Source organism: Tachyglossus aculeatus, unplaced genomic scaffold, assembly GCF_015852505.1.
Source record: "Tachyglossus aculeatus isolate mTacAcu1 unplaced genomic scaffold, mTacAcu1.pri scaffold_126_arrow_ctg1, whole genome shotgun sequence".
Taxonomy (NCBI): domain Eukaryota; kingdom Metazoa; phylum Chordata; class Mammalia; order Monotremata; family Tachyglossidae; genus Tachyglossus; species Tachyglossus aculeatus.
The window spans coordinates 733,601-805,689 of record NW_024044855.1 but is presented as its reverse complement, the minus strand read 5'-3'; the positions used below and the strand labels follow the sequence as shown (position 1 = coordinate 805,689).

Here is a 72,089-nt window from a genome sequence, read left to right as displayed (position 1 = left end):
GGGACCCTTCTCTATATGTTACCGACTTGTACTTCCCAAGCACAGTACAGTTGTTGGGTAGCGACCGTCTCTATATGTTGCCGATTTGTACTTCCCAAGCGCTTAGTACAGTGCTCTGCACACAGTAAGCACTCAATAAATACGACTGACTGACTGAATGAATGAATGTGGCATCAGAGGTCGGGGCCGTTGTCGTCCAGTGCAAAGAGAGCTTTGCCATCGCCTTCTATTGCATTTTGGGCTACATGGGGCTCCTGGCCCAGGACAGCCTCTAGGTGGCCTCCAGTCCAGGAAGCTGCCAGACAACCTCAACGAGGCCAGTTTGTGCTGGTGTCCACTCCACCCTCAATCCTTCAGCCCTTCTGTCAGTCAGTCAATCATATTTACTGAGTACTTACTGTGTACAGAGCACTGTACTAAACCTTTGGGAGAGTACAATATAACAATATAACAGGCACATTCCTGGCCCACAGCGTCCATATCCATAATTTATTTTAATGCTTGTCTCCTTCTCTGGCCTGGAAGCTCCTTGTGGACAGGGATGGGTCTTCCAACTCTGTTTTATTGCACTCTGCTAAAGTATTTAGCACAGTACTTTGCACACAAAAAGCACTCAGTAAATGCCACTGATTGACTGGTTGATTAAGAAGGTGTCATTGGATGAGATCCTAGATTGTCATTTTAGATCAGAAGCTGGTAGGGCTGCAGAAATGGATGAAATGAAATTATGAGATTCTTCCCCTTTGGCTTTAAAGGCCTCAGTCAGCTCGCCCCCTCCTACCTCACCTCACTGATCTCCTCCTCCAGTCCAACCTGCACACTCTGCTGCTCTAACATCAGTTTATGCACTGTACCCCGGCCTTGCCAATCTCACAGACTACTCCTACCCCATGACCTCCCTCTAGCCTGGAACTCCGTCCCATTCCATATTCCATTCCAGAGAAGCAGCGTGGCTTAGTGAAAGAGCACGGGCTTGGTAGTCAGAGGATGTGGATTCTAATCCCGGCTCTGCCACTTGTCTGCTGTGCGACCTTGGGAAACTCACTTAACTTCTCTGAGCCTCAGTTACCTCATCTGTTAAATGGAGATTAAGACTGTGAGCCCCACGTGGGACAATCTGTTTATCTTATATCTACCGCAGATTTTAAAAAAGTGCTTGGTACATAGTAAGTGCTTAACAAATACCATAATTATTACCGTTATCATTATATATATGTACATACATATATCTATATCTATCTATCATCTATATATCTATATATCTATATATAACTATATATGCCAGACCACCACTCTCCCTACATTTAAAGCCTTCCCTGATTTGGCTGTCTTTTCCCCAGCACTGTCTTCCTGTTGTGTCATCTATGCAATTGAATGTGTGCCCTTTGGACATTTGATATTCGTCTTACAGCATATGTGTACACATCCATGCTTTATATATCAATTTTTTTTATATTAATACCAGTCTCTCCTCTAGGTTGTAAACTCATTGTGCACAGGGAACGTTTCCACTGTTGCATTTTACTCTCCCAAGCGCTTAATCCCCACCCCCTTAACTTCCATCTTCAACCGCTCACTCTGCACTGGTTCCTTCCCCTCTGCCTTCAAACATGTCCATGTCTCTCCCATACTAAAAAAACCCTCTCTTGACCCCACCTCACCTTCTAGTTATCGCCCCATCTCCCTCCTACCATTCCTTTCGAAATTCCTTGAACGAGTCGTCTACACGCGCTGCCTCGAATTCCTCAACACCAGCTCTCTCCTCGACCCCCTCCAGTCTGGCTTCCATCCCCTACATTCCACTGAGACTGCCCTCTCAAAGGTCACCAATGACCTCCTGCTTGCTAAATCCGACGGCTCATACTCTATCCAAATCCTCCTCGAACTCTCAGCTGCCTTCGACACTGTGGACCACCCCCTTCTCCTCAACATGCTATCCAACCTTGGCTTCACAGATTCCGTCCTCTCCTGGTTCTCCTCTTATCTCTCCGGTCGTTCATTCTCAGTCTCTTTTGCAGGCTCCTCCTCCCACTCCCATCCCCTTATTGTGGGGGTTCCTCAAGGTTCAGTTCTCGGTCCCCTTCTGTTCTCGATCTACACTCACTCCCTTGGTAACCTCATTCGCTCCCACAGCTTCAACTATCATCTCTGCGCTGATGACAACCAAATCTTCATCTCTGCCCCTGCTCTCTCCCCTTCCCTCCAGGCTCGCATCTCCTCCTGCCTTCAGGACATCTCCATCTGGATGTCTACCCGGCACCTAAAACTCAACATGTCCAAGACTGAACTCCTTGTCTTCCCTCCCAAACCCTGTCCTCTCCCTGACTTTTCCATCAGTTGACGGCACTACCATCGTTCCCGTCTCACAGGCCCGCATCCCTGGTGTCATCCTCGACTCCGCTCTCTCGTTCACCCCTCACATCCAAGCCATCACCAAAACCTGCCGGTCTCAGTTCGCAACATTGCCAAGATCCGCCCTTTCCTTTCCATTCAAACAGCTACCCTGCTCGTTCAAGCTCTAATCTTATCCCGTCTGGACTACCGTATCAGCCTCCTCTCCGATCTCCCATCCTCTTGTCTCTCCCCACTTCAATCCATACTTCACACCGCTGCCCGGATCGTTTTTGTCCAGAAACGCTCTGGGCATGTCACTCCCCTCCTCAAAAATCTCCAGTGGCTACCAATCAATTTGTGCATCAGGCAGAAACTCCTCACCCTCGGCTTCAAGGCTCTCCATCACCTAGCCCCCTCCTATCTCACCTCCCTTCTCTTCTTCTACTGCCCAGCCCGCACCCTCCGCTCCTCTGACGCTAATCTCGTCACCGTTCCTCGTTCTCACCTATCGCCTGTCGACCCCCGGCCCACGTCATCCCCCTGGCCTGGAATGCCCTCCCTCCCCACATCTGCCAAGCTAGCTCTCTTCCTCCCTTCAAGGCCCTACTGAGAGCTCACCTCCTCCAGGAGGCCTTCCCAGACTGAGCCCCCTCCTTCCTCTCCCCCTCGCCCCCCCTCCCCCATCTTACCACCTTCCGTTCCCCACAGCACCTGTTTATATGTATGTATGTTTGTACATATTTATTACTCTATTTATTTATTTATTTATTTTACTTGTACATATCTATTCTATTTATTTTATTTTGTTAATATGTTTGGTTTTGTTCTCTGTCTCCCCCTTCTAGACTGTAAGCCCGCTGTTGGGTAGGGACCGTCTCTATACGTTGCCAGCTTGTACTTCCCAAGCTCTTATTACAGTGCTCTGCACACAGCAAGCGCTCAATAAATACGATTGATTGATTAATACAGTGCTCTTACACAGTAAATGCTGAATATACTGCTTGGAACATAGTAAGCACTTAACAAATACCATAATTATTATTACATGCCACTGGTGGATTGAATCGATTGATTTTTCTTTCAAGTGCTCAATGCAGTACTCTGCACACGTTAACCACTCAATAGATGCCGGTAACGATGAAGACTGTTCTGAGCTCTGATTGAACTCACGACTTCTGCCCCTCTGCAGAAGACCATTGACCCGGGATTTCTATATCTTTTTCTACCCTCCCTCATGACCCTGAGTCCCTGGGAGGAAAGCCTCAATGCCCTGCCCATTTCCCTCTTCCCCTATTTGCACAGACCCTCCACTCCACGGCAGCAAGAGCTGCCGGCCAGTATTCAGGAAAAAACTCGGGAAGGGAAAGCCTCCTATTGCTACAACTGCTTGCCCTGTGCCAAGGGAGAGTTCAACAATCAGATCGTTAGGTGGCTGCTGAGAATCATGCTTCCCGGTCACACAGCGGTGGGCTGGGCAAGGCATTCTGGGAGGGCTTTCTGAGAGCGAGAAATAATAATGATAATAACAATAATGACTATTATGTTTGTTAAGCGTTTCCTAGGTGTCTAGATAATCAACAGAACCTAGTGGATAGAGCCCTGGCCTGGGCATCAGAAGGCCATGAGTTCAAATCCCAGACCTACTTTTTGTCCACTGTGTGAACTTGGACAAGTCACTTCACTTCTCTGTGTTTCAGTTCCTTCATCAGCAAAATGGGGGTTCAATACCTGTTCTCCTTCCTACTTAGGCTGTGAGCCTCATTTGGGACTTGATGATCTTGTATCTACTCCAGCGCTTAGTGCAGTGCTTGGCACATAGTATGTGCTTAAAAATACCACAATTATTATTATCTGAGCCTCATTCTCTGTCAGAGGTGCCAAGATGCTTGGAGGGCTTTTTTATGGTTTCTGTTGAGTGGTTACTAGATGTGAGGCACTGTGCTAAGCACCAAGGTATATACAAATTAATTAGTTTGGACATAGTCCATATAATAGTAATAATAAATGTGGTATAGGTTAATCGTTTACTCTGTGCCAGGCACTGTTCTAAGCTCTGGTGTGGTTACAAGAACATTGGATGGACATAGTCCCTGTCCCACTTGGGGCTCACAGTCTCCATCTCCATTTTCAGTTGAGGTAACTGAGGGACATAAAATTGAAGGGAATTACCCAAGGTTATACAGCAGACATGTGGTGGAGCCAGGATTAGAAGTCATGGCCTTCAGACTCCCAGGCCCGAGCTCTATCCCCAAATGGGGCTCAAAGTCTTCATCTCCACTTTACAGATGAGGTAACTGAGACAAAGAGAAGTGAAGTGACTTGCCCAAATTTACCCAGGAGACAAGTGGTGGAGCTGATATTAGAACCCAGGTCCTTCTGACTCCCAGGTCGCAGATGCATCCGCTAGGCCAGGCTGGAGGTAGGAGGGACCCCAGCCTCCTCATTGCCCTATTGTCTCCTCAGAGACCGGAACTTCATGTGTTGTTCCAGGTAGGGTGGGGAATCCCATTTATTCCTTTCAGATTTGGATCAATGCATCAGGTGCCCAAAGGATGAATTTCCTAATCCCCAAAGAGATCAGCGTGCCCTGAAAGTGGTGGTTTTCCTTTCCTACAAGGAGACTTCAAGAATGGTTCTGGTGTTCTTAGTCCTCTGTTTCTCTTTCCTCACCTCCCTGGTTTTAGGGGTCTTTGTCCACCACCGGGACACCCCCATCGTGAAAGCTAACAACTGTGGTCTCAGTTACACTCTCCTCATGGCCCTTCATCTCGGCTGCCTGTCCTCCTTGACCTTCATCAGCTACCATGGCCCGGCCACCTGCCTCTTGCAATGGATGGCCTTCGAAATCACCTTCTCCGTGGCAATTTAAGTCCTGTTGGCCAAGACGGTTACCGTGATCCTGGCCTTCAGGGCCACTGTGCTGGTGAGCAGAATGAGGACATGGCTGGAGCCCAGGGCGCCTTTCTCCATCATCTGGGCCTGCTTCCTCAGTCAAGTGGGCATCCACATGGTCTGGCTGTGGACCTCCCCTCGAATCCTAACTTAGACATGGTATCCGAGGCCAGGGTCATCTTCATCCAGTGCAACCACCTTCTGCCGCATCCTGTGTTACCTGGGGCTCCTGGACCTGGTCAGCCTCACGGTGGCTTTCCTTGCCAGGAAGCTGCCGGACAGCATCAACGAGGCCAAGTTCATCACATTCAACATGCTTATGTTCTGCAGCGTCTAAGTCACCTTTCTGCCCACCTTTCTGAGCTCCAGGGGCAAGACCATGGTGGCTGTGGCTGTAGAGGTCTTCTCCATCCTTGCCTCCGGTACTGGGCTCCTCGGATGCATCTTCGGGCCCAAGGTCTACATGATCCTGCTGAGACGGGACAGGAACACGAGAGGGCAGGTTCTGGGGTGGCAGAAGAAACCTTAAGTGGGGCACCATCAGGCAAGGTCCCTGGGGCCAAACTCGGGGTTTTTGTCATGCTAGGGCGATAGTTTGGGTGTAGCCCCTCTGCACCAACACATGATGCCAGGTGTATCCCCCAGAAGGCAGTTTGGTATGAGGTGATCTTTCGCATCAGCTCCCAAATCGTCCATTTTGTGGGCAATCCTGAGGACCTGAGCTCATTTGAGAGAAGCACCAATCTTCTTCCCCAGAAAGAGGCCAAGGGCAGCGCCTCCCGCAGGTGGAGGGAGAAAGAGGCCTACCTCTAAAGATCTGCCCTGGATCTCCGGCAGAGCCCTAGCTGGGTGGGAGGGGGAAAATCAATCCTGGGTCAGTCCTCACTCTGGCCACTGATCCTGTCCCTTCCACCTCTGCCCACTTCCCACCTCCCTCATCCAATCAATCAGTCAATCAATAGTATTTATTGAGCACTTATAGTGTGTAGAGCACTGTACCAAGGACCTGGGAGAGTATGATATAACATTATAGCAGGCACATTCCTTTCCAGCAACGAGTTTAGACTAGACGGGGAGACAGACATTAATTTAAATCAATGAATTACAGCTATGAAATTCCACTCTCACTCTCTTGCGTTAGTTCATTGGGCCTTCCATTAGCCATACGTTGTAACAATAATAGTAATAATAGTACTGTTAATTGCTTACTAAATGTAAAACACTCTTCTCAGCGCTGCGGGGATACAAGGTGATTAGGTTATTCCACCTGGGGCTCACAGTCTTCAACCCCATTTTACAGATGAGGGAACTGAGGCACAGAGAAGTTAAGTGACTTGCCCAAAATCACACAGCTGATAAGTGGTGGAGCCAGGATTAGAACCCACTCCCAAGCCCAGCCTCTTGGCACTGAGCCACGCTGCTTCTCTAGCTGCTTGTAAACATCACGTTTCCCGTTTCATGACTCATCTTTGTCTCTCTCACCAAAAGAATATGCCAAATTAAATTATTAGAACAATCATTCACTGGTATTTATTGAATGCTTATTATGTGCAGAACACTGTACTAAGTGGTTAGAAAAGTACAATATAACATAGTTGTAGGATGCAGTATCTGCTCACAGGGAGTTTACAGCATTCAGCGCGAGATAGAAATTAGAATATGTACATAATTGTTGTGGGGCTGGTATGACTATTAAAATGAGTAGCTTTTCTCTTAGATTTCCACGTTATAAATTAGCATTTGTTCCAGAACACATGGAGAAAGAATATGAAATTCCATTCTGTGCTATGTTCTCTAATAATGAATGACACTAAACTATTGTAGATTAGGAGGGCAATGCGAGGGGCACTGCTGTGTAGAACATGGATGCCAGCTGTCTTGAAACGAGGGAGAGTCGGAAGGTGGTTTCAGATAATCAAAGGAGCCAGTGTGAGGAAGAAGGTCATGACGATGAGATTGGGCAGAAAAGTGGAGAAGGCTTTAGACTGGCTCTCTAATGACCGCATCCTCAGCACATCTGAGAAGATGCAGATGTAAAAGCCGATCACGGAAACCAAACAGACGAGGGTAAGACATGGAATGAGGGCCAAAACACCCATCTGTGCCATTATCCAATCAGAGCCAGTCAGAAGAAGGAAGTAGAGATTTCCCTCAACAGTGTCAAAGGTCTGGGGAAGAATACTGGGGGCGTGCAGAACAATAATGGAATATGACTGATTCCCCAATGATGGGTCAGTTTACTGACTGAGGGGTCAGTCAGGTGAACTAATTGTTATTCACTGGCCAACTTCTAGTGGATCTTGAAAGTGATTAAGGCTTCAGTGAGGGCCTTGCTTCATGGAGATTTATGATTCGACTTGGTTAGAGAATGGGAGGCTGGGCTGAAAGAGAAGGTTGAAAAGGGGAAAAAATATCTCCCAGGTAGCTGTTGAGAGACACAGAGAGCTTTCTTGTGTCTGATCAGTTTCAAGTTCTCAGTTGCCTCTTCTTAGAGAAGCAGCATGGTTTAGTGTAAAGAACTTGGTACTGGGAGTCAGAAGATCTGAAGTCTAATCCTGACACTCCACTTGTCTGCTGTGTGATCTTGGGCAAGTCACTTCACTTCTCTGTGCCTCAGTTCTCTCATCTGCAAAATGGAGTTTCAATTCCTGTTCTCCCTCCTACTTAGACTGTGAGCCCCATGTGGGACCTGATTATCTTGCATCTACTACAACATTTAGTACAGAGCTCCACTCATAAGAAACACTTAAAAAATACCACAATTATTTGTAATAGCAAAAGACAATCCAAAAGCAATTATAATCATAATTATGATATTTCTTAAGTGCTTACTATGCGCCATGTACTGTTCTAAGCACTGGAGTAGATACAAGCTAATCGGGTCAGACACAGTCCCTATCACACATGAGGCTCACAGTCTCAATCCCCATTTTACAGATGAGGTAACTGAGGCACAGAGAAGTTAAGTGACTTGCCCACATTTACATAGCAAAAGGAGGCAGAACCTGGATTAGACCACACATCCTCTGATTCGCTAGCCCATGTTCTTTCCACAAGGCAATGGTGCTTCTTGGAAGAGTCGAATACAACAGAGTTGTTAGACACGTTCCCTGCCCACAATGAGTTTACAGTCTAAAGAACTAATGGACCAGCAAACATTTCCTTCTTGTTGGACCCTGTCCCACCTAACATCCTTCCCAAACTGGCCTTCAACTCTCTGTTACTGAGGCTGTAGATGATGTAGTTGTTGGCTGGAGGCACTATGGAATAGAACATGGAAAAACAGATCCATCCCTGAAGGACCATTTAACTTCGGATTTAGAAAGGCAAAGGCCCCCGCGGGGAGGAAAAGAGTGACGACGACCAGGTGGTGCAGGCAGGTGGAAAAGGCTTTGGACCTGCCCTCCACCATCGGTATCTTCAGCACGATGCAGAAGATACGGATGTAAGAGACGATGATGGAAACGAAGCAGAGCAAAGGGAGGCCTGTAGTAAAGGTTCTGACTTTGGCTTCTCTAAGGATCACAGTGGAATCAGTGAGGGCCAGGAGGTGGGGAGCATTGTAGAAGAAAAGTTGGATCACGTTGGATCCACAGAAGGACTCAGAGAAGGTGTCGACCATGTGCCTGAGGGCAGAGAGGCCCTCGCTGAGCCAGGAGGCGGTCGCCATCTTCCCACAAGCCTCTTTGTTGATAACGACTTTGTAGCGCAAAGGGTGGCAGATCAATCAATCAATCAATCGTATTTATTGAGCGCTTACTGTGTGCAGAGCACTGTACTAAGCGCTTGGGAAGTACAAATTGGCAACATATAGAGACAGTCCCTACCCAACAGTGCGCTCACAGTCTAAAATAGGGAGACAGAGAACAAAACCAAACATACTAACAAAATAAAATAAATAGAATAGATATGTACAAGTAAAATAAATAGAGTAATAAATATGTACAAACATATATACCTATATACAGGTGCTGTGGGTAAGGGAAGGAGGTAAGATGAGGGAGATGGAGAGGGGGACGAGGGGGAGAGGAAGGAAGGGGCTCATTCTGGGAAGGCCTCCTGGAGGAGGTGAGCTCTCAGTAGGGCCTTGAAGGGAGGAAGAGAGCCAGCTTGGCAGATGGGCAGAGGGAGGGCATTCCAGGCCCGGGAGATGACGTGGGTCGGGAGTCGATGGCGGGACAGGCGAGAACGAGGTACGGTGAGGAGATTAGCGACAGAGGAGCGGAGGGTGTGGAGTGGGCTGTAGAAGGAGAGAAGGGAGGTGAGGTAGGAGGGGGCGAGGTGATGCAGAGCCTTGAAGCCCAGGGTGAGGAGTTTCTGCCGGATGCGCAGATTGATTGGTAGCCACTGGAGATTTGTGAGGAGGGAAGTAACATCAACAGAGCGTTTCTGGACAAAGACAATCCGGGCAGCAACATGAAGCATGGATTGAAGTGGGGAGAGACAAGAGGATGGGAGATCAGAGAGAAGGCTGATGCAGTAGTCCAGACGGGATAGGATGAGAGCTTGAATGAGCAGGGTAGCGGTATGGATGGAGAGGAAAGGGCGGATCTTGGCAATGCTGCGGAGCTGAGACCGGCAGGTTTTGGTGACGGCTTGGATGTGAGGGGTGAATGAGAGAGCGGAGTCGAGGATGACACCAAGGTTGCGGGCTTGTGATACGGGGAGGATGGTAGTGCCGTCAACGGAGATGGGAAAGTCAGGGAGAGGGCAGGGTTTGGGAGGGAAGACAAGGAGTTCAGTCTTGGCCATGTTGAGTTTTAGGTGGTGGGCAGACATCCAGATGGAGATGTCCTGAAGTCAGGAGGAAATGCGAGCCTGGAAAGAGGGGGAGAGAGCAGGGGCAGAGATGTAGATCTGGGTGTCATCAGCGTAGAGATTATAGTTGAAGCCGTGGGAGCGAATGAGGTCACCAAGGGAGTGGGTGTAGATCGAGAACAGAAGGGGACCAAGCAATGAAACTTGGGGAACCCCCACAGTAACGGGATGGGAGGGGAAGGAGGAGCCTGCAAAAGAGACTGAGAATGAACGACCGGAGAGATAAGAGGAGAACCAGGAGAGGACGGAGTCTGTGAAGCCAAGGTTGGATAGCGTGTTGAGGAGAAGGGGTTGGTCCCCAGTGTCGAAGGCAGCTGAGAGGTCGAGGAGGATTAGCATAGAGTATGAGCCGTTGGATTTGGCAAGCAGGAGGTCATTGGTGACCTTTGAGAGGGCAGTTTCCGTGGAATGTAGAGGACGGACTTCAGACTGTAGGGGGTCGAGGAGAGAGTTGGTGTTGAGGAATCGAGGCAGCGCGCGTAGACGATTCGTTCAGGGAGTTTGGAAAGGAATGGTAGGAGGGATATGGGGCTATAACTAGAAGGTGAGGTGGGGTCAAGAGAGGGTTTTTTTAGTATGGGAGAGACATGGACATGTTTGAAGGCAGAGGGGAAGGGACCAGTGTAGAGTGAGCGGTTGAAGATGGAAGTTAAGGAGGAGAGAAGGGACAGAGCGTGAGATTTCATGAGATGAGAGGGAATGGGGTCGGAAGCACAGGTGGCCGGAGTAGCACTTGAGAGGAGGGAGGAGAGCTCCTCTGAGGATACTGCTGGGAAGGATGGGAGAGTAACGGAGAATGTTGAGAGCCGGGGGGTTGGAGAAGAGGGGGAGTGACTTTGGAGAGGTCAGACCCGATGGATTTAATTTTATTAATGAAGTAGGAGGCCAGATCGTTGGGGGTGAGGGAAGGAGGAGGGGGAGGAACGGGGGGCCTGAGAAGGGTGTTGAATGTACGGAAGAGCTGACGGGGATGATGGGCATGGGTACCAATAAGGGAGGAGAAATAGTTTTGTCTGGCAGAGGAGAGGGCTGCGTTAAGGCAGGAAAGGATAAACCTGAAGTGAACGAGGTTGGCATGGTGTTTAGACTTTTGCCAGCAGCGTTAGGCAGCTCGAGCATGAGAGCGAAGGAGGCGGACAATGGCAGTGATCCAGGGCTGTGGGTTAGTGGTACGAGAGCAGCGAAGGGAAAGGGGAGCGAGTGAGTCTAGCTAAGTAGAAAGGGTAGTTGAGAGCAGTAATCTGATCAAGATTGGGTAGAGAGGAGAGGGAGGCGAGGTGGGGTGTGAGGCGCTCAGATAGATGGATGGGGTCAAGAGAGTGGAGATCTCTGTGAGGGAGTAATCTGGATTTACAGGGGATAGGAGTGTGAGCGAGGAGGCAGGCGAGAAGATTATGATCAGAGAGAGGGATTTCAGAGTTGGTGATTCTACGGCCATCAGCTCATGCCTCCTCCGTCTCATGAAAACTGGGTAGGTCAGGGGGCTACTGATAGCCACATAGGGGTCGTACATCATGGAGGCCAGGAGAAGCCCTTCAGCCCCTGCAGTGGTCAAGAAAAAGAAGTTCTGGACCCCACAGCCAAAGAAGGACTTGAACTTCCTGTTACAGAGGAAATTGGCAGCTTTCATTGGCACGACTGTGGGGATGTATGTCAGAAACATGTGGGAGATCTTGCTGAGTCAAAAGTACATGGGATTGTGAAGGCGGGGTCAAGGTGAACGAGGCTTATTTGGAAGATGAAGAAGATGAGGGAGAAGAGGAACAGACCACTTTGTTTTGAAGAAAAGAGTCCTGAGAAAAAAAAAATCAGTGGTCCATGTTTGATTCCAGTTCTCCATGTAGCTTTCATGAACTTCTACCTAAGAGAGGAATCAAAAATTTTTAAATAAAGTACAGATCAGTGGGCTTCCTGTCTACTCTCTTCACTTATCCCAGAACACTGTAGCCAAAGCCCAAAATAAAACTGACTGATTTTATAAGCTGCCCAGGACCTACACTGATGCACATGATCAAATGATTAGATAAATGGATGAATAAATGAATGAAACTGGATTTAGTGATTTCCTTTCATTGTAACATCCCTAACAAGATATTTTCGTGTTATTAATAGGAAATTCTAGGGCATGGTTACTATTCCATCTATCTTCATTATTACTCATTCATCAAGATAAGCAGAGTGGCCTAGGAGAAGCAGTCTAGTGGAAAGAGCATGGGCCTGTAGTCGAAGGACCTAGGTCTTAATAATCCGGGTCTTCCGACTGCTTGCTATGTGACCTTGGGCAAGTCTGTTCTCTCTCCTAAATTAGACTGGGATTCCCGTGTGAGAAAGGGACTTTGTATGACTTAATTAACTTGTACCGACACCAACGCTTAGAATAGTGTTTGACATATAGTAAGCGTTTAACAAATACCATAAAAAATAGAAATCCCTGCACTGTACATGGTGTCTACTGAATTTGCTAAAGTCCTGTTATGCCACAGTGATTTCTATAACATTAGTCATCACCATCATCAGTGATATTTATTGAGCTCTTACTGTGTGCAGAACACTGAACTAAACACTTGGGGGAGTACAATATAACAGAGTTATCCATAGAGAGAATGAGAGAGAGAAAGAGAGAGAGAGAGTGAGTGAGCGAGAGAGAGAGAGAAAGGGAGAGAGGGGGAACGAAAGGGAGAGGGAGATTCCCGTGTACATTTCCATTCTGCTTAAACACTATCCCACTTGTCTGCTGTGAGACCATGGGCGAGTCACTTCACTTCTCTGTACCTCAGTTACCTCATCTGTAAAATAGGGGCTAAGAGTGTGAGACGCATATAATCTCGCTGTGAGCAGGAAATCTGTCCATTTGTTTTATTTTACTCTCCCAAGTGCTTAGTACAGTTCATTATATGCAGTAAGCATGGAATAAGTTCAATCGAGTGAATGAATAAATAAATACGAGTCAGGTACTACCTGATTTGGTTGTATCCACCCCAGCACTTAATACAGTACCTAGCACATAGTAAGTGCTTAAGAAATACTATTGTTATCATCATCATCATTATTATTAACCCCAGCACTTAGTAGAGGGTCCGGCACATTGTAAATGTTCAACAAATGCTATTTTTAAAAAACAGACTCCATAACATGCTATAAAAAGGAAACTATTTACCATTGAAATATCAATTAAGGTCAATGATAATAATAACAATAATAATAATATTTGTAACGTGCTAACTACATGTCAAGCACTGTTCTAAGCATCGGAGAAGATACAAGATAATCAGATCGTTGTCCCACACAGGATTCAGAGTCTAAGTAGGAAGGAAAACAGGTGTTGAATCCTCATTTTACAGATGATGTAACAGAGGCACAGAGAAGTGAAGTGACGTGCCCAAGGCCACCCAGCAGATAAGTAGCAGAGCCAGAATTAAAACCCACGTCTTCTGACTCCCAAGCCCATGTTCTTTCTATTAGTCCATGCTGATTCCCAAGGAGCAAAAGCAGGAAGCTCCATAGGACCCCAGTAATAATAATAACAATAATAATAATAGTGGAATTTGTTAAACTCTTACTATGTGCCAATCCCTGTATTAAAAGTTGGGGTAGATAGGAGGTAATCAGGTTGGACACAGTCCCTGTCCCTTATGGGGCTCACAGTCTTGATCTCCGTTTCGCAGTTGAGGGAACTGAGATACAGAGAAGTTAAGTGACTTGATCAAGTCACACAGCAGAGTGTTGGGGAGTAGGGATTAGAACCCACATCTCCCTGACTCCCAGGTCCAGCCCCTATCCCCTAGGCCACACTGCTTCCCTTTCGACACTCAGTGTTAATTCCTGAACCTGCAATCAATGACGGCCCTCTTTACGGCCCGCAGCACCTCCCTGTTCTTCAGGCTGTAGATGAGGGGGTTCAGCACGGGGGTGAGAATAGTGTAGAAGGCTGAAACCACCTTGTCATAGTCAGTTGAGTCATAAGAACTGGGCCTCATGTAGATATAGATGGTGGTCCCGTAGAAGAGGCCGACAACGCTGAGATGAGAGGAGCAGGTGGTGAAGGTCTTCTTCTTGGCTTCTATCGACCTCATACGGAATATCGTCCCCAGAATGAGGCCGTAAGAGCCCATGATGACAGAGAAAGGGATCAGCAGCATCAGGACGCAGCAGACGTACATGACGGACTCAAAGACCATAGTGTCATCGCAGGCCAAGCGCACCAGAGCAGGGGCTTCACAGAAAAAATGGTTGACTTCTCGGGAACGGCAGAAGCGATAGCTCACGGTGACCCCCGCCTGCACCAAGCCATCTGTCGCTCCGAGCAACCAGGAGACCACCATCAGGAGGAGGCAAAGCCTGGGGCTCATGAGAACGGGATAGTGTAAAGGGCAGCAAATGGCCACAAACCGATCGTAGGCCATGGCGGCTAACAGGAAACACTCGCCTCCTCCCAGAGTGATGAAGATGAAGATTTGGATGGCACATCCGACGAGGGAGATGGAATTCCTGCCATACCAGAAGTCGCCAGCCATTTTGGGGTTGGTGGTGAAGACCAGTATCAAGTCCATGAGTGACAGCTGACTGAGCAGGAAGTACATGGGGGTGTGGAGGTGGGAATCTCTGAGGATCAGGAGAATTATGGCTGCATTGCCCATCAACGAGGTGAAGGAGGTCATCATTACCAAGGCGAAGAGGACTTGGTGAGCTCGGGTGTGTTGAAACAGCCCAAGAAGAACGAAGTCTGTCCCTACAGTGTCGTTCTCCTTCTCCATGGCTCTGTCCCAGTAGGAAGTTAGATCTGGAAAGAAACAAACCAACAACAAAAAAATCAGTGGAAAGGGAAGTTTAGTAGCAGGGGAAGATGAGATTGGGTCCATTTGCTTCTTATTGGGAAGCTAAATCTTGAGAGCGTAGACAATCCAAAATTATAACATTCGTGGTATTTGCTAGGCACTTAGCCTTTTTTATGGTTTTGTTAAATGCTTACTATGTGCCAGAAACTGTTCTAAGCACCGGGGTAGATACAAGCTAATCAGGTTAGACACAGTCCATGTTCCACATGGGTCTCACAGCCTTCATCCCCAATTTACAGATGAGGGAACTGAGGTACAGAGGAAGTGAAGGGATTTACTCAAGGTCATACAGCAGACACGTGGCAGAGCTGGGATTAGAAGCCAGCTGTTGGGTAGGGACCGTCTCTATATTTTGCCAACTTGTACTTCCCAAGCGCTTAGTAGAGTGCTCTACACACAGTAAGTGCTCAATAAATATGATTGAATGAATGAATGAATGAATTAGAAAACAGGCCTTTTTGACTCCCAGGTCTGGGCTCTACCCACTAGGCCAAGCACTGGGAAAGATATGATATACTCAGATTGGACCTACTTCCTGTCCCACGTGGGGCTTCGAAGCACTTAGTACAGTCCTCTGCAAACAGTAATTGATTCACAATTTCAAGGGAGGGAGAACAGATACTCAATCTCCATTTTTACATGCAAGGAGACTGAGAAGCTGTGTGGCCTAGTGAATAGAGCACAGGCCTGGGAGTCAGTAGGACCTGGGCGCTAATCCTGCCTCTGTCATTTGTCTGCTGTGTGACTTCGGGAAAGTCGCTTAACATCTCTGTGCCTCAGTTCCCTCATATGAAAAATGGAGATTAAAACCGTGAGCCCCACATAGGACATTGGACAGTGTCCAACCCAATTTTCTTGTTTCTACTCCAACATTTAGTACAGTGCCTGGCACATAGTAAGCACCTAATAGATACCTCAAGCATCATCATCACAGGGAATTTAAGTGACTTGTCCAGGTTCAAAGAGTAGACAAGTGGCAGAGCCTGGGTTAGAACACAGGTCCCCTGATTCCCAGGCTTGTGGTCGGGCCACTGAGTCACAAAGTTTTCTCAGGATACTCCAATGGGCAATAACAGTAAGAATGAGACTGATGCCATTGACCCCCGTGGCAGTAATATGGTTAGGATGATCATTATCACAGTTAGTTATGATCATTATCATCATATTTATTAAAGAGTTTTTTATGGGTCAGGCACTGGGCTAAATGCTATAGTAATAACAATAACAATAATAATAATAATAATGGCATCTATTAAGCTCTTACTATGTGCAAAGCATGGTAGCTTTACGATTCTCAAAATGGGCACAATCCCTAAAATCGGTCAGTCAATCAATGGTATTCAGTAAGCACTTATTATGGGCAGAGCACTCTACTAAGTGCTCGAGAAATTTCAATAGAGTTAGTAGACATAATCCCTGCCTTCATGGAGCTTACAATCTAGTAGGGGAGAGAAGCAGTAAAAGAAATTACAGAGGATAAGGATGAGAAGCAGTGTGGCCTAATGGATAGAACACAGGCCTGGGAGTCAGAGGGACCTGGGTTCTAATCCCAGCTCTGCCTCTTGTCTATGTGACTTTGGGCAAGTCACTTGTCTTCTCTGGGCCTCAATTACCACATCTGTGAAATGGGAATTAAGACTGTGTTCCCCACATGGGACATGGACTGTATCCAACCTGATTAGTATGGCTGAGACTAAGCACTTGCTTAGTACAGTGCTCTGCAAATGGTTAGCACTCAAAAATATCATTGATTGATTGATTAACAAATACCATAAAAATAATATAGTACATGGAATATAGATACGTACATAAGGGCTTTGGGGTGGGGTGAAATGCAGAAGGGAGGGAGAATAGGATGAGAAGTTCCGCTTCCCCTCCCTTCTAATCACGCCATTTCTCACCTGCCCCGGAATGCCCTCCCTCCCCACAGCCGCCATCTCTCCCTCCCTTCAAAGCCCTACTGAGAGCTCACCTCCTCCAGGAGGCCTTCCCACACTCAGCCCCCTCCTTCCTTTCCCCCTCCCCCCCTGCCCTCCCTCCTTCCCCTCCCCACAGCGCCTGTATAGACGTTGGTACAGATTTATTACCCTATTTATTTTACTTGTACATATTTACATATTCTGTTTATTATGTTAATATGTGTTGTATTGTTGTCTGTCTCCCCCTTCTAGACTGTGAGCCCACTATTGGATAGGGGCCGTCTCTAGATGTTGCCAAGTTGGACTTCCCAAGCGCTTACTACAGTGCTTTGCACACAGTAAGCGCTCAATAAATACGATTGAATGAATGAATGAATGAATGAGAAGTCAGTCACGGAATGCTTAATAGAGGAGAGACCCCACTAATATCACTATTATAATTTTTAAAGTAATAATTATTATATGATGTTAGTAGTGGGATAGTAGTCTATATTTCAACCTGGGCTCAAAATCTAATGGGAATCAACCAATTAATCAGTGGTACTGATTGAATGCTTACTGCGCACAGTGCAGTGTAGTAATCGCTTGCTAAAGTACACAAGAAAATGGTATAATAAGACGAAGAATGATATTTGGCATTTGCATAACTTATTATGCTCCAAGTGCTGTACTAAGGTTAATCACTTCAGATACATTCTCTGTCTCAGATGGGGCTGGCTCAGAGACAAAGTTGGAGAGAGAACAGGTGTGATATAATGGTTAAAGCACAGGCCTGGGAGTCAGAAAAACCTGGGTTCTAATCCAGGCTATATCACCTGGCTGCTATGTGATCTTGGGCAAGTCACTAAACTCTTCTGTGCCTCGGTTACCTCATCTAGAAAATGGGGATTGATTGGGAGCTCCAGATGAGACATGGACTGTGTCCAACCTAGTTAGTTTGTATCTATCCTACTGCTTAGTACAGTGCCTGGCACAGAATAAATGCTTAACAAATACCATTAACAAAAGTGGCAAAACTGGGATTAGAACCCAGGTCCTTCTGACTCCCAGGCCCATGCTCTATCCACTAGGCTAGGCTGCTTCTCTATATGCCAAGCACAGTACAAAGCACCCTAGTTGACATAAGATCATCAAGTTACACATGAGGATCACAGTCTAGGTACTTCATAATCAATCAGTCAGTCAATCAGTGGTATTCATTGAGAGCTTACTGTATGCAGAGCATTGTACTAAGTGCCTAGATGGTAGATACATTCCTTGCCCACAAGGACCTTACAACCTAAAGGGTTTCTTGATGACTTCCCTGCCTCCTGTCTCTCCCCACTCCAGTCCAAAATTTGCTCTGCTGCCCAGATAACATTTCTACAAAAACGTTCAGTTAATGTTTCCTCACTCCTCAAGAACCTCCATTGATTGCCCATTCACCTCTGCATCAAAGAGAAACTCCTCACCATTGAATTTAAATCTTTCAATCATCCTGGCCCCTCCTCCCTTACCTCACTACTTTCCTACTACAACCCATCCCACACATTTCACTCTTCTAATTCCACCCTACCCACTGTAACTCGATCTCATCTATCTCACTTCCAACTTCTCACCCACATCGTGCCTTCGACCTGGAACACCCTCCCATTTCATATCTGACAGACAATCAATTTCCCCACCTTCAAAGCCGTATTAAGATTACAGCTCCTCCAAAAGGCCTTCCCTGACTAAGCCCTCATCTCCTCTTCTCCAACTCTATTCTGCATCAACCTTGCACTTGGATTTGCACCCTTTATTCACCCCTCCATCAGCCCCATAACACTTATGTGCATTTCCATATTTTTTTTTATATTAATGTTTGCCTCTAGACTGTAAATTCGTTGTGGGCAGGGAACATATCTACCAACCCTGCTATATTGTACTCTTCAAAGTGCTTAGTACAGTTCTCTGTACACAGTAAGTACTCAATAAATATCATTGATTGATCCAGTGAGAACACGTATCTTATGATTAGTTTTATAGATGATGAAACTGAGGCATAGAGGAGCTAAATAAGTTGCCCAAGAATACACAGCAGGCAAAGTGTTGGAGGCAGTGTTAGAATGAAAACCCAGGAATCCTGACTCCCAGTGCTCTGCTCTTTTCACTAGGCCAGGTTACCTACTCAGTTACATCCCCCCAGGGATATGACTGCACGGTTTCTATCTCTTTGCACAGAGAGAAATAGACCAACTTAATTTCCAAGAAATCATTGAGCCTGCTCAATGGTTTGCTTCACTTCTTTTAATCGTATTTGTTAAGTGCTTACTATGTGTCAGACACTGTACTAAGCACTGTGTAGGTGCAAGCTTATGTGGTTGAAAACAGTCTCTGTCTCACATGGGATTCACTGTCTCAATCCCTATTTTACAGATGAGGTAACAGGCACAGAGAAATTAAGTGACTAGTCTAAGGTCACTCAGAAGCAAGCTTTGGAACCGGAATTAGACTCCAGGCACAGAGAAGTTAAATTACTTGCCCAGGTACACCCACAGACAAGTTGTGGAGCCAGAATTAAAACCCAGGTCCAATTCTTGTTTCATTGTTCTCTCATAAACACTAGGCAGGGAGACAGGCATTTGGGGATGGAACTTTATATCTCACTGCCAATTCACTATGCCACCTCAATACCACCTCTTTCCCTCCGTGGTTCTAATTCATAGAAACGGTGTGGCCTAGTGGAAAGCACACAGGAATGGGCGTTAGAAAACCTGGGTTCTAATCCTGGTTCTTCCACTTGCCTGCTGTGTGACCTTGGTCAAATCACTTCACTTCTCTGTGCTTCAGTTTCGTCCTTTGTAAAACGGAGATTAAATGCCTGATTTTGTTATTGTTGTTTTATTAATGTAATTTATTCAGGACTTAGAATGTGCCAGGCCCTGTACTAAGCACTGGAACAATCAAATTGGAAAGTTCCTGTTCCTTACAGAGCTCAATGTCTAAGTACTCCCTCACATTTAGACTGTGAGCTATGTGAAATAGAAAATGTGTCTGAGCTGACAAGTCTGTCTATCCCAGAAGTAAACATAGTGCTTGGCACATAGTAAGCACTTGATACCACAATTAGATCACATCTCCTTCAAGAGGCCTTCACCAATTAATCCCTCTTTTCCTCAACTTGCTCTCCCTGTAGCATCTCTTATGCACTTGGATCTGTGACCTTTGAACATCTGATATTCACCCACCCTCAACCCCACAACAATTATGTAAATATATTTAAATTATATATCATAAATCATTTATTTATATTAATGTCTGTCTTCCCCTCTAGACTGAAAGATCGTTATGGGCATGGAATATATCTTCTAACTCTGCTGTATTGCATGCTTCCAAGTGCTCTACACACCCTAAGTGTTCAGTAAGCACCATCGATTGATTAATTGATCGATCCTTTAATTATGAGAGGTGGTAAGGGCTCTAGGGACTCACGTGGTTCAGTCTTCTAAACCAGGAAGAATCTAATCCTGTTTTTAAATGTAATCTGGGTCAGGGACTATATAAAACCCCCTCCTAACCTGGAGTCACAGTCAGGAAGTTCTTTCTAATATCACCCCCAAATTCTTCTAGATACAACAGAGGAGACTTTCTATTTTGGTTTTTTTTTTATTTTGGATAGTCCAGGCTGTCTTCGTGATGGTTCTTTTTCGGTGTAATAAGAGGACGAGGAATAGCATTTATTAAGCACCAAATATGTCTGAAGCAATTTATTAAGCACTTTGCAGGGGGGGGGAAAGACAGATATGACATCAGTCAGCAGTCTTGTCTCTAACTAATCCCAAATTCTGAAACTTTCTTCATAGATCCTCTCCATATTCCATCTGTCTACTGATTTTGGCTGATCCTCTTGGCATTCTTGATAGAATTATGGCATCCTTCTTAAAAGAAAACAGCCTGCTACTGAGAGCAATGCCCCAAGCATTAAACGTTTTAGAAAAAGTTTCCAATTCACCCAAGATTGAAATGAGAATGGCTAGGATTATTTATCACAATGTCTTGAGCTCGACTCCCCTGCCTCCCCTCTCTTGTCTACGTCATTCCTCACCCGTGGTGCTCTCTCAATAATATGTATAACTAGGACATTTATTAGCTTTGATGTCGGCCAAATGCATAGATAGATGGGGTAGATACAATGCAATCAGATCAGAGACAGTCCCAGCCTCTTCAAATCCACCGGAATGCACTTCTTCCCATTTCAAAAGTTTTTTTCTGAATTCCCATCTCCTCTAGTTAGCCTTCACCATTTAATTTTCTCTTTCCCTGGTTCTTTCCCCAGCAACTGCTAGTCCCAACTCTGTTTGTCCAACTCTGTCTCTGCTGGAATCTGACCAATATTATTTGGGAGTGGGAAACAAAGTCAGGACGAAGTGATAACCCCAAGCCCTCTCCAACCTTACCTGCACACGATCATTCACATCCATTGTGCCATGGGCTCAGTGAACAGGACGCTTCTTATACATCTGACCCTATGGCATCAGAACAGCTAATTCTGGTAGAAGGGGAGTGGCCTCATGGCAAGTGGAGCCTCCCGAGAAAGAAGCTCCAAGAATCACAGCACCTCAGAATTCTTAAAATCCTCTAGAGGTCTTCTTTCCCAATTTCCTTCCACCAGTGCTGGCTGAAATCAAATCATTTCAGACAGATCACTTCTTCCCGCCTCCAGTTCTTTATTCAATTATTCAATCATATAAGCAGTATGGCAAAGTGGCTAGAGCACAGAGTTGGAAATCAGAACATCATGGTTGCTAATCCTGGCTCGGCAACTTGTCTGCTCTGTGGGCTTGGGCAAGTTACTTAACTTCTCTGTGCCTCAGTTACCTCATTTGTAAAATGGGGATTAAGACTGTGAGCCCCATGTGGGACAGTGACTATGTCCAACCCAATATGCTTGTCTCTGCCCCAGTGCTTAGTTCAGTGTCTGGCACATAGTAAGCACTTAACAAAGACCATTATAGGAAGCAGCATGGAGTATTAGATAGAACATGGGCCTGGGAGTCAGAAGGCCATGAGTTCTAATCCCTGATCTGCCACTCTTCTGCTATGTGACCTTGGGCAAGTTACCTCACTTCTCTGTTCCTCAGTTACTTCATCTGTAAAATGGGGATTGAGACTGTGAGCCCCATATGGGACAGGGACCGTGTCCAACCCAATTTGCTCGTGTCCACCCCAGCACTCAATACAGTGCCTGGCACATAGCGCCTAACAAATATCATGATTATTATTATTATTATTTTCAGTCTACAGGGTAGACAGGAATTAAAATCATTTACTGAAAGGGGAAATAGTAGATTTTAAGGATATGGCCATATGTGCTGTGGGAATGGGTTGAGTGTCAAAGTGTATGTCTTCAGTGATACTCTGAATCCCTTCTTTGCTCTTGATAATGATAATCATTATCATCATCATCAACATAATATTTTAAATCTATGTGCCAAATATCACACTAAGCACTGGGGTGGATTCACAATCATCAGACTCACAATCTAAGTAGGAGGGAGAACATGCATTGCATCCCTATTTTATAGATGAGCAAACTGAAGCACACAGATGTTAAGTGGCATGCCCAAGGTCAAGACAAGTGGTAGAGCAGGGGATCCTTCCACTAGACAGCACTGCTCCCTGGGACTAAATGGGAGAGCTCTAGAGTGTAAGTGCCTCTCTAGGCTGTAAGCTCATTGTGGGCAGGGAATGTGTCTGTTATATTGTACTCTCCCCAGCACTTATTATAGTGCTCTGCACTCAATAAGTGCTCAATAAATACAAATGACTGACTGATTGTTTATCTTGTATCTACCCAGTGCTTAGAACAGTGTTTGACACATAGTAAGTGCGTAACAAATACCCTGATAATGAATACTGCTTGACTGGACTGGAAATAGGCTCACAAGAAGGGATATTCACCCTTAAGCAATATTCCTTCTCTCCCCCTACTCTAACGTCCATCTTCAACCGCTCACTCATCACTGGTTCCTTCCCCTCTGCCTTTAAACATGCCCACGTCTCCCCCATCCTAAAAAAAACCCCTCTCTTGACTCTACCTCCCCTTCCTTCCTTTCCAAACTCCAAGAACGAGTCATCTACACTCGCTGCCTCGAATTCCTCAATGCCAACTCTCTCCTTGACCCCCTCCAATCCGGCTTCCGTCCCCTAAACTCCACCGAAACAGCCCTCTCAAAGATCATCAATGACCTCCATCTTGCCAAATCTAATGCCTGCTACTCTATCCTAATCCTCCTCGACCTCTCAGCTGCCTTCGACACTATGGATCAGCCCCTTCTCCTCAACACGCTAGCCAAACCTGGCTTCACAGACTCTGTCCTCTCCTGGTTCTCCTCTTATCTCTCCGGCCATTGATTCTCAGCCGCTCTTGCGGGCTCCTCCTCCCTTTCCCATCCCCTTACTGTAGGGGTTCCTCAATGGTCAGTCCTTGGTACCCGTCTGTTCTCTATCTACACTCACTCTTTTAGCGAACTCAGTCGCTCCCATGGTTTGAAGTATCATCTCTACGCTGATGACACCCGAATCTAGATCTCTGCCCCTGCTCTCTCTCCCTCCCTCCAGGCTCGTATCTCCTCCTGCCTTCAGGACATCTCCATCTGGATGTCTGCCCGCCATCTAAAACTCAATATGTCCAAGACTGAACTCCTTATCTTCCCTCCCAAACCCTGTCCTCTCCCTGACTTTCCCATCACTTCCCGTTTCACAAACCCACAACCTTGGTGTCATCCTCGACTACGCTCTTTCGTTCACCTCACAAATCCAATCCGTCACCAAATCCTGCCGGCTCACCTCCACAGCATCGCCAAGATCCGCCCTTTCCTCTCCATCCAAACCGCTATCTTGCTGGTTCAATCTCTCATCCTATCCCGACTGGATTACTGCATCAGCCTCCCCTCTGATCTCACATCCTCCTGTCTCTCCCCACTTCAGTCTATACTTCACTCTGCTGCCCGAATTATCTTTGTACAGAAACGCTCTGGACATGTTACTCCTCTCCTCAAAAATCTCCAGTGGCTGCCTGTCAACCTACGAACCAAGCAAAAACTCCCCACTCTTGACTTTAAGGCTCTCCATCACCTCTCCCCCTCCTACCTCACCTCCCTTCTCTCGTTCTACATTCCAGCCCGCACCCTCTGCTCCTCTGTCGCTAACCGCCTCACTGTCTCGTTCTCGCCTGTCCCGCCATCAACCACGTCCTTCCCAGGTCTGGAATGTCCTCCCTCCACATATCTGCCAAGCTAGCTCTCTTCCTCCCTTCAAAGCCCTACTGAGAGCTCATCTCCTCCAGGAGGACTTCGGAAACTGAGCCCCCTTTTTCCTCTCCTCCACATCACCCCCTGCCCTACCTCCTTCCCCTCCTCACAAAACCTGTATACATTTGTACAAATTTTACTTGTACATATTTACTATTCTATTTATTTTGTTAATGATGTGAAATATAGCTATAATTCTATTTGCTTTGACGATTTTGACACATGTCTACGTGTTTTGTACTGTGGTCTATTTCCCCCTTCTAGACTGTGAACCCGTTGTTGGATCGGGACCATCTCTACACGTTGCCAACTTGTACTTCCCAATCGCTTAGTACAGTGCTCGGCATACAGAAAGCGCTCAAAAAATACGATTGAATGAATGAATCAGTCAATTGTACTTATTGAACACTTACCGTGTGCACAGCACTGTACTAAGCACTTTGGAGTGTACAATATAATAGATTTGGTAGATTTGTTCCCTGACCACAAGGAGCGTACAGTCTAGAGACTTTTATCCATCTCATTCACAAGGATGGACATGGACCCATGGACACTTTCATTCATTCATTCATTCAATCGTATTTATTGAGCGCTTACTGTGTGCAGAGCACTGTACTAAGCGCTTGGGAAGTACAAGTTGGCAACATATAGAGATGGTCCCTACCCAACAGTGGGCTCACAGTCTAGAAGGGGGAGATAGAGAACAAAACAAAACAAAACATATTAAAAGAATAAAATCAATAGAATAAATATGTACAAGGAAAATAAATAAATAAATACGTACAAACATATATACATATATACAGATGCTGTGGGGAAGGGAAGAAGGTAAGGTGGGGGGATGGAGAGGGGGAGGAGGGGGACAGGAAGGAGGGGGCTCAGTCTGGGAAGGCCTCCTGGAGGAGGTGAGCTCTCAGTAGGGCCTTGAAGGGACACTTCTCTCCCAGAATAATAATAATAATAATAATAATAATAATAATAATAATAATCATTTGTTAATTGCTTACTATGTGCAAAGCACTGTTCTAAGTGCTGGGGAGGATACAGGGTTATTAGGTTGTCCCACGTGGGGCTCACAGTCTTAATCCCCATTATACAGATGCGGTAACTGAGGCCCAGAGAAGTTAAGTGACTTGCCCAATATCACACAGCAGTCATGTGGCGGAGGCGGGTTTCGAACCCATGACCTCTGACTCTAAAGTCCCGGCTCTTTCCACTGAGCCACGCTGCCCCACCTCTACCTGCAATCATTCTGTTAGGGTATCCATAGAGTTTCCTTGGTAAAAATATGGAAGTGGTTTGCCATTGCCTTCTTCCACGCCGCAAACTTGAGTCTCCACTCTCAACTCTTTCCCATACCGCTGCTGCCCAGCACAGGTGAGTTGTGACTTGTAGCCGATTACCTTCCACTCGCTAGCTACTGTTCAAGTTAGGAATGGAATGGGTATGCTTCTGCTTGACTCTTCCTCCCGTAGTCAAGACTGGTAGAGTAGTAGAAACTCTCCAGGTGCGATCCTGAGAGGATTTTCTCATCAGGGTTACCCATAATGGAAAGGTCTATGCCGAAGTTTCAGACAAAGTTGATTCAGATGTGTTGTTCAGCATCGGCATGGGAAAGAGTCAAAGGCAGATGATCAAGTAATTGAAATGTTGATCAAAGACAATGGCAGAGACTAAAGTTTTTGCTGCATGGAAGCAGGGAATGGTAAACAACTTCCGTATTATTTTTACAAAGAAAACTATACATATATATATATACCAAGATGTCTACAGATTTGGCCAAAGATAGGATATTCTGGAGAAAATATGTGCATAGAGTCACTTTGGATCAGAAACGACTTAAAGGCATTTGATGATGATGAAAATGGGCGTTATATACCTGTTCACCCTCCCTCTTAGAATCTGAGCCCCATGTGAGATAGAGTTTGATCTGATCTTTTTCTTTCTACTCCAGTGCTTAGAACAGTGCTTGGAAAATAGTAAGTTCTTAATAACTACGACCATTAATATTATGGTGGGGGTCAAAGCTAAAGTTAGGCAGACACCAGGCATTGTGATTAGGAAGCAGTATAGCCTAGTGGAAAAGTAGAGGCCTGGGAGTCAGAGGTTCTGGATTCAAATTCTGGCTCCACCACATGTCTGCTGTGTACCGTGGGCAAGTCACTTATCTTCTCTTTGCCTCAGTTACCTCATCTGTAAAATGGAGATTTAATCCTCCTCATTCCAATTTAGATTGTGAGCCCCATGTGGGGCAGGGGCTGAGTCCAACCCAATTATCTTGTAGCTGCTCCAGCGCTTAGTACAGTGCCTCGCACAGAGTAAGAGTTTAACAAGTGCCATATTAAGCTGAAGAAGAGATGATGCTGTCTCTCAAGATTAAATGACTATGATTTAAGTGACTGAATGGCCACCCCTGTGCTCACCAACTGTGGATAAAACAATTTACTTCAACGTAATTTACATTACTGTGATTCAGTCTCACTGTGGGTAATAATAATAATAGTAATGGCATTTATTGAGCGCTTACTATATGCAAAGCACTGTTCTAAGCCCAGGGGAGGTTACAAGGTGATCAGGTTGTCCCACGGGGGGCTCACATTCTTAATCCCCATTTTCCAGATGAGGGAAATGAGGCCCAGAGAAGTTAAGTGACTTGCCCAAAGTCACACAGCTGACAAGTGGTGGAGCGGGGATTTGAACCCATGACCTCTGACTTCAAAGCCCATGCTCTTTCCACTGAGCCGTGTAGGTAACATGTCTCCCAGCTCTGTGGTATTGTATTTTCCCAAGTGATTAGTACAGTGTGCTGCACCTAGGGACCTCTCAATAAATCTGTTGATTGAAGAATCTCTTGGCAAACTTTAATCGTGGTCTGGACAAGCCTACAAAGATGTTTTCCCTTATCAGATCACCCCGAATTATTGGATCACTAATAAACACTTCTGACTCTTCCTCCTCCTCTTGTGTTGGTCATATTAGAAGCAGTTTGGCCTATTGGAAAGAGCCCAGGTCTTGGAGTCAGAAGACCTGTGTGCTAATTCCAGTTCTACCTGCGGGGTGACCTTGGGAAAATCACTTAAAACCTCTGCACCTTAATTTCCTCATCTGCAAAATGGGGATTCAATCCTTGTTCTCCTTTAGACTGAGCCCGAGAGCCCCGTGTGGGAGAGGGACTGTATTCCACCTGAATATCTTGTATCTACCCCAACTCTGAAGTGCTTGACACATTGCAAGTATTAACCAATATTATACTTATATTATTATTACTTTGTAGCCTAGTTGAAAGACCACTGGTAGTATATTGATTTCTTGATAGGTCTCACTCTTGGAGAAAACCTAAGGGGATATATACGCTTAGATGCTGATGGTCCAGTGTCTCATTGTGCTTCTCTTTTTCCACTGTTGTGCAGGTTTCTGATCCTGAAATCTTAATCAGTTTCCTCATCTGTAAAATGGGGATTAAATACCTGTCTTCCTACTTGAACTGAGAGCCTGAAAAGGGACAGGGTCAATGTTCAACCTTGACCTGATTATCTTGTATCTAACCCAGCTCTTAGTACAGTGCTGGGTGCCTCATTAATCAATCAATTGCATTTATTGAGCACTGACTATGTGCGGAACACTGTACTAATCTCTTGGAGAGTACAAAGCAAAGAAGTAGCAGGCACGTTCCCTGCCTACATCGAGCTTACAGCCTAGTAAGTGCATCACAAAGATTGTAAGCTTGTTGCGGACAGGGAATGTGTCCGTTATAATGTAATAGTGTACTTAGCACTTAGTAGAGTACTCTGCACACACTTAAATGCTCAGTAAATATACAAAATAGCAAATGCCCCCTTTATCGTCATCACCATGATCAACATCATCATCACTTGGATTCTAATTCCCCTTCCACCACATGTCTGCTAGCTGACCTTGGGCAAGTCACTTAACATCTCTGTGCCTCATTTCCCTCATCTGTAAAATGGGGATTGAATACCTGTCTTCCCTCCTACTTAGACTACGAGCTCCATGTGGGGCTTCATTATCCTGTATCTACCCCAGTGCTTAGTATAGTGCTTGGCATGGAGTAAGCGCTTAACAAAATCCGCAGTTATTATTATGTGGGAGATGGGGAGGAGAGCACAGCTCAACTAAAACTAAGACAGAGAGAGTTAATTATACACTGGGGACATTTATCCCTGCAGATTCTGTGAAGGTAAAAAAAGGAACTAGGTGCCAATTCAGTCAGCTCAGATCTCAGCTGAGTTTTTCCTCTTATTTGTTCAGTGCTGGGTCTCAGGCTACAAGAAAGAGAAAAGCATCTGGTTTGGGTGAATTTTGGGAACTGGATTTTTCAAAAAGCCTGGAGAAGAGATTGATTTAGAAGTGGCATTTGGATCTTTGAGGAGTTATTCCTCAGAGGTACTCACCAGCTATTCTCTCCATCTCCACTGCACACAGAACGGGAGGAAATGTGTTTAAAAGCAGCAGGCAGGATTTGGGAAAGAGTCCAGGATGGAGGCCCTGAAGTTACAGGTTGTTCGGCATTAGAACAGATCAATGAGGGAATTACCTGGCAATAGCTGGAGGAATAGTAGTGGTACATATTGAGCACCTATTGAGTGCAAAGCACTGTACTAAGTGCCTGGGAATGTACAAAAGAAAAAAATGCAAAACGTGCCCAAACAGAACTCACACTCTGCTTGGGGAGGCAGGCATACAGGGTTATTTTCTAATAGTAGGAACAGCAGGAAACGGTAGTAGAGAAACATCGCAGGATACAATATCAGAATAAATAATGAAATAAATCATTGGAACGTATTGACTGCTTACTGTTCTGTGTTCGGTTGGTTGTTTTTTGTTCTTGTGTTTCATTTTTTTGTATTTGATAAGCACATACTATGTGCTGGGCACTGTTCTAAGTGCTGGGATAGATACAAGCTAATTAGGTTGGACACACTCCGTGTCCCACATGGGGCTCACAGTCATAATGCCCATTTTACGGATGAGGTGACTAAAACATTGAGAAGTGAAGTGACTTGACCAAGGTCACAGAGCAGACATGTGGTAGAGTTGGAATTAGAACTCAGGTTCTTCCAACTCCCAGGTCTGTGTTCAACACACTAGGTCAGGCTGCTACTCCAATAGCACCCTAGCTACTAAACACTTGGGACAGTACAACAAAATGGTTTTCAGATGCAATCTCTGCCCTTAAGAAGCTTACAGTCTAGAGGGGGAGGCAAACATTGAAATACATAAGCGATAGGGGAAACATCAGAGTGTGAAAATACTTAGATAAGTGTTTATGGGACTGGGGTTGGGGTGAGTAACAAAATATTTAAGGGGTACAGACTAAGTTCATAAGTGACACAAAAGGGAGGGCGAACAGGGTGGGGAAATGAGACATTAATCACGGAAGACTTCTTGAAAGAAATGCAATTTTAGTAGGGCTTTGAAGGTAGGTCTGTCTTTTGGCTGTTGGATTTGACAGGGGAGTGAATTCCAGGGCAGAGGGAGGATGCAGGAACTGTCTCTATGTGTTGCCGACTAGTACTTCCCAAGCGCTTAGTACAGTGCTCTGCACACAGTAAGCGCTCAATAAATACGATTGATTGATTGATTGATTGATGTGGGCAAGGGGTTTGAAAGCAAGGGAGATGAGCTCAAAGTACAGGAATTAGGTTGGCATTAGAGGAGCAAAGTATGCCGGCTGGGTTGTAGTAGGAGATCAGAAAGAATAGGTAGAAGCAGAACGTGGCTCAGTGGAAAGAGCATGGACTTGGGAGTCAGAGTTCATGGGTTCCAATTCTGGATCTGCCAATTGTCAGCTGTGTGACTTTGGGCAAGTCACTTAACTTCTATGTGCCTCAGTTACCTCATCTGTAAAATGGGGATGAAGATTGTGAGCCCAATGTGGGACAGCCAGATTATCTTGTATCCCCCCCAGCGCTTAGAACAGTGCTTGGCGCATGTAAGAACTTAAAAATGCCATCGTTATTGTTTTTAGAAGGAAGAGAGCTGATTGAGTGCCTGAAAGCCAATGTTGAGGAGTTTTCATTTGATGCAGAGGTGGATGGACGTCCACTGGAGATTTTTTTAAGAGTTGGGGGATATGGATTGAATAGATTTTTCAGAAAAATGATCCAGGCAGCACAGCAAAGTGTGGACTGGAGAGGGAAGGGACAGGAGGCAGGCACATTAGCAAGGAGACTGATGCAGTGGTTAAGGTCAGATATGATAAGTGCTTGGATCAGGATGGTAACAGTTTTGGGTGCAGAGGAAAGAACAGATTGGTGACAGAGTGAATGTGTGGGCTGAATGAGAGAAGTGAGTAGAGGATAATGCTAAGTGCTTAATAAATACGATTGAATGAAAGGTATGGGTTCGTGAGACAGGGAGGTCGTTGGCATTGTCTACAGGGATTGGAAAGTCAGGGAGAGGACAGAGTTTGCATGGGAAAATGAGAAGTTCCGTTGGGGATAAGTTTCGAGTTGCTAGTGGGGCTTCTAAGCAGAAATGTCATGAAGGCAGAAAGAAACACAAGAATGAAAAGGAGTGAGGTCAGAGTTGGAGAAGTATTTGGGAATCCTCTGAATAGAGATGAAAGTTGAAGCCATGGGAGTAAATGAGGTCTTCAAGAGAGTTGGCAGAGTTGGAGAATAGAACGGGTAATCACTTAACTGTTCCGTGCCTCAGTTTCCTTATTTCTAAAATGTGATTTAGATATGTGCTCTTCCTCAGATTGTGGGGTAAGGACAGCGGTTGATTTGAATGTATTTACCCCAGTTGGTTACCTTGGATAAATGTTCTCAGGGAGATGGCGTTTTGAAATGGCTTTGCTTTATAAAGAGGACCTTCTTGAAGTTGATCCCAATTGAGAGGTGTGGAGGTGACTGAAAACACAAGGGGAGAGCAAACTTTGAGTGGACAGTGATATATTATATCTCTTCCAAGAAGCCTTCTTTGATTAAGCCCTCATTTTCTCCTCTCCCATTCCCTTCTGCATTGCCCTTGCATTAGGATTTGGACCCTTTACTTAACTTTCACTGAACCTCACTGCACTTATGTCCCTAACCATAATTTATTTATTTATTTATTTATAATAATTCTGTTTCCCCTCTAGAATGTAAACTCGTTGTGAGCAGGAATGTGTCTACCAATTCTGTTATATTGTATTCTCTCAAGCTGTCAATGAACACTAATCTCACGGTAAATGCACAGTAAGGGCTCAATAAACACTCTTGATTGATTGACTGGTATTTGTTAAGTGCTTACACTGTGTCAAACATCATTCTAAGTGTTGGAGTTGATGGAAGATAATCAGGTTGGACACAGTTCCTGTCCCACTTGGGGCTCACATAGGTAGGTGAGAGAACAGGTATTTAATCCCCGTTTTACAGTTGAGGAAACTGAGACCCAGAAAAATTAAGTGACTTGTCCAAGGTTACACAGCAAGCAATTGACAGAGTCAGGATTAGAACCCAGGGTCTCTGACTCCCAAGCCAGTGTTCTTTCCTCTAGGTCATTGCTGCTTCCCATATAGATGGTATTTGTCCACTGTCCGGCACAGAGGTGACCCAGCCATCCTTACGTCCAGTGTTTAATTTTAAGGGCTCACCGTAAATCAAGCAAACTATCGATCAACGGTATTTATTAAATACTTACTGTGTGCTAAGCACTGAACTACGAGTTCGGGAAGGAACAATACAAGAGAGGAGGAAAACACTTTCCCTGCCATTAAGGAGCTCTCAGTCTAGAGGGGCGATAGACATTAAGATAAATTACCAGTGGGGGAATGGGAGAACATAGAGGTTTGTACTTCAAGGCTGTGGTTTGCTAAAGAGATGAAAATGTTAATAGTTAGAAAAGAAAGAGGGGTAAGAGAGGGTAAAACAGTTAGTTCGGCTGAGTGGGAAAAGCAGAAGACTGAGAAACGGAAAACCTGGATCTTAATCTCTGTTCCACCACTTTTCCGCTTTATGATCTTGGGCAAGTCACTTCATTTTTCTTACCTGCAAACTGGGGATTCAATAATTGTTCTCTCGCCTACTTAGACTGTGAGCCCCATGTGGGACCAGATTATGTTGTGTCTTCCCCAGTGCTTAGTACAGTACTTGACCATAGTAAGTGCTAATGAATGCTACAATTTTCATTATTATTATTATTATTTTCTCTGTTTCACTTTTCCCACCTGACAAATGAGGATTAATAATCTATTTTCCCCTACTGTTCTGGTTGTGAGTCCCATGTGAGGCAGAGATCGTGGCTGATCTGATTATCTTGAATCTACCTCAGCGGTTAGCACATAGTAAGTGCCTCACAAAAGCTACACTCATTATAATAAGATTATTGGACACGAGCACAGTGCAGGAGCTGAGATGTCATGAGAGAAGAGGACCATTCAGTAACAGGAAGCCCATTGGTGTTGACGCCAAGAAGCATAACGTTGGAAGGTGGGTGGGTGGTGGGGCGGCAGGAGAAGTGGACCTTCTGAGGCAAAGCATGCAAGGCCCAACCAAATGAGGCCAGCAAGACATTGTGTTTTCAGGAATAAAACTCTTGGAAAACTATTTGCAAGATTGAGGAGATGCAAAGAGCAACAGGCAGAAAGGATAACAAGATGTCAGGAAATGACTGGATCTGGCGGGACTCTTCCACCACACACCTGTCCCTGGACTCCTCTTCACCATCATCATGCTGGCGTTCCTGTTGGCTCTACTTGGCAATGCCACTGTGATCCTTCTCATCAGGCTGGACCCCAGACGCCACACCCTCATGTACTTCCTCCTCAGCCAGCTCTTCCTCATGGACCTGCTGTACCTTCCATCTTTGTTTGCAAGATTGCAGCTAACTTTCTGTCAGGGGACAACTCCATTTCCTTCGTTGGCTGTGGAATCCAGCTCTTTCTCTTCATGATGCTGGTGGTCGTTGCGTGTCTCCTCCTGACCACCTGTCACCCTCAGCAGTATCAAGTCCTCATGCGTCCTAAGGTCTGTGGGCTGATGATAGCCGGGTCCTGGCTGACAGCCCTGTTGAATGTCTTGATTCACTGTGTCTGCACTCTGAATCTCCTCTTCTTTGCCTCCTGGGAAATTCACCACTTCTTCTCTGAGATTCCCGCCTCCGGAACTAGTTTGTCATGACACCGCCATCTATGAGAACGGTCTCTTTCTTAGTGGTGTTCTGCTCCTCGTCCCCGCAGTCTCCATCATAATGGCCCCCATAGGCAGATTCTTCAAACCATCCTGGGGAAGGGGTCAAGCCAATATCACAGAAAGCCCTGACTACCTGTTCCTCACACGTAATAGTGGCCTATCTCTTCTATGGAGCTGCTACCGTCTTCCAAAATCCTACCACATTCCGTCTCAGGGCTAGGTAATGTCATGCTCTAAACCAAACCCTCTCTCAAGCTCAACCCTCGGATCTTCAGCCTCTGAAACTGAGAGATTGTCAGAGTCCTCAAGAAAGTTCTGGGGAGATGAGGGTTTCCAGTGGGGATCTCTTAGTTCATGGAGGCAAAGACAAGTACAGATGGATTTTTTGGTTGTTTGAGACTCCATTTTATTTTAATGGTGTTTGTTAAGTGCTTACTATGTAACAGGCACTTTACTAAGCACTGGGGTAGATATAAGATAATTGAGTTGTACACAGCCCATGCCCCACCTGGGGTTCACAGTCTTAATACCCATTTTACAGATACAGTAACTGAGGCTCATAGAAGTTAAGTGACTTGCCCATGGTCACACAGCAGAAAAGTGGCAGAGCTGGAATTAGAACCCAAGTCTTTCGGACTCCCAGGCCTATACTCTATCCACTAGACCACCCTCCTTGGTTATAGCAAGAAGGCTTTAGATGATACATGAGGAAGAACTTCAGAGTTAAATGATTTTCGATCATATTGGGATCCCATATCCCTCTCCAAATTTGACTCTTCACTTTAGGTATATGACTTTCTGGGTTCCTGAAAAACTGCGGGATTTCACACAAGATCTGTAAGAGGTGTCTCAGTAAATCAGTACTGAAAGGAAGAATGCCAGAGGAACATTCGTGATTTAGTAGTCGAAAGAGCATTTATTAATCATCCACTGAGTGCAATGCAAAGTACCAAGCACGTGGGATGTACACAGAAAAGTAGATGCACGTCCCCTGCCCCAAAGGAGCTTACACTTTGATGGGGAAGGCAGGCATAAAAATAGTTGCTTTGTTTATTCATGGTGTCTGTTAATTGCTTAGTATGTGCCCAAGGTCACACAGCAGACAAGTGGCATAGCCAGGATTAGACCCTAGGTCCTCTGACTCCCAGGACTGTTGTCTTTCTACTAGGCGACTCTGCTTCTCTACATATAGAATGATCAAAACAAATATACCACTAAATAAAAGTATGCACAGACCTGGGTGTCAGAGGGCCTGTGTTTTAATTCTGACTCTGCCACTTACATGTTGAGTAAGCATAGGCAGTTAACTTTACCTCTCTGTGTCTCAGTTCCCTCATTGGCAAAATGGGGATTCAGTACCCATTCTACCTTGTATAAAGAACGTAAGCCCCATGTGAAACCAGATTATCTTGTTTCTATCCCAGTGCGTAGAACAATGTTTGGCACATAGTAAGTGATTAACAGATGCCATTATCATTATTACTTAGGGCACTTGATATTCATCCCGCCCTCAACCCCACAGCATTTATGTACGTATTTTAAGTTATACATTGTAAATTATATATTTCAATTGATGTCTGTCTTCCCCTCTGGACTTAAAGCTCATTGTGGTGAGGGAATGTGTCTGCTAACTCTGTTATGTTGTACCTCCCAAGTGCTTAGTACAGTGCTCTGCACATAGTAAGCTATCAATAAATACCATTGATTGATTGAATGATTAGTGTCCATAGTGATAGTAGTAGTAGTAGAGCTAGTAGTAATGACCATAGTGATAATAGAAATAATGGAACAGTGCTTTTCACATAGTAAGCGCTTAACAAATAGTAGTAGTTGTAGTAGTAGAGTGGCCAATGTAATGATAATAGTAGTAGTAATAGAAGTAGTAGAGGCAGTAAGAGTAGTGGCCATAGTAATAGTTGTTGTTGTTGTTTTATGCTGTCAAGTTGTGTCCTACCCATTGCAACACCATGGACACATCTCTACCAGAATGCCCTGCTTCCATCTACAATCGTTCTGGTAATGTATCCACAGAGTTTTCTTGGTAAAAATACAGACGTGGTTTACCATTGCCTCCTTCCACGAAGTAAACCTGAGTCTCCACCCTCAACTCTCTCCCATTACACTGTTTCCCAGCACAGGTGAGTTTTGACTTGTAGCAGATTGCCTTCCACTCGCTAGCCCCTGCCCAAACCTACAACTCTCTAGCCACTGCCCAAGCTACGAATGGAATGGGTAGGCCTCTTCATGACTCTCCCTCCTTTAGCCTAGATTGGTAGAGTACTGGAAACTCCCCAGGTGCGACCCTGAGAAGGTATTATACTAGTGGTAGTAATATCAGTAATAGTATTGGAAGTCACAATAGCCAAAATAGTCATAATAGTAGCAATAGTAGTAGTAGTAGTTCTACTAGTTCCGGTCGTTCTTTCTCAGTCTCTTTTGCAGGCTCCTCCCCCCCCCTCCCATCCTCTTACTGTGGGGGTTCCCCAAGGTTCAGTGCTTGGTCCCCTTCTGTTCTCAATATACACTCACTCCCTTGGTGACCTCATTCGCTCCCACGGCTTCAACTATCATCTCTACGCTGATGACACCCAGATCTACATCTCTGCCCCTGCTCTCTCCCCCTCCCTCCAGGCTCGCATCTCCTCCTGCCTTCAGGACATCTCCATCTGGATGTCCGCCCGCCACCTAAAGCTCAACATGTCAAAGACTGAGCTCCTTGTCTTCCCTCCCAAACCTTGTCCTCTCCCTGACTTTCCCATCTCTGTTGACGGCACTACCATCCTTCCCGTCTCACAAGCCCGCAACCTTGGTGTCATCCTCGACTCCGCTCTCTCATTTACCCCTCACATCCAAGCCATCACCAAAACCTGCCGGTCTCAGCTCCGCAACATTGCCAAGATCCGCCCTTTCCTCTCCATCCAAACCGCTACCCTGCTAATTCAAGCTCTCATCCTATCCCGTCTGGACTACTGCACTAGCCTTCTCTCTGATCTCCCATCCTCGTGTCTCTCTCCACTTCAATCCATACTTCATGCTGCTGCCCGGATTATCTTTGTCCAGAAACGCTCTGGACATATTACTCCCCTCCTCAAAAACCTCCAATGGCTACCGATCAATCTGCGCATCAAGCAGAAACTCCTCACCCTGGGCTTCAAGGCTCTCCATCACCTCGCCCCCTCCTACCTCACCTCCCTTTTCTCCTTCTACTGCCCAGCCCGCACCCTCCGCTCCTCCACCACTAATCTCCTCACTGTACCTCGCTCTCGCCTCTCCCGCCATCGACCCCCGGCCCACGTCATCCCCCGGGCCTGGAATGCCCTCCCTCTGCCCATCCGCCAAGCTAGCTCTCTTCCTCCCTTCAAGGCCCTGCTGAGAGCTCACCTCCTCCAGGAGGCCTTCCCACACTGAGCCCCTTCTTTCCTCTCCCCCTCGTACCCCTCTCCATCCCCCCGTCTTACCTCCTTCCCTTCCCCACAGCACCTGTATATATGTATATATGGTTGTACATATTTATTACTCTATTTATTTATTTATTTATTTATTTTACTTGTACATTTCTATCCTACTTCTTTTATTTTGTTGGTATGTTTGGTTCTGTTCTCTGTCTCCCCCTTTTAGACTGTGAGCCCACTGTTGGGTAGGGACTGTCTCTATGTGATGCCAATTTGTACTTCCCAAGCGCTTAGTACAGTGCTCTGCACATAGTAAGCGCTCAATAAATACGATTGATTGATTGATTGATTGATTGATTGATAGTAGTTCTAATACCAGCTCCACCACTTATCAGCTGTGTGACTTTTAGCAGGTCACTTAAATTTTCTGTGCTTCAGTTGCTTCATCTATAAAATGGGGATTAAGACTGTGAGGCCCATGAGGGACCACCTGATTACTTTTTATCTACTCCAGCTCTTGGAACAGTGCTTGGTGCACAGTAAACATTTGACAAATACCATCATTAGTAGTAGTAATAGTAGTAGGGGAAGTTCTTGGAATTATAATATCACTGAAAACTGCACCTTAATTTGAAACATAAGTTGAAACCGATTTTTGCCGTATCATTATCATCATCAATAGTATTTATTGAGCGCTTACTGTGTGCAGAGCACTGTACTAAGCGCTTGGGAAGTACAAGTTTGCAACATCTAGAGACAGTCCCTACCCAACAGTGGGCTCACAGTCTAAAAGGGGGAGTCAGAGAACAAAACCAAACATACTAACAAAATAAAATAAATAGAATAGATATGTACAAGTAAAATGAATAAATAAATAAATAGAGTAATAAATATGTACAAACGTATATACATATATACAGTTGCTGTGGGGAAGGGAAGGAGGTACGATGGGGGGATGGAGAGGGGGACGAGGGGGAGAGAAAGGAAAGGGCTCAGTCTGGGAAGGCCTCCTGGAGGAGGTGAGCTCTCAGTAGGGCCTTGAAGGGAGGAAGAGAGCTAGCTTGGTGGATGGGCGGAGGGAGGGCATTGCAGGCTCGGGGGATGATGTGGGCCGGGGGTCGATGCGGGACAGGCGAGAACGCGGCACTGTGTGGAGATTAGTGGCAGAGGAGCGAAGGGTGCGGGGTGGGCTGTAGAAGGAGAGAAGGAAGGTGAGGTAGGAGGGGGCGAGGTGATGGAGAGCCTTGAATCCCAGGGTGAGGAGTTTCTGCCTGATGCGCAGATTGATTGCTAGCCACTGGAGATTTTTGAGGAGGGGAGTAACATCAACAGAGCGTTTCTGGACAAAGATAATCCGGGCAGCAGCATGAAGTATGGATTGAAGTGGGGAGAGACACGAGGATGGGAGATGAGAGAGAAGGCTGATGCAGTAGTCCAGACGGGATAGGATGAGAGCTTGAATGAGTAGGGTAGCGGTATTGATAGAGAGGACAGGGTGGATCTTGGCAATGTTGCGGAGCTGAAACGGGCAGGTTTTGGTGACGGCTTGGATGTGAGGGGTGAATGAGAGAGCGGAGTCGAGGATGACACCAAGGTTGCGGGCTTGTGAGACGGGAAGGATGGTAATGCCGTCAACCGAGATGGGAAAATCAGGGAGAGGGCAAGGATTGGGAGGGAAGACAAGGAGTTCAGTCTTCGACATGTTGAGCTTTAGGTGGCGGGCAGACATCCAGATGGAGATGTCCTGAAGGCAGGAGGAGATGCGAGGCTGGAGAGAGGGGGAGAGAGCAGGGGCAGAGATGTAGATCTGGGTGTCATCAGCATAGAGATGATAGTTGAAGCCGTGGGAGCGTGTGAGGTCACCAAGGGAGTGCGTGTAGATCGAGAACAGAAGGGGACCAAGCAGTGAACCTTGGGGAACCCCCAAAGTAAGAGGATGGGAGGGGGAGGAGGAGCCTGCAAAAGAGACTGAGAAAGAACTACCGGAGAGATAAGAGGAGAACCAGGAGAGGACGGAGTCTGTGAAGCCAAGGTCAGATAGCGTGTTGAGGAGAAGGGGGTGGTCCACAGTGTCGAAGGCAGCCGAGAGGTCGAGGAGGATTAGGATAGAGTATGAGCCGTTGGATTTGGCAAGCAGGAGGTCATTGGTGACCTTTGAGAGCGCAGTTTCCGTGGAATGAAGGGGACGGAAGCCAGACTGGAGGGGGTCGAGGAGAGAGTTGTTGCTGAGGAATTCTAGGCAGCGCTTGTAGACAACTCGTTCAAGGAGTTTGGAAAGGAATGGTAGGAGGGATATGGGGCGATAACTAGAAGGTGAGGTGGGGTCAAGAGAGGGGTTTTTTAGGATGGGAGAGACATGGGCATGTTTGAAGGCAGAGGGGAAGGAACCAGTGGAGAGTGAGCGGTTGAAGATGGAAGTTACGGAAGGGAGAAGGGATGGAGCGAGAGATTTCATGAGATGAGAAGTGATGGGGTCAGAAGCACAGGTGGCCGGAGTAGCACTTGAGAGGAGGGAGGAGAGCTCCTCTGAGGATACTGCTGGGAAGGATGGGAGAGTAGAAGAGAGTGTTGAGAGCCGGGGGATTGGAGAAGGGGGGGAAGTGACTTTGGGGAGCTCGGACCTGATGGATTTAATTTTGTTAATGAAGTAGGAGTCCAGATCGTTGGGGGTGAGGGAAGGAGGAGGAACCTGGGGCCTGAGAATGGAGTTGAATGTACAGAAGAGCTGGCGGGGGTGCTGGGCATGGGTGTCAATAAGGGAGGAGAAATAGTTTTGTCTGGCAGAAGAGAGGGCTGAGTTAAGGCAGGAAAGGGTAAACTTGAAGTGAACGAGGTTGGCATGGTGTTTAGACTTTCGCCAGCAGCGTTCAGCAGCTCGAGCAAAAGAGCGAAGGAGGCGGACAGTGGTAGAGATCCAGTGCTGTGTGTTAGTGGTACGAGAGCGGCGAAGGGAAAGGGGAGCGAGTGAGTCTAGCTGACTAGAAAGGGTAGAGTTGAAAGCAGTAATCTGATCATCAAGACTGGGTAGAGAGCAGAGGGCGGCGAGGTGGGGTGTAAGGCGCTCCGAAAAATGGGTAGGGCCCAGAGAGCAGAGATCTCTGTGAGGGAGTAATACGGATTTACAGGGGAAAGGAGTGTGAATGAGGAGGCAGGTGAGAAGATTATGATCAGAGAGAGGGATTTCAGAGTTGGTGAGGGTGGACACAGTGCAGCGATAGCAGATGATGAGGTCGAGGGTATGGCCAAGTTGGTGAGTGGGTGAGGTAGGGTGGAGGAAGAGGTTGGCAGCGTCAAGGAGAGATAGAAGGTGGGCGGCAGAGGCGTCGTCAGGGATATCCATGTGGATATTGAAGTCTCCGAGGATCAGAGTGGACATGGAGAAGGAGAGAAGGAAGGTGATGAAGGGGTCAAAGTCGTTAAAGAATTTGGAAGTGGGGCCGTGAGGGCGGTAGATGACGGCTACAAGAATCTGGAGGGGGTGGTAGAGGCGAATAATGTGGGCTTCAAAGGAAGGGAAGGAAAGGGAAGGGGGAGGGGGGATAGTGCGGAAGCGACATTGGGGGGCGAGAAGGAAACCGACACCACCTCCTTTTCCGGTGAGTCTGGGGGAGTGGGAGAAGAAGAGGCCCGCACTGGAGAGAGCAGCAGAAGAGACCGTGTCGTCTGGAGACAGCCATGTTTCAGTTAGGGCAAGGAGGAGTAGAGAGCTGGAAAGGAATAGGTCCTGGATGAAAGGGATCTTACTTAAAACGGAGCGGGGGTTCCAGAGGCCACACTTGGCAGCAGCTGTCGAGGGAGGGGAGGGAGGGGGAAGGGTGCGAGGGGTGCGAGGGGTGGGGAGGGTTTGGATTGGGATGAGTTGGCGGGGGGCTGGGCGGGGAGAGTGGAAAGGGGGGTGGCGATGGGAAAGGAGAACTGGGATGGGGCGGGGGCGGGGAGAAGGGGAGGGAGGAATGGAGGACTGGCGCTGGTACAGAGGGATCCTAGGTAGGGGGTGAGGGGGAGTGGTCTTGGTGGGGGAGAGGGAGGGAAAAAGCTGATTGGGAGAGGGGAAGGGGAAGGTGAGGAATGGGAATGGCAGTTGGGAGCAAGGGAATTGAAAGTTCATGGTGAGGTCAGCAGGGCGAGTGACAGTACAGCGGGAGGTTAACAATTGAGATGCAGAAGCAATAAAACAGTATCAATGATATAAGTAAGCGATGGCATCACAGGGTGTAGTTAAACAATCAATATGCTATGGCCATAATAAAATTGGCAGATAATGATGTCACAGAGAGCAGATACAAACTATTAAGTGCTGGAGTAGGGTGGGCCTGTTAAGGGGGGTCGGGGAGCCTAGATACCTGGGGAGAGGAGCGAACAGTCAACTAGCATGGGAGGGCTGAGTAGGTGCGAATGAGGTTGTCGTTAATGTAACATGGTGTTAACAAGGTCCTTTTTTCCGGAGTGGGGGGCGGGGGGAGGGATTCAGTCAGGACCGGACCGGAAAGGGGGGGATGGGGGGCACTGTAAGGAAGGTCGCTTAAGTCGGGGGTGTGTGGAAGCAGGGGGCATTTATGGGGGCGCCCTGAGGAGGGGAGCCTTCCGGGAGCAGCGTGGGCCACGCGGTGTGATGGCGGGCGGGCGGGCCTCTCGGGAACGGAGTCCTTGACTACTTGACTATATCGCACTGACTACTGCCTCGGCCTTCTCGCTGATTTCCCTGCTTCCTGTCTTTCCCAATTCCGATCCTTACTCCACTTGGCTGTGAGGATCATTTTTCTTTAAAACAACAAAGAAATGCGACTGAATGAATTGATCCAGCTGACCCAAAAACTATCAATCTCCAGAGCGAATTTCAATTGCGATCAACAGAACCAGTGTGGCCTAGTGGAAAGAGCATGGACCTGGGAGTCAGAGGACCTTGGTTCCATTCCTGGCTCTACCACTTGTCTGCTGAGTAATCTTATGCAAGTCACGTCACTTCTCCGTGACCCAGTTCCCTTATCTGAAATATGGGATGCCATACCTGTTCTCCCGCCTACTTAGAATGTGAACTCCCTGTGAGACCTGACAATTTTGTATCTACTCCAGTTCCTAATACAGTGCTTGGCACAGAGTGAGCATTACCAAATGTCATTATTATTAGTATTCTTCTGCTTCCCGTGTAAATTAAAAGTCTTGGATAAGAAGGGGGTGATTGAGGATGATCAGCACTGCTGCCTCTCAGTAATGAGGAAATGATTGAAAAGTGGAAACTTAAGCTTAGAATTTGCTGATAGGAAATGTGGTCTATCCATCGGTGGCCTCATACGATCAGTCAATCCATCAAATTTATTGGATGCTTACTATGTGCAGAGCACTGTACTATGTGTTTAAGAGAGCACAATACAACAAAATTAGCAGAAACATTCCCTGCCCCACACAAGAGGGGGAAATCGACATTAATAGGAATAAATAAGTAATTTATGAAATAAAATTTAAATCTATGTGCATAAGTGCTGTGGGGTTGGGGGTATGAGTAGATGGATTGTGGACACTACCTGGAAGAAACCACCAGGATTAGATGAACATCCAAGGTGATCAATAAATACCATTGGTTGACTGATGATGTCACTGATGATGTCACCCCAAATTCCTTCTACCATTCCTTCCAACACTCCTTGAGCCAATTGTCTACACCCACTTCTCCAGTTCTCTCCTTTACCCCCTCAAATCTGGCTTCCGTCCCCTTAACTCCACAGAACCCGCCCTCTCATAGGTCACTGATGATCTCCTTCTTGCCAAATACAATGGCCTCTACTCTATTCTAATCCTCCTCGACCTCTCAACTGTCTTGACACTGAGGACAACCCCCTTCTCCTGGAAACGTCATCGAAAGCTGCTTCACTGACACTGTCCTCTTCTGGTTCTCCTCATTCCTCTGGCCGTTCATTCTCAGTCTCCTCTGCAGCCTCCTCCTCTGCCTCCCACCCCCTAATAGTGGGGGTCCCTCGAGGTTCAGTTCTGGGTCCCCTCTGTTCTCCATCTACTGCCACTCCCCTTGGAGAACTCATTCACTCCCATGGCTTCAACTATCCCCTCTAATATAGATGATACTCAAATCTACATCTTTAGGCCTGATCTCCCTCCCTCTTTGCAGCCTCATATTTCCTCTTGCCTTCAAAACATCTCTACTTGGTTGTCCTCCCATCACCTTAAACTTATAATGTCCAAAACAGAACTTCTTATCTTCCCACCCAAATCCTGTCCTCTCCATTATTTTCCCATCACTGTAGATGGCACCACCATCCTTCCTGTCTCACGAGTCCATAACCTTGGCAATATCCTTGACTCTTCTCTCTCATTCGACCCACATATTCAATCCATCACTAAGTCCTGTCAGTCACACCTTCACAACATCATTAAAACTGCCCATTCCAATCCCATCTCTGACACAGGTCTGCTTTGTGACCTTGGGCAAGTCCCTTCACTTCTCTGTGCCTCAGTGACCTCATCTGTAAAATGGGGATTAAGACTGTGAACACCATGTAGGACAGGGACCTTGTCTGACTTGATTACCTTGTATCTACCCAAGTGCCTAGAACAGTTCTTGGCACATAGTATTTAACAAGTACCATTATTATCATTTAAGAGAGATGTTGGTATTGGGGGCACCAAGATAGAGATGAAGTTGCTGTCTCCCTCCTTCTAGACTGTGAGCCCATTGTGGGCAGGGATTGTCTCTCTTTGTTGCTGAATTGTAATTTTCAAGTGCTTAGTACAGTGTTCTGCACACAGTAAGCACTTATTAAATATGATTGAATGAATTAATGAATTAATGAAATGGGTGTCTTCTCAGAGGTTTCTCAGCACTCAGGCAACTGAGGCTACTCTCGTAACAATTAAACAATGAATCAGTGGCATTTATTGAGTGCTGGCATTTATTGAGTGCTTACTGTGTACAGAGCACTTTATTAAGTGCTTGGGAGAGAACAATACAATAAATCTGGGTCTGTTTTTTACTTTCCCAAGTATGATTGAATGAATGAACCAATAAAATTGGTAGACACATTCCCTGCCCATAGAGAATTTACAGTCTAGAGGAATTAGTCAATCAATCCATGGTCTGAATTGAGTGCTAGTCATTTGTTCAATCGTATTTCATTCAATATTATTTATTGAGCATTTACTGTTTGCAAAGCGCTGTACTAAGTGCTCGAGAGAGTACAAATAACATTAAACAGACATTCCCTGCTCACACCAAGCTTACAGTCTAGGGATTGTGTGCAGTATAGACAGTCTAGACTGTCAGAACACTAGAGCCTGCATGCAGAGCACTGTACTAAGTGCTTAGGAGAACCAACACACCAGAGAGGGCTGACACCTTTGCTGCCCACAAGGAGTTCACTTTCCAGAAACAGAGTGGCCTAGTGGACAGAGCCTGGGCCTGGGAGTCAGAAGGACCTGGGTTCTAATCCTGGCTCCATCACTTATCTTCTGGGTGACATTGACCAAGTCACTTCACTTCTCTCTACTTTAGTACCCTCATCTGGAAAATGGGATTAAAACTCCGAGCCCTATGTGGGACAGGGTCTGTGTCCAATCCAACCACCTTGTATCTACCCCAGCGCATAGAATAGTGCCTGGCACATAGTAAGTGCTTAACAAATACGATCATTATTATTCATTAATATCTAGAGCGTTCCCAAGCTGGGATCAGTTCTTGCTCGAGCCTCATTCCAAGCTGAGGTGGTTCCTCTTTGTATTTCAGGGTGCAGATGAGGGAGTTGAGAAGAAGAGTCACGATGTTGTACAAGACCGTCAGGAACTTGTTCTGGTCCTGAAACCCACCACGGCTGGGCTGCATGTAGATGTAGATGAGTTTCCATAAAAGAGGGACACCATTGTCAGGTGGGACCCACAGGCGTGGGCTGCCCTTCACTGCTCGGTGATCGATCAGATGCCCACACAGTGGTGGGCGATTGTGCTATAGGAGTTTAGGATGAAGACAAAGAGAGTGAGCACTTTGCCCACGGCTAGGAGGAAGATGATCCCCTCAACAGTGGAGGTGTCCATGCAGGCCAGATGGTTCAGCGAGGGCAGCTCACATAGGAAGTGGTCCACTTTGTGGCTCCCAAACCTTGTGGCACCAGCTAGGAGTTGGTCAATCCACACACCCACGCCATGGACACTAGGCCCGGGCAAAGGCACGGGTACATGATGGTCGGGTAGTACAAGAGGCGGCACACTGTGGCAAAGCAATCGTATGCTATGATGGCCAAGAGGAATCAGTCCACCCCGCCATTAATCAGGACAAGGAAGACCTGTAGGGCGCAGCCCGAGTAGCTGATGGTCTTGTTCGGATCCCGCAGGTTGAAGAGCAGCTGAGGAATGGAACTTGTGGTGAAGCAGAGGTCCAGGAAGGAAAGGTTGGTCAGGAAGAAGTCCATGGTGGGGTGGAGCAGGAGATCCATCCAGGACACCAGGATAATGGCCATATTGCCCATCAGGGTCAGGACATAAGCCACCAGGATGACAACGAAGAGGACCCTCTTGAGCCGGGGCTGGTCAGAGGAGCCCAGGTACTGCTGTTAGGGGTGACCATCACCCTCGCATCATCCGGAGAGCTAGGGAACCGGCAACCAAGAGTAAGTTTTCCCTTCTCTGGAGGCTCCTGGGTTTAAGTCCTGGACGTAGATGGGGGTAGAGCAGAGAAAGTGTGTATGTTGGAGCCCACTATCAGCCCCACTTGAGACAGGGACTGTGTCCAACCCAATTAACTTGTATCCACCCCAGCACTTAAGACTGTACTGGATGAATAATAATAATAACAATAATAATAATAATAATAATAATAGCATTTGTTAAGCACTTACTATGTGTCGAGCACTGTTCTAAGCGCTGGGGTAGATACAAGGCTATTAGGTTGTTAATCCCCATTTTACAGATGAGGTAACTGAGGCACAGAGAAGTGAATTGACTTGTCCTAAGTCACACAGCTGATAGTGAGCACTTAGCCATGAAAATAATGATATTAGTACCAATCAAACTCCAGGGGTACATCTCAATCTAATAATAACAATAATTGTAATTGGGGTACTTGGTAAGTGCTCACTATTTGCCAAGCATTGTTCTAAGCACTGGGGTAGATACAAGTTAATCAGGTTTGACACAGTCCCTATCCCACACGGGACTCACACTCTTAATCCCCATTTTACAGATGACTTAACTGAGGCACAGAGAATTGAAGCGACTTATCCAAGGTCACACAGCAGATATGTGGCAGAGCCATGTTTAGAACCCAGCTCCTTCTGACTCCCAGGATCATGCTCTTATCCACTAAGCCACGCTGCTGCATTTGCGACTGTGCCCGATGCATAGTGAGTGCTTAATATATGCATAAAAGTAATGATAAAAATGCCAATCAAACTCCAGGGGTGCATATCTGCCCATCCATATAGGGGAAGAGGGAGGGGATTATGTCTACTAGCTGTGTTAGACTCTCCCAAGTGCTTAGTATAGGGCTCTGCATACAGTAGGCTGTTGGTTCCTTGAGAGTAGGGATTGTGTCTATTATCAGACTCTCCCATATACTTATTTCAGTGTTCTGCTTGCCCTCAGTGCTTAGCTTGGTACTCGGCACAGAGTAAGCACTTAGCAAAGACACCAATCATTATTCTTCTAAGCATGATTGTGTGTGTGTGTGTGTGTGTGTGTGTATTTGCATTAATGGTTGATATTTCTCTATTTGTCCCCCCAGTTAAAGTGTAAGCTCCATATGAGCAGTGAATACATCACACCTATGTGTTGTAGGTTTTCAAAAGCATGATATGGAAGTTCAGATAAATTAAAGAATTTGCCAAGGTGGCACTCCAGACAAGTGGCAGAGTTGGGATTAGAAATCAGATCGACTGACTCCCAGTTCCTGGGCTCTTTCTACTAGGTCATAGTAATTCTCAGACATATTTTGTCTTGTCTCATTCCGTAGAGTTGTTTCTGACCCATAGTGGCACCATGGACCCTCCCACAACGCCCCACTCTCTATCTGCAATCTTTCTGGTAGATATGAGACATAAATCATGTTCCAGGTAATTCCTTCAGTCGTATTTATTAAGTGTTTACTGTATGCAGAGCCCTGTACTAAGCGCTTGGGAAGTACAAGTCGGCAACATATAGAGAAAGTCCCTACCCAACATTGGGCTTACAGTCTAGAAGGGGGAATAAAGTAATAAAGTAGTAGAAAATAATGTCTGGATAGTAGCATTTTCAATAATAAAATGATCATATGTCAGTCAGATGAGCTGGGGCAGCAAAACCTGGTTCTTTCAAAGGTAATATGGTAATCTCCCTGCTTAATCACAGGCCATAGAACATGGTCGTTTTCTCCTCTTTAAACTCTCCCATGGTGTATCAATTTTGCCACCTAAACAGAGAGCCTGGTCAATACTGAACAAATTCATTTTTACAAGATTTTGATTATTTGACATTTCCAATCAATGTTTATTTGAGACACAAGGCAGAAATCACATGTTAGCAATCTAATTCTCAATTGTTTCTCAAATAGACAATCAAAAATTCTTTGTTGTTAAATTTTTATGGAAGGTCATAAAGCCTTCTTGCTCAGGGGTAATTACTTTCAAATTGCCAGTTGAGTTTTAGGTATATATGGTATAGGTATATAGGTATATATGTTGGAGAACAACTGCATCTGTTTATTGTTGTTTTGTTGTTACTTTGTTTTAGTGAAGTTTTGAATTGTTTTTTAAGTCACCAGCGCACTTAAATGAGTCCCTATGTCACCATTGCATATGCCTCCTTCATTACTTCTTCATTGCAAGACTTGTACTTAAATTAAAGTCTTGCACTTCAATATTGTCCAGTTAACTTAAAAGTGATGTTGCCAACAGACATATGTTCAGTTACATACGTAATGAAGGTAGCATATGTAATAGTGACATAGGGACAGACCGCAAGATTAAATCCACAGGACCTAGAACATCTTAGTGGGAAGAGCACAGGTTTGGGAGTTAGGGAACGTGGGTTCTAATCCCACCTCCAGCTCTTGCCTACTGAGTGACCTTGGGCAGGTCACTTCAATTCTCTGTTCCTCAGCCACTTCATCTGCAAAATGGGGATTAAGACTGTGAGCCCCACGTGGGACAACTTGAATATCTTGTATCTATCCCAGCGCTTAGAACAGTTCTTAGCACATAGTAAGTGCTTAACAAATACCATCATCATCATCATCATCATCATAGGGTTTTCTTGGTAAAAATCCAGAAGTGGTTTACCATTGCCTCCTTCCACACAGTCAACTTGAGTTTCTGCCCTCGACTCTCTCCCATGCTGCTGCTGCCTAGCACGAGTGAGTTTTGACTTGTATCTGTTGCCTTCCACTCGCTAGCTACTGCCCAAGCTAGGAATGGAATCTGTATGCCTCTGCTTGACTCACCCTCCCATAGCCGGGACAGATAGAGTACTGGAAACTCTTCAGGTGTGACCCTGAGAGGGGTCCCAAACACATAGTAAAACTAAAGCTCAACATGTCCAAGACTGAACTCCTTGTCATCCCTCCCAAACCCTGCCCTCTCCCTGACTTTCCCATCTCTGTTGACGGCACTACCATCCTTCCCGTCTCACAAGCCCGCTACCTCGGTGTCATCCTGGACTCGGTTCTCTCATTCACCCCTCACATCCAAGCCGTCACCAAAACCTGCCGGTCTCAGCTCAACAACATTGCCAAGATCCGCCCTTTCCTCTCCATCCAAGCTGCTACCCTGCTCGTTCAAGCTCTCATCCTATCCCGTCTGGACTACTGCATCAGCCTTCTCTCTAATCTCCCATCCTCGTGTCTCTCCCCACTTCAATCCATACTTCGTGTTGCTGCACGGATTGTCTTTGTCCAGAAACGCTCTGGGCATGTTACTCCCCTCCTCAAAAAATCTCCAGTGGCTACCAATCAATCTGTGCATCAGGCAGAAACTCCTCACCCTGGGCTTCAAGGCTCTCCATCACCTCGCCCCCTCCTACCTCACCTCCCTTCTCTCCTTCTACAGCCCAGCCAGCACCCTCCGCTCCTCTGCCGCTAATCTCCTCACCGTACCTCGTTTTCGCCTGTCCCGCCATCGACCCCCGGCCCACGTCATCCCCCGGGCCTGGAATGCCCTCCCTCTGCCCACCCGCCAAGCTAGCTCTCTTCCTCCCTTCAAGGCCCTACTGAGAGCTCACCTCCTCCAGGAGGCCTTCCCAGACTGAGCCCCTTCCTTCCTCTCCCCCTCGTCCCCCTTTCCATCCCATCTTACCTCCTTCCCTTCCCCACAGCACCTGTATATATGTATATATGTTTGTACATATTTATTACTCTGTTTATTTATTTATTTATTTATTTAACTTGTACATATCTATTCTATTTATTTTATTTTGTTAGTATGTTTGGTTTTGTTCTCTGTATCCCCCTTTTAGACTGTGAGCCCACTGTTGGGTAGGGACTGTCTCTGTATGTTGCCAACTTGTACTTCCCAAGCGCTTAGTACAGTGCTCTGCACACAGTAAGCGCTCAATAAATACGATTGATGATGATGATGATGATGATAGTAAATGCTTAAGATGTGCCATGGATAAATATACATTATCAAAACAAAGATAAAAAAGGGGGAAGCAGCATGGTGTAGTGGATATGGCATGGGCCTCGGAGTCATAAGATCCTGGTTTCTAATGCCAGCCCTGCCATTTGTCTGTTCTGAGACCTCGGGCAAGTCACTTCACTTCTCTGTAACTCAGTTACCTCAAATGTAAAATGTGGATTAAGCCTGTAAGCCACATGTGAGATGTGGACTGTTTCAAATGCTTAGTACAGTGATCTGCACATACTAGCAGCTCAATAAATACAATTGAATGAACCTGACTACCTTACATCTCCTACAGTGCCTGGCACATAGTAAGTGCTTAACAAATACCATAAAAAGGACACTGTGTTATAAATTATTTATTTCTCTTCATGTCTGTTTCCCCCGCTAGATTGTAAGGTCCCTGTGGGCAGGGACGTGGCTACCAACACAATTGTATTATCCTCTGCCAAGTGCTTATACAGTGTTCTGAAGGCAGTAAGCGCTCAATAGATACCATGGATGTTGATCTTTTTATAATGATATTTGTTAAGTGCTTATTATGTGCCAGACACTGTTCTAAGTCTGGGGATGACACAAGATAATCAGGTTGGCCACGATCCATGTCTGACATGGAGGTTCATAGAATTAATCTCCATTTTACAGATGAGGTAACTGAGGCACAGGGGACTGAAGTGATTACCCAAGGTCACTCAGGAGACAAGTGGCAAAACTGAGATAAGAGCCCCAGTTCTTTCGACTCCCAGGCCCAGGCCCTATCCACTAGGCAACACTGCTTCTCCTTTTGATTTTCTAATCAAAAGGAAAGCACATGACTAATGTCTCAGTTTAATAGTGGTGTATAATGATAAGAATAATCATGGCATTTGCTAAGCGCTTAGTATGTGCCAAGCACTGTTCTAAGCACTGGGATAGATACAAAGTAATGAGGTTGTCCCACGTGGGGCTCACAGGCTTCATCACAATTTTGCAGATGAGGTAACTGAGACACAGAGAAGCTAAGTGGCTTGCCCAAGGACACACAGCAGCAAGTGGCGGAGTCAGGATTAGCACCCATTACCTTCTGACTCCCAGGTCCGTGCTCTATCCGCTACACCATGCTGCTTCTCAATCCCACCACTCCCAAACCCCTCCAGGAGCTGAAATAATTACTTTCTTTATCGCACCTTATTTGGGAATTTAACAAAGAAGCTTGCCCTTCCTCTATTATGCATGCATCGGGAGCAGCTGATCTTGGGAGGTGTAAATGCAGCAGGAGAGATTTAAGAAAAAGAAGCCATGTGACCTAGTCGATAGAGTCTGGGCCTGGGAATCAGTGGACCTGGGTTCTCATCCCAGTCCTGCCACTTGCCTCCTGTGTGGATCGATGTTATATATTGAGAGCCTACTGTTTGCAGAACACTGTATCAATCAATCAGTGGTATTTATTGAGTGCTTACTGTGAACACAGCCGTGTACTAAGCACTTGAGAAAGTACAATACAGTTGTTAGCTATGTTCCCTGGCCATAGTGAGGGCCTTTAGATTCTTGGGAAAACTGATTGGGAACAGCAAAGAAGAGATCACTGCATCATCCCTTGCCCCCCAAACAAACACACACACACACACACACACACACACACACATCCTCCACTATGCCAAGCAGCGTGGCCTAGTGGAACATCCAGAAGCCTGGAAGTCAATTACCCTGGGTTCCAATCCCCACTCTGCCCTTTGTCAGTTGTGTGACCTTGGCCAAGTCACAGTAACTTCTTAACAAATTCCAGGAGAAAACAAAAAACTCTCACCTGGGCTGATCTGTACCACTGCTGGGCTGCAGAGTGAAACGATTGATCTTTCTGAATCTGGAGGAGCTGATGGGGAAGAAGTTTTAGGGAGGAGGAAATGTGACTTCATCTTCCCTGGGACTGTGATTACTGTGTCACTTTTTGTGGCCGTGACACGTCAGGAAGGGAAGTCTGAGATGTCCCCATTGGAGAAGACACCTGGCTTCCCCACTGCCAATCCACTTCCACATCAGGAACCAACGATGATTTAATGAATCAAATGAGCAATCAATGAATGAAATCTGATTGATATTGCTGCCAAATTACTGCATGGGAAGAAATCGTTTCCTCTTTTCCCTTGGCATTCTAACCTTCCACTGAGTATAAATTTCTGGGAAATCCCACATTGTAACACAAGTAAGGAAATGCTGAAACCAAATTATTGTCATCTTTAAGCACTCTCTCTGTGCTGGGAAAAATAAAAGATTAGGAGATAGGACACATTCCCTGTCCCTAATGGGGCTCATAAATAATCTATCCTGCATTTTATCTATCCTGAGAAGGAGCATGGCTCAGTGGAAAGAGCACGGCCTTTGGAGTCAGAGGTCATGGGTTCGAATCGCGACTCCACCACATGTCTGCTGTGTGACCTTGGGCAAGTCACTAAACTTCTCTGAGCCTCAGTTACCTCGTCTGTAAAATGGGGATTAATCAATCAATCAATCAATCAATCAATCATATTTATTGAGCGCTTACTATGTGCAGAGCACTGTACTAAGCGCTTGGGAAGTACAAATTGGCAACATATAGAGACAGTCCCTACCCAACATTTGGCTCACAGTCTAAAAGGGGGAGATTAAGACTGTGAGCCCCACGTGGGACATCTTCATCACCTTGTATCCCCTCCCAGTGCTTAGAACAGTGCTCTGCACAGAGTAAGCACTTAACAAATGCCATTATTATAATTACTATTATTACTATTATTATTATCATTTACAGGTGAGGAAACATGCTCAGAGAGGTTGTTTGACTCATCTACGGTCACATAGTATGCTTTTGGTGGGGCTGAGGTTTGAATCCTGGGATTCTGCCTCACAGACTAATGTTTTTCTAGCTATAGAGGCTGTACACCTCAATTTCAGGACCACAAGCCTCCAATTTAAACCTTAAAATAGAAAAGCCAGCCCGAACCCTCCCCTCCTCTGCCGCTAACCTCCTCACTGTACCTCGTTCTCACCTGTCCCACCATCGACCCCCGGCCCACGTCCTCCACCTGGCCTGGAATGCCCTCTCTCCGCACATCCGCCAGGCTAGCTCTCTTCCTCCCTTCAAAGCCTTACTGAGAGCTCACCTCCTCCAAGAGGCCTTCCCAGACTGAGCCCCCTTTTTCCTCTCTTCCTCCCCATCCCCCCCGCCCTACCTCCTTCCCCTCCCCACAGCACCTGTATATACACGTTTGTACAGATTTATTACTTTATTTATTTTACTTGTACATATTTACTATTCTATTTATTTTGTTAATGATGTGCATCTAGCTTTATTTGTTCTGACGATTTGACACCTGCCCACATGTATTGTTTTGTTGTCTGTCTCCCCCTTCTAGACTGTGAGCCCGTTTTTGGGTAGGGGCCGTCTCTATATGTTGCCAACTTGTACTTCCCAAGCGCTTAGTACAGTGCTCTGCACACAGTAAGCGCTCAATAAATACGATTGAATGAATGAATAAATGAAAAGGCCTACTGAGAAGCAGCGTGGCCTAGTGGATAGAGCACAGGAATGGGAGTTAGAGGGACCTGGGTTCTAATCCTAGTTCCTCCACTTGTTTTCTGTGTGACTTTGAGCAAGTTACTTCATTTCTCTGTGCTTTAGTTTCCTCATTTGTAAAATGGGGATTTAGGTGGTGAGTCCCATGTGGGATATGGACTGTGTCCAACCTGATTAGCTCCAGTGCTTAGTACAAGCCTGTGAAATTAAGGTGAGGTTAAAGTTCTCCACAACACACACTATTTCAATTATTCAGTCAATGGTATTTACCTAGTGCTTACTGTGTGCAGACCACTGTACTAAGCACACGGGAGTGTACAATGTAACAGAGACCGTAAACACTTCTCTGCCCATGGTGAGCTTACAGTCCAGAGGATGACTTGAAAGTTCTCTCTGGAGGCTCCTGCTTCTCACATAGATGAACTAGCCACAGCTAAGGTACCCAGAAGGCTCCCTCCTTAACCCCATTACCTCTCTCTTCTATATGAGGGAAGGACCAAGGATGCCAAGACTCTTCCTTAGGGAGGCACTGTGGCCTAGTGGAATGAGAATGCCTCTGGGAAGCATGGGTTCTGCCTCTGCCACTTGATGGCTTTGTGATATTGGCCAAATCACTTATCATCTCAGAGACTCAGTTTCCTCATCTGCAAAATGGGGATAAGATACCTCTTCGCCCTCCCCCTTAGAGTGTGAGCCCCATGACAGACATGGAGTGTGTCTGATCTGATTATTTCTACTCCTGCATTCAATACAGTGCTTGAAACATAGTAAATGCTTAACAGATGCCTGCATTTTTATTGTTAACAAATAGCAATATATCATTATTATCAAGGAAAATTACGAGAGAAAAATCCACATAGGTGAAAAACAGAGGATATGATGGGAGGGGGAGAAACAGTGGACTTTATCAGTTAGAGAAGCAGCGTGGCCTACTGGAAAGAGTAAGGGCCTAAGAGGCAGAGGATCTAGGCTCTAATCCCAGCTCTCCCATTTACCTGCTGTGTGACTTAGAGAAAGTCACATAACTTCTCCGTGCCTCAGTTCTCTTATCTGCAAAATGGAGAGTCAAAATCTGCTCTCCTTCCTACTTAAAATGTGAGCCCCATATGGGACCTGATTATCTTGCATTTAACCCAGTGTTTAGTACAATGTTAAACAAATACTACAATTATAATTACATTCTAGGAGCACTTGATTCCACGGACCAAGAGTGGAAAATCCCTGGAGAAGATGGACTCCTTGAACGAGTCGTCTACACATGCTGCCTCGAATTCCTCAACACCAACTCTCTCCTCGACCCCCTCCAGTCTGGCTTCTGTCCCCTACATTCTACGGAAACTGCCCTCTCAAATGTCACCAATGACCTTCTGCTTGCCAAATCCAACGGCTCCTACTCTATCCTAATCCTCCTCGACCTCTCAACTGCCTTCGACACTGTGGACCACCCCCTTCTCCTCAACACGCTATCCAATCTTGGCTTCACAGACTCCATCCTCTCCTGGTTCTCCTCTTATCACTCCGGTCGTTCATTCTCAGTCTCTTTTGCAGGCTCCTCCTCCCCCTCCCGTCCCATTACTGTGGGAGTTCCTCAAGGCTCAGTTCTTGGTCCCCTTCTGTTCTCGATCTACACTCACTCACTTGGTGATCTCACTCGCTCCCACGGCTTCAACTATCATCTCTACGCTGAAGACACCCAAATCTACATCTCTGCCCCTGCTCTCTCCCCCTCTCTCCAGCCTCGCATCTCCTCCTGCCTTCAGGACATCTCCATCTGGCTGTCTGCCCGACACCTAAAACTCAATATGTCCAAGACTGAACTCCTTGGCTTCCCTCCCAAACTCTGCCCTCTCCCAGACTTTCCCAACACTGTTGACGGCATTACCATCCTTCCCGTCTCACAGGCCCACAACCTTGGTGTCATCCTCGACTCCGCTCTCTCGTTCACCCCTCACATCCAAGCCGTCACCAAAACCTGCCGGTCTCAGCTCCTCAACAATGCCAAGATCCGCCCTTTCCTCTCCATCCAAACCGCTACCCTGTTCGCTCAAGCTCTCATCCTTTCCCGTCTGGACTATTGTATCAGCCTCCTCTCTGATCTCCCATCCTCTTGTCTCTCCCCACTTCAATCCATACTTCACGCCGCTGCCCGGATTGTCTTTGTCCAGAAATGCTCTGGACATGTTACTCCCCTCCTCAAAAATCTCCAGTGGCTACCAATCAACCTACGTATCAGGCAGAAACTCCTTACCCTCGGCTTCAAGGTTCTCCATCACCTCGCCCCCTCCTACCTCACCTCCCTTCTCTCCCTCTACAGCCCACCCCGCACCCTCCGCTCCTCTGCCGCTAATCTCCTCACCGTTCCTCGTTCTCGCCTGTCCCGCCGTCGGCCCCCGGCCCACGTCATCCCCCTGGCCTGGAATGGCCTCCCTCCGCACATCCGCCAAGCTAGCTCTCTTCCTCCCTTCAAGGCCCTACTGAGAGCTCACCTCCTCCAGGATGCCTTCCCAGACTGATCCCCCTCCTTCCTGTCCCCCTCTTCCCCCTCTCCATCTCCCCTGCCTTATCTCCTTCCCTTCCCCACAGCACCTGTATATATGTACATATGTTTGTACATATTTATTACTCTATTTATTTATTTTACTTGTACATATCTATTATATTTATTTTATTTTGATAATATGTTTGGTTTTGTTCTCTGTCTCCCCCTTCTAGAATGTGAGCCCACTGTTGGGTAGGGATCGTCTCTGTATATTGCCAACTTGTACTTCCCAAGCGCTTAGTACAGTGCTCTGCACACAGTAAGTGCTCAATAAATACGATTGATTGATTGATTGGAATGTTCCCCAAAGACTTCTAATTCCTTTAAACTAGGACATTTTCAGGAAGAATGATTACGATAATGATGATAATGGTATTTGTTAAGTGCTTGCTATGTGCCAAGTACTGTACTAAGCACTGGAGTAGGTACAACAGTGCTTTGCACATAGTAAGCGCTTAACAAAGACCATCGTTATTATTACAAGATAATCAGGTTATACACAGTCTCTGTCCCACATGTAGTTCCCAGTCCAAGGACAAGGGAGAACAGGTATTGATGAGGAAAGGAGAGGGTGGGTTGGTGACAAGAGATCCTTTATTCACCCCACCTTCAGCCCCACAGCACTTATGTCCATATCTGTAATTTATTTATTTATATTATATATTTATATGTCTGTCTCCCCTTTAGACTGCAAGCTTGTTCTAGGCAAATACTATATCTACCAACTCTACTATATTGTACTCTCTCATGCACTTAGCACAGTTCTCTGCATGTATCATCATCTTTGGTATTTATTGGGTGCTTATTGTGCATAAAGCACTGTATTTAGCACTTGAGAGAGTCTAATGCAACACAGTTGGTAGACACATTCCCTGGTTGCAATGAGATTACAGTCAAGCTTACTCTGCACACAGAATGCACTCGCTAAACACAATTGATTGATAGATTGATCCAAAGGAAGAAAGATCCCTTTCTAATTCTGCAGGATAATTTGGAGACTGCGGAATCAGGGATCTCTGCTGATCAGCACCCACAGAAAGGGTAACAAGCTGACAGAAAATCTGTGGTGCTCTGGAGCTGGGACTCATATGCCTTCACGAAACCTAAAAAAAGCAGACATAGCAACTGATGAGAAGCAAAATGGTGTGAATGGTTCTAGTCTCCATGGAGGATTTTAGGGGGCGATTGATACTGTGGCTGTGCTGCACTTGTCTGTGGTGTCGGTGTAACACTGTCACCATGTAGCCGCCGACCCAGGCCATGATTCATTGATTCATTCAATAGTATTTATTGAGCACTTACTGTGTGCAGGTCACTGTACTGAGTGCTTGGAAAGTAGAATTCAGCAATAGAGACAATCCCTCCCCAACGGGCTCACAGTCTAGAAGAGTAAAAATACTCAGTGGAACAAATTTCAGTGTTTTCCTGTGGACATAAGCATGTTGACTTGAAATATGAATCGATTCCAGAGAGCAGACATTGTGGAAAACAAAAATGAATCAACAAGGCAGATGCTCTCATACCATTTTCCAGATAGTAGTCGATCTTGCTGTTCTTTCTTTGGGAAAAGATGCATTAATTTTCTACAGGTTGCCTGTTTTTTTCCATGTCACATTTTAGATTGTGGAAAGTAGCGAAAAAGACTCATCTAACTGTGATGGTCATGGTATCTCACCTGGTGAGTTGGTATGAAACAAAATTATGGGTAGCAAAGTTCACTTCACTATATTACACTTCTTAATGGTATTTAAATCCTTACAATGGTCCAGGAACTATATTAAGCACTGGGGTAGATACAAAGTAGTCAGATTGGATGCAGTCCTTGTCCCATATGGAGCTCACAGTCTGAATCCCCACTTTACAGAGGAGGTAACTGAGGCAAAGAGAAGTTATGTGACTTGCCCAGGTTCACACAGTTGAGCAGGGATTAGAATTCATGTTTTAACCTGCCAGGCCCTTGCTCTTTCCATTACGCCATGCTGCAACACTTATGGTTTAAATATAATTTATGTTAGTGGGAGAAAATGAAAAAAATATTTAGAATTTGTAGCTGAAGCAGTCCAGTTGTTAGCCAAATGCTGCTAGCAGAAATTTTGTAAAAAGGAAAATGTTCATGAAATATGTAATAATTGTGGTATATAAATGTTTACTATATGCCAAGCACCGTACTAAGCCTGAGGTAGATACCAGGTAATCAGGTCAGACTCAGATAGTGAGCTCCCATGTCGGGCAGGGTCTAGGTTGGAGGAAGAGAAGGTACTCAATCCCCAGTTTGTAGATAAGGCACAAGGAAGTGAAATGACTTGCCCACGATTATACAACAGATAAAGGGTGGAGTTGGGATTGGAACACAGTGAAGCAGCGTGGCTTAGTGGAAAGAGCCCGGGCTTGGGAGTCAGAGGATGTGAGTTCTAATCCCAGCTGCACCACTTGTCTGCTGTGTGACCTTGGGCAGGTCACTTAACTTCTCTTTGCCTCAGTTACCTCATCTGTAAAATGTGGTTTAAAAACTTTGATCCCCAAGTGGGGAACCTGATTACCCTTTACTTAGAACAGCGCTTGGAACAGTTCTTGGCACATAGTAAGCATTTAACAAATACCATAATAATTACTATTAAAGCAGGTTTTCTGAACTCTGAAGCCCTTATGGCTTTTCCACTAGGCCATGCTTCGTTTTGACAGAAAAGTCCATTAGACTGTAAGGTCCTGGAAGTCAAGGACCACAGCTCTATAATATTGTACTCTCCCAAGTGCTTAGGACAGTGCTTTACACACAGTAAGTATTCAATAAAAGCCATTGATTGAGAAAAAGGATTAATCACAGATAAAAATATGAATTCCTTTTTTGGTAACTACTCCCTTCTAAGTGCCTTCAGCTATCTTGAATGTTTCAGGTGTAGGAAGTGCATTCATTTTTCAAAATTCATCCAACTTGCAGCTCACCACCCAATTGTTCCATAGGTAATCTGTGCCCATGTGATAAACGTTATCCAGGGGTTGAAATGGTGACGGTTTGAATTGCTTAAGATAATTTACTATGCAGGATGTGGAAAACATGTAAATGTCTAGTTCTCACAATTTAGCTTTCGTATAAGTCCTGTTGATGTTAGAGAATTTTGCTCTGTGAGAAGCAGCGTGGCCTAGTGGAAAGAGCACAGGCCCGGGAATCAGATGACCTGGGTTCTAATCATGGCTTCACCGTATACCTTGGGCAAGACATTTAACTTCTCTGTGCCTCAGTTCCCTCATCTGCCAAATGGAGATTAAATACGCATTCTCCTGTGCTTCCATGCTTCTCTGGGCACAGTGGGGAGAGTTGCCACATTGGGCAGTTTGCCTGAGTTTCTTTTTGTGATATGTAAATATAAGTATCTTTTCCACAAAGGAAGTTCCATGAATCTCAAATTAAAATTTTACAAAATCTGGTGGATCTTGCCAGCAGCAAATAGTAAAGATAACAATAATGATGATGGTATTTGTTAAGTGCTTAATATGTACCATTCACTGTTCTAAGTGCTGGGGTAGTTAAAAGGTAATCAGGGTGTCCCATGTGTGGCTTACAGTCTTGATGCCCATTTTGCAGATGAGGTAACTGAGGCACAGAGAAGTTAAGTTACTTGCCCAAAGTCACACAGCTGACAAGTGGCAGAGCCGGAATTAGAATCCATGACCTCTGACTCCCAAGCCCTTGCTCTTTCCACTAAGCCAAGCGGCTTCTCCAGCAAATGAGCTAGCCAAACCAGAGCATAGGGTAAATTCATCCCAGAGCAAAGTCAGCAATGTGGCCACTTCTTGGCCAGGGCCACCCACTTCAGCCACTTATGGGATCAGAAGCCCTGGGGTATCCCTAGTGTCCTAGAGCCCTCTGTGGGTGTTTTATTCATTCATTCATTCAATTCATTCAATCATATTCATTGAGCGCTTACTGTGTGCAGAACACTGTACTAAGAGCTTGGGAAGTACAAATCGGCTACATATAGAGACGGTCCCTACTTAGCAACGAGCTTACAGTCTAGAAGGGGGAGAGAGACAACAAAGCAAAGCAGGTAAACAGGTGACAATGCCATCAGAATAAATAGAATTATAGCTATATACACATCAGTAATGAAATAGAATAATAAATATGTACAAATATACACAAGTGCTGAGAGGAGGGGAAGGGGGTAGGGCAGAAGGAGAGAGGGGAAGCGATGGGGATGGGAGGAGGAGGAGGAGAGGAAAAAGGAGGGCTCAGTCTGGGAAGGCTTCCTGGAAGAAATGAGCTCACAGTAGGGCTTTGAAGGGAGGAAGAGAGCTAGTTTGGTGGATGTGTGGAGGGAGGGCATTCCAGGCCAGAGGTAGGACGTGGGCCAGGGGTCGATGGCGGGACAGGCGAGAACGAGGCACAGTGAGGAGATTAGCAACAGAGGAGCGGAGTGTGCGGGCTGGGCTGTAGAAGGAAAGAAGGGAGATGAGGTAAGAGGGGGCGAGGTGATGGAGAGGTTTGAAGCTGAGAGTGAGGCATTTTTGCTTGATTCGAAGGTTGATAGGCAACCGCTGGAGATTTCTGAGGAGGGGAGTGACATGGCCAGAGCGTTTCTGTACAGAGATAATCCGGGAAGCATAGTGAAGTATAGACTGAAGCGGGGAGAAACAGAAGGACGGGAGATCAGAAGGAGGCTAATGCAATAATCCAGTCAGGATAGGATGAGCGATTGAAGGTAGGATGAAGCGATTCAAGGTAGTGGTCTGGATGGAGAGGAAAGGGCGGGTCTTGGCGATGTTGTGGAGGTGAGACGGGGAGGTTTTGGTGATGGATTGCATGTGTCGGGTGAATGAGAGAGCAGAGTCAAGGATGACACCAAGATTGCTGGCTAGTGAGAAGGAAAGGATGGTAGTGCTGTCTACAGTGAAGGCAAAGTTAGGGAGAGGACAGAGATTTGGAGGGAAGTTAAGGAGCTCAGTCTTGGACATGTTGAGTTTTAGATGACAGGCGGGCATCCAGATGGAGATGTCCTGAAGGCAGGAGGAGATACGAGCCTGGAGGGAGGGAGGGAGAACAGGGGTGGAATTGTAGATTTAGGTGGCATAAGCGTAGAGATGATATTTGAAGCCGTGGGAATGAATGAGTTCACCAACCGAGTGAGTACAGATGGAGAACAGAAGGGGACAAAGAACTAACCCTTGAGGAACCCCTACAGTAAGGGCATGGGAGGGGGAAGAGGAGCTCGCTAAGGTAACTGAGAATAAATGGCCACAGAGATAAGAGAACCAGGAGAGGACAGAGTCTGTGAAGGCAAGGTTGGATAGCATGTCGAGGAGAAGGGGATGGTCCACAGTGTCGAAGGCAGTTGAGAGGTCAAGGAGGAGTTGGATAGAGTAGGAGCCACTAGATTTGGCAAGAAGGAGGTCATTGGTGACCTCTGAGAGGGCGGTTTGGTTTACCTCTCAGCTGCCTTTGACACTGTGGACCACCCCCTACTCCTCAACACGTTATCTGACCTTGGCTTCACAGACTCCGTCCTCTCCTGGTTCTCCTCTTATCTCTCCGGTCGTTCTTTCTCAGTCTCTTTTGCAGGCTCCTCCTCCCCCTCTCATCCTCTTACTGTGGGGGTTCCCCAAGGTTCAGTGCTTGGTCCCCTTCTGTTCTCAATATACACCCACTCCCTTGGTGACCTCATTCGCTCCCACGGCTTCAACTATCATCTCTACGCTGATGACACCCAGATCTACATCTCTGCCCCTGCTCTCTCCCCCTCTCTCCAGGCTCGCATCTCCTCCTGCCTTCAGGACATCTCCATCTGGATGTCCGCCCGCCACCTAAAGCTCAACATGTCGAAAACTGAGCTCCTTGTCTTCCCTCCCAAACCTTGTCCTCTCCCTGACTTTCCCATCTCTGTTGACGGCACTACCATCCTTCCCGTCTCACAAGCCCGCAACCTTGGTGTCATCCTCGACTCCGCTCTCTCATTCACCCCTCACATCCAAGCCGTCACCAAAACCTGCCGGTCTCAGCTCCGCAACATTGCCAAGATCCGCCCTTTCCTCTCCATCCAAACCGCTACCCTGCTAATTCAAGCTCTCATCCTATCCCGTCTGGACTACTGCACTAGCCTTCTCTCTGATCTCCCATCCTCGTGTCTCTCTCCACTTCAATCCATACTTCATGCTGCTGCCCGGATTATCTTTGTCCAGAAACGCTCTGGACATATTACTCCCCTCCTCAAAAACCTCCAATGGCTACCGATCAATCTGCGCATCAGGCAGAAACTCCTCACCCTGGGCTTCAAGGCTCTCCATCACCTCGCCCCCTCCTACCTCACCTCCCTTCTCTCCTTCTACTGCCCAGCCCGCACCCTCCGCTCCTCCACCGCTAATCTCCTCACTGTACCTCGCTCTCGCCTGTCCCGCCATCGACCCCCGGCCCATGTCATCCCCCGGGCCTGGAATGCCCTCCCTCTGCCCATCCACCAAGCTAGCTCTCTTCCTCCCTTCAAGGTCCTGCTGAGAGCTCACCTCCTCCAGGAGGCCTTCCCAGACTGAGCCCCTTCTTTCCTCTCCCCCTCGTCCCCCTCTCCATCCCCCCATCTTACCTCCTTCCCTTCCCCACAGCACCTGTATATATGTATATATGGTTGTACATATTTATTACTCTATTTATTTATTTATTTATTTATTTATTTATTTTACTTGTACATTTCTATCCTACTTCTTTTATTTTGTTGGTATGTTTGGTTCTGTTCTCTGTCTCCCCCTTTTAGACTGTGAGCCCACTGTTGGGTAGGGACTGTCTCTATGTGATGCCAATTTGTACTTCCCAAGCGCTTAGTACAGTGCTCTGCACATAGTAAGCGCTCAATAAATACGATTGATTGATTGATTGATTGATTTTGGTGTTGTATAGGCGACGGAAGCCAGATTGGAGGGGTGTCTACGAGAGAACTCGGGTTGAGGAATTCAAGGCAGCGAGTGTAGACGACTTGTTCTAGGAGTTTGGAAAGGAAAGGTAGCCTGTCAACCTACGAAGCAAGCAAAAACTCTTCACTCTCGGCTTCAAGGCTCTCGATCACCTCGCCCCTCCTACCTCACCTCCCTTTTCTCCTTCTACAGCCCAGCAGGCACCCTCCACTCCTCTGCCGCTAACCTCCTCACTGTGCCTCGTTCTTGCCTGTCCCACCGTCGACCCCCGGCCCCCGTCCTTTCCCTGGCCTGGAATGCCCACTCTCCACACAACCGCCAAGCTAGCTCTCTTTCTCCCTGCAAAGCCCTACTGAGAGCTCACCTTCTCCAGGATGCCTTCCCAGACTCAGCCCCCTTTTCCCTCTCCTCCTCCCCATCCCTCCCGCCCTTCCTCCTTCCCCTTCCCACAGCACTTGTATACAGTTGTACATATTTATTACTCTATTCATTTTACTTGTACATATGTACTGTTCTATTTATTTTGTTAATAATATGCATATAGCTATTATTCTATTTGTTCTAACGATTTTGACACCTGTCTGCATGTTTTGTTTTGTTGTCTGTCTCCCCCTTCTAGACTGTGAGCCCGTTGTTGGGTAGGGACCGTCTCTGTATGTTGCCGACTTGTACTTCCCAAGCACGTAGTACGGTGCTATACACACAGTAAGTGCTCAATAAATATGATTGAATGAATGAATGATTAAAAGTGACAGACGCCAGGAATAGAACCCACAATGCCTGACTCCCAAATGTGTGCTCTTTCCACTAAACCACTCTGCTTCCACCTGTGGCTTGGAAAGCCCTCCCTCTTCAAATCAACCAGATAATCACTCTCCACCCCTTCAAAGCCCATCTGAAGGTGCAACTCCTCCAAGAGGCCTTCCCAGACTATGCCCTACTTTTTGTGAGCTTCCCTTTCTATGGCACCCTGACTCACTCCCTCTGCTCTTCCCCCATCTCCCACCCCACAGCACTTATGTATATATGTATATATCTATAATTCTATTCATTTATACTGATGCCAGTTTATTTGCATTATTGTGTATCACCCCCCCTCCCCCAGAGTGTGAGCCTATTGTGGGCAGGGATTGTCTCTCTTTATTACTGTACTGTACTTCCCAAGAGTTAAGTACAGTGCTCTGCACACAGTAAGCCCTCAATAAATACAATTGAATTAATGAATGAATAACCCTATCCCTAACTCCCCTGGGTTACGGAAGAATTTTGGGGAGTCTGTGTGGGTAGGCTCTTCTAGCTTCTATCCTTGAGTATTTCATTCATCCTGTAATTCTCACAAACCACCAAGTATCCCTAACACTATCCCTAATCCTCATTCTTACCCAAAACTAGACCTAACCCTCATTCAACCACTAACTGTAACTCTAACACAAACTCTTACCCTAGCCTTAGGCCTAACCTTAGCCCTAGCCAAAGCCTTAACCTTAACCATAACACTAACACTAATACTAGCTCTAACCCTAACCCTAACTCTTTCCATAACCATAACTGTATACTTACCAATAACCCTAAATCTAACCCTAACCCTAGCTCTAACCCAAAACCTAAACCTAACATTAACCATAACCCTATCCCTAATCCTAGGTGCAAACAAAGACCAAACTCTAACACTATACTTAAACCTAGCCCTAGCCCAATGGCTAACACTAAACATAACACTAAACCTCACCATAACCCAAACCCTGACCCTAACATTATCCCTACACCTAACCCTAAACCTAGCCTAAACCTATCCCTAATCCTAACCCTAACCCTAGCCTAGGGCCTCGCCCTAAATCAAGAACTAAACATAACACCAACCCTATGCCTAACTCTAACCCGAACCCTAGGCCCAAAGCTAGACCTAACCCTATCCCTAACCCTAGCCCTAGCTCCACTGCTACCCTAACCATAACACTAAACCTCACTATAACAAAAACCCCAACCCTAGCCCTATCTCTACACTTAATCCTAAGGCTAGCCCTGGGCCTAAACCCAACTACAACCCTGGTCCTTAGGCCTAGCCTTAAGGTCTACAACTAACCGTAACCGTAACCCTAGCCCCAAATCTTAAAAGTAAGCCCAAAACTAGACCTAACACTAAACCTGACCCTACATAAGACCTAGCCCTAACCCTAGCCCTAGTGATAGCTCTAACATTAGCACTGAACCTCACCATAACTCAACACCAACCCTATCCTGAAGCCTAGTCCTAGGCCTAGTCTTAAGGCTGTGATTAATCATAACACTAAACCTAACTCTAACCCTAACCCAGACCCTGACCCTAGCCCTAGAAATAATTCTAGCCCTGATTCTAACCCTAATCCTAACCCTACGTCTAGCCCTAACAGTATCCTTTAACTAAACCTTAGCACTAATGGTAACCCCAACCCTAGCCCTTAGCCTCGCCCTAAGCCTCGCACTAACTCTAACCCTACCCATATCTAATAATAATTATAATAAATAAATAATTGTGGTATTTGTTAAGTACTTTCTATGTACCAAGCACTGCTCTAAACACTTGGGTAGATACGAGGTCGGTCTTGATCCCCATTTTAAAGATGAGGTAACTAGGGCATAGAGAATTTGAGTGACTTGCTCAAGGTCATAGAGGAGGCCCATGGCAAAACTATCTCTAACACTAATCCTAACTCTAAACTGAGCCATAACCCAAACACTAACCTTCATTCAATTGTATTTATGAGCATTTACTGTGTACAGAGCACTGTACTAAGCGCTTGGAAAGTTCAATTCGGCAACAGATAGAATTGTGGAATTCCCTACCCAACAATGGGCTCACAGTCTAGAAGGGGTAGACAGACAACTAAACAAAACAAGTAGACAAGTGTAAATACCATCAAAATAGATAAATAGAATTATAGCTATATACACATCATCAACAAAATAGAGTAATAAATACGTACAAATATACACAAGAACTGTGAGGAGTGAAGGCGGTAGGGCAGAGGGAGGAACTGGGGTGATGGGGAGGGGAGGAGGAACAGAGGAAAAAGGGGGGCTCAGTCTGGGAAGGCCTTCTGGAGGATGTGAGATCTTAGTAGGTCTTTGAAGGGAGGAAGAGAGCTGGTTTGGAGGATAATAATAATAATAATAATAATAATAATAATGGCATTTATTAACCGCTTACTATGTGCAAAGCACTGTTCTAAGCGCTGGGGAGGTTACAAGGTGATCAGGTTGTCCCACGTGGGGCTCACAGTCTCAAGCCCCATTTTACAGATGAGGTAACTGAGGCACAGAGAAGTTAAGTGACTTGCCCAAAGTCACACAGCTGACAATTGGCGGAGCCGGGGTTTGAACCCATGACCTCTGACTCCAAAGCCCGTGCTCTTCTCCACTGAGCCACGCTGCTTCCTGATGTGTGGAGGGAGGGCATTCCAGGCCAGAGGTAGGATGTGGGCCAGTAGTCAGTGGCAGGACAGGTAAGAACGAGGCACAGTGAGGAGGTTAGTGGCAGAGGAGCAGAGTGTGTGGGCTGGGCTGTAGAAGGAGAGAAGGGAGGTGAGGTAGGAGAAGACGAGGTGCGAGAGCTTTGAAGCCAAGTGTGAAGAGTTTTTGCTTCATGCAAAGGTTGATAGGCAACCCAAACCCTAGGCCTAACTCTTCCCCTAAACCTACCCTCAGCTCTATTGCTAACCGTAAACCTAAATTTAGCCATAACCCTGGTCCCAACCCAAACCTTAATCATAACCCTAGCCCTAACCATAACCTTAACCCAAAATCTAACCACAACGCTGACCCTTAACATACCCCTAGGCCTAACCTTAGTCCTAACCCTAACTCTAACCCTAGCACTAACATTAATTAGCCCTGGCCCTAACTGTTAACCTAACCCTAACCTTAAACTTAACCCTAACTCTAACCTTTAACTTAACCCTAACCCTAACCCTAAACCTAGCTCTAGGCCTAGCCCTATCCCTAATCTTAACGCTAATTAAACCTGACTCTGCAAATAGCCCTAGCCTTAGCACCAGGCCCTGGACCTCCTTAAAACCTTAGTCAAGGCCCTCCTCCTCCATCTGGTCTTGTCCCTATTCCTTCACCTAGTCCTGGCCCTACTCCTTGGCCTGGACCTGGCCCTCCTCCACCAAGTCCTGACCCTCCTTTGCCAGCTGGTCCAAGTTGGCCTCTTCCACCTGGTCCTTGTACTGGGTCCTCGTTTTCTGCTTGGTGTTGGCCCTCCTTCTCTGCCTTGTCCTGGTCCTCCTCCTCTTCCGGGTCCTGGCCCTCCTCCTTCACCTGATCAAAGCCCTCCTCCTCCGCCTGTTCCTGGCCCTCCTCCTAGGCCTGGTCTTGGCTCTTCTCACCCTGCTACAGGCTCTTTTCCTCCTCTTGGTCCTCCTCCTGCTCCTGGTCCTGACCCACATCCCTTTCCCTTTCTCGATCTTGGCCCTCCTCCTCAACCAGGACCTGGACCTCCTCCTCTGACGGGTCCTCGATCTCCTCCTTGGCCTGGTCCTGGCCCTCCTCTGCATGGTACTGGCACTCCACCTCCTAATGGTTTTGACGCTCTTTCTCAGCCTGGTCCTGGTCCTCTTCCTTTGCCTGATCCTCGTCCTTCACCTCCACCTCCTCCTGATCCTGGCCCCCCTCTTCTGCCTGGTCCTGGTCCTGTGCCTTTCCTTGTCCTGGTACTCCTCCTCCTGGTCCTGACTCTCCTCCCCAGCCTGGTTCTGGACATTGTCCTGTGACTGGTCCTGGCGCTCCTTCCTAGACTGGTCCTGGCCCTCCTCCTGGGGCTGGTCCTGGTTCTTGTACTCCACCGAATCCAGGTGCTGCTCCTCCACCGGTTCTGGACCCACTCCTCTGACTGGTCCTGTCCCTCGTCCTCTGCCTCTTCCATACCATTCTATTCCACCTGGTCTAGGCCCTCTTCCTCTGCCTGGTCCAGACCCTTCTCATATGCCTGGTCCTGGCCCTCCTCCTGCACCCGGTGCTGGATCTCCCTCCTCCTCCACCTGCTACTGGCCCTCCTCCTCAGCTTGGTCATATCTTTTCTCCTCTGCCTGTTCATGGCCTTCCTCCTCAGCCTGTTACTGGCCCTCCTACTGCACCTGGTCCTGACCCTCCTCCTGTGATTGGGCTTGGCCCTTCTCCTCTGCCAGTCCTTGCCTTCCTCCTATACCTGGTTCTGGCTCCTCCTGTGCCTGGTCCTGGCCCTTCTCCTCCACCTGTTCCAGACCCTCCTCCTCTGCCATGCCCTGGCCCTCCTCTTAGGCCTCGTCCTGAACCTCATCTTCCTCCTACTCCTTGACTTCTTATTTCACCTATTCCTGGCCGCCCTCTTCCAACTTTTTCTGGACTATCTCTGCAGCCTGGTCATGGTGTTTCTCCTCCGCCTACTCCTGGCTCTTTTCCTCCCCCTTGTCTAGGTCCTTCACCTGTTGGCAAGTGGGCACATGAGTGGGGAGCTGTGCACATCGGGCGGAGCTGTCTGAACCCCCTCCAGCTTTGCGGAGCAGGGCAGTGGGATGTGAGGATAGTGGGGGCTTTGAGTGGCGTGTATGTCTCTGTTTGTGTGTACACACAAGCATAAGCTGATGAAGTGAGGAGGGACTTGCATGGGAAGGGGTGTGTGTGTGTGTGTGTGTGTGTGTGTGTGTGTGTGTGTGTACACTCGAAGGAGCTGCATGGAGAGAGGAAAGACTTACATGCCTTCTGCGCCTGGTCCTGGATCTCCCCTATGCATGGTCCTAGCCATCCACCTGGCCCTCTTCCTTCACCTGTTCCTGGCCTGGTTCTGACCTTCATCCTCTTCCTCCTTGTCCTGGCTCTCTTTCTTCACCTGATCCTGGCCGTCCTCCTCGGCCTGATCATGTCCTTTCTCCCCTGCTTGGTCCTGGCCTTCATCCTGTACCTGTTCCCCATCCTTCTTCTCCTCCTGGTCATGGCCTTCCTCCTTGGCCTAGACCTGGCCCTCTTTCCATGTCTATTCTGGAATTCTTCCCGCGTCTACGCCCGGCTCACCTCCTCCAAAGCATCTACCTCCTGCACCTGGTCCTGGCCCTCCTCCTCCGCTCTGTCATGACCCTACTCCTGGACCTTGTCCTGGTCCTGGTCCTCTTCCTCTCCCAGGGCTTGGCCCTCTACCTCCTCATTGTCCTTGCCCTCCTCCTGAGCCTAGTCCTGACCCTCATCCTCCTCCTGGTCCTGGCCCTCCTCCGAGGTTTGTACTTGAACCTCCTCCCCTGTCTGCTCTGGACCTCCTCCTCTGCCTGATTCTGTTCCCCGCCTCCACCTGGCCCTGTAATTCCTCTGTCACCTCGACCATCTTCTGCCTTGTCCTAGATTCATTCATTCATTCAATCGTATTTTTTGAGCGCTTACTGTGTGCAGAGCACTGTACTAAGCGCTTGGGAAGTACAAGTTGGCAACATATAGAGACGGTCCCTACCCAACAGTGGGCTCGCAGTCTAGAAGGGGGAGACAGAGAACAAAACATAGTAACAAAATAAAATAAATAGAATAAATATGCACAAATAAAATAAATAGAATAATAAATTCATACAAACATATACATATATGCAGGTGCTGTGGGGAGGGGAAGGAAGGGAAAGGAAGGAGGGGGCTCAGTCTGGGAAGGCCTCCTGGAGGAGGTGAGCTCTCAATAGGGCCTTGAAGGGAGGAAGAGAGCTAGCTTGGCGGATGTGCGGAGGGAGGGCATTCCAGGCCAGGGGGATGACGTGGAACAGAGGTCGACAGCTGGAATGACCTCCCTCTGCCCATCCACCAAGCTAGCTCTCTTCCTCCCTTCAAGGCCCTACTGAGAGCTCACCTCCTCCAGGAGGCCTTCCCAGACTGAGTCCCTTCCTTCCTCTCCCCCTCGTCCCCCTTTCCATCCCCCCACCTTACCTCCTTCCCTTCCACACAGCACCTGTATATATGTATATATGTTTGTACATATTTATTACTCTGTTTATTTATTTGTTTATTTATTTTACTTGTACATATCTATTCTATTTATTCTATTTTGTTAGTATGTTTGGTTTTGTTCTCTGTCTCCCCCTTTTAGACTGTGAGCCCAGTGTTGGGTAGGGACTGTCTCTGTATGTTGCCAACTTGTACTTCCTAAGCGCTTAGTACAGTGCTCTGCACACAGTAAGCGCTCAATAAATACTATTGATGATGATGATGATGATGACAGGCGAGAACGAGGCAGGGTGAGGTGATTAGCGGCAGAGGGGCGGATGGTGCGGGCTGGGCTTTAGAAGAAGAGAAGGGAGGTGAGGTAGGAGGGGGCGAGGTGATGGAGAGCCTTGAAGCCGAGGGTGAGGCGTTTCTGCCCAGATCTCCTTTGCCTCTTGGTCCTGACTATCCTTCTGAGCCGGGGCATCACCCTCATCCTGATACGTTGCCAACTTGTACTTCCCAAGCTCTTAGTACAGTGCTCTGCACACAGTAACCACTCAATAAATACGACTGAATGAATGAATGAATCGTCCTCCTGGGTTGGACCTGGCCCTGCTCCCCTGTCTCGTCTTTACCTCCCCCTCTACCTGGTCGTGGCACTCCTTCTCTGCCTGATCGTGGCACATCTCCTACCCTGGTTCTGGATCTCCTCCTGCGCCTTGTCCTGGCCCTCCTCCTCCACCTGGCCCTGACCTGCTCCTAGTCCTCTTCCTTTGCCTGTTCCTGGCCCTTCTTGGCCAACTGTTCCTGGCCTTTCTCTTCTGCCTGATCCTGTCCCGCCTTCTCCGACTGGTCCTGGCCCTTCCACTCCGCCTCATCCTGGATCTCCTCTGCCTGGTCTTGACCCTTCTCCTGTACCTGGGTCTAGCCCTCCTCCTGTGCCTGGTCCTGGTTCTGGATTTCCCCCACCTCCTAGTCCTCACATTCCTCCTCGGCCCGGCCCTAGCACTCCTCCCTGCCTGATCCTGTACTAACCCTGACCCTGATCCTGGCCCTTCTCTTCCACCTGATCCTCCTCTGTCTGGCCCTTGCCTTCTTCCTTTCCTTGTTCCTGGCCCTCCTTCTCCACCTGATCCTGAACCTCACCCTGCCCCTGGTCCTGACCGTCCTCCTCTGCCTGATCCTGGCCTTCCTTGTCTGCCTGGTTCTGGCCTTTCTCCAGCTACTGGTCGTGACCCTCCTCCTCCACCTGGTCCTGGATCTCCTCCTTCACCTAGTCCTGGTCCTCATGCTTTGCCTGAGCCTGACCCTCCTCCTCTGCTTGATCCTGGTCCAGGCTCTTTCTCGGCCCCGTCCTGGCCATCCTTCTTCTCCTAGTTCTGACTGTCCTCCAGCACCTCCTTATCTTTGCCCTCTTCCTTTGCTTAGTCTTGGCCATTCTCCTCTAACTCATCCTGCCCCTTCCTCTAGCGTCTCATCCTTACCCTCCGCCCTATCTGGTCGTGACTCTCCTCCTCTTTCTGGACCTGTTTCTCCTCCTCCACGTGGCTGTGACCCTCCTGCTCTGCATGGGCCTGATCTTCCTCCTCCACCTGGTCCTGCTCCTGGCTGTCCTCCTCTTCCTCCTGGTCCTGACGCTCCTCCTGCATCTCGGCCTGCCCCTACTCCTCCTTCTAGTCCTGACTCTCATCCTCCTCCTGCTTCTTGCCCTCTTCCTTTGCTTGTTCCTGACTCTCTACTCCTGGCTCTTCTATTCCACCTGGTCTAGACCCTCTTCCTCGGCCTGGTCCTGGCCTTCCACCTCCACCTCTTACTGACAGTCCTTTTCTGCCTGTTCCTGGTCCTCATCCTCCACCTGCTCCTAGAACTCTTCCTCCTCTTCCGCCTGGTCCAGGCTCTTCTCCTCGGGCCGGTCCTTGCCCTCCTCCTCCTCCGGGCCCTGGCCCTCTTCCTTGGTCTGGTACTAGCCCCCCTCCTCCGCCTGCACCTAGCCCTTCTGCTCTACCGGGTCCTAGAACTCCTCTCCGCTCTGGTCGTGGCCTCCACCTCCACATATTCCTGACCCTCCACCTGGACCTGGTTCTGCTCCTGAGCCTGGTTATGACCCTCAGTCGCCTTCTGGTCCTGGCACTCTTACTTCATCTGGTCCTGGACCTCCTCATTTGCCTTGTCCTAGCACTCCTCTTCGGCCTGGCCTTGTCCATCCTTCTCTGCCTGGTCCTGGCTCTCTACCTTGGCCCGGTCCTTGACCTCATCTATATCCTGGCCCCTCTCCTCCTCCTCTGCCTGATGCTGGTTCCTGGCCCTCCTCCTCCACCTGGTCCGGAGAAATGGCATGAGCCATAACCCTTAAGCTTAATCCAAAAACAAACCCAAAACCGAACTATAGCCTTAACTCTAACAATATTCCTAGCCATGAATGAAACTTTAGCCCTAGCTCTAAAATCGAAGCTAACCTAATCCCTAGAAAACCTCACCATATTAAGGAATCTTAACCCTAGAGCCCAGTCTAGGGCTAGCCCCCACCCTACCTCCTTCCCCTACCCACAACACTTGTATATATATATATTTGTACAGATTTATTACTCTATTTGGTTTACTTGTACATATCTACTAGTCTATTTATTTTGTTAATGATGTGCATATAGCTATAATTCTATTTCTTCTGAAGGTTTTGACACCTGTCTACATGTTTTGTTTTGTTGTCTGTCTCCCCCTTCTAGACTGTGAGCCCGTTGTTGGGTAAGGACCGACTCTCTATGTTGCCGATTGTACTTCCCAAGCGCTTAGTACAGTGCCCTGCACACAGTACGCGCTCAATGAATACGATTGATCGAATGAAGGAATGAACTACACTCGATCCTTACACTGCATTCTATAGCCCATCGGGAGGCCCTACTCCCGAAATGATCCGCTCCGCAGAAGGCCATCATAGGAGCCCGGGATTCCGTTCCCGAGAGGCCTGCCCGCAATCACACCGCGCGGCCCTGATCCCGGAAGGATTCTCTCCGCAGAGCACCTCCATAG

At 46.9% G+C, this 72,089-nt stretch overlaps 1 protein-coding gene, 1 non-coding gene and 1 pseudogene across 2 annotated transcripts; all 3 read right to left on the bottom strand.

The window, feature by feature from the left end:
- Positions 1-13,859: 13,859 nt before the first annotated feature.
- LOC119922833 (olfactory receptor 2T33-like) lies at positions 13,860-14,798 on the bottom strand. The gene has a single exon (XM_038742456.1). It carries the CDS (start codon positions 14,796-14,798, stop codon positions 13,860-13,862), a length of 939 nt encoding a protein of 312 aa, XP_038598384.1.
- A 10,661-nt stretch (positions 14,799-25,459) lies between these two features.
- Positions 25,460-25,597, bottom strand: LOC119922843. The gene has a single exon (XR_005448727.1). It is a non-coding gene; the product is annotated as a small nucleolar RNA SNORA7 (small nucleolar RNA).
- A 7,315-nt stretch (positions 25,598-32,912) lies between these two features.
- On the bottom strand, positions 32,913-56,518 carry LOC119922832 (annotated as a pseudogene).
- Between the last annotated feature and the right edge of the window lie 15,571 nt (positions 56,519-72,089).

Coding starts and splice junctions, on each gene's coding strand:
- LOC119922833 (XM_038742456.1), bottom strand. CDS start 14,798: ATGGAGAAGGAGAACGACACTGTAGGGACAGACTTCGTTCTTCTTGGG.